The sequence below is a fragment of the Corylus avellana genome, chromosome 5 (assembly GCF_965113065.1).
Source record: "Corylus avellana chromosome 5, dhCorAvel1.hap1.2, whole genome shotgun sequence".
In the NCBI taxonomy this organism is placed as follows: Eukaryota; Viridiplantae; Streptophyta; class Magnoliopsida; order Fagales; family Betulaceae; genus Corylus; species Corylus avellana.
Window position 1 is genome coordinate 19,349,463 of NC_142494.1, and position 72,089 is coordinate 19,421,551.

Sequence of the window (72,089 nt, forward strand, 5' to 3'; positions counted from 1 at the left end):
AAGTTCCTCCTAAAATAAGATGTAAAAGGACGTGTGTTACGGGTCCAGAACACGGTGAATATATATTATAATTATTTACATATTAGAATTATTATAAAATAGGGTAAATATCTAATAAATCCATGAGTCAACGCGTGAAAACAAAAAACTCCCTAAACGTTTTACTCTCTGGATTAATCGAAAAGGTGATTTAACCCCTACCGTTACATTTTCCCCCAAATGCGTAACGGCCATCAGTCCCAACCAAACGCACTATTTTTTCACATCTTTGACCTCACTTTAAAATATTATTTTTTTATTAACTTAATTTTAAAATTAAAGAAAAAAAAAAATTGATGCGTTGGTCAGCAATGGGGCTACCATCCCTGGCCACCCCCAAACCCACCAAGGGGTGGCTTGCAGGCCACCCAAACACCCATGGTGTAGCTTTACGGCCATCCCAAAGACCCCAACGAGTTGGCTCACAGCCACGGCATGGTGGGTTTGGGTTTTACGAAGATGATGAAAAGGGTGAAGAAATGGGCGTGGGTGTGGGCATGGTGGGACACTCCAATGTAAGTGAACCTTACATTGAAGTAGTAGAAGAAGTAGAAGAGGAAATTGAAGAGGAAATTGAAGAAGAAATTGAAAAAAAAAAATTGTAGAAGAAGAAATTGAATAAATAGGAATGATTTTCAAGATTATGCGGATTTTTGCTTTAAAACTTTTGGTGATTGAGTCAAGTTATGGTTTACAATAAATGAACCAATTGCAAAAAGTATTAATGGGTACAACACTTATTTCTACCTAAAAGATATTCAAGTTACGCCCCAAATTACACCGCCGCCGGTAACTCTGCAACTGAACCTTACATTGTCGGCCATAACTTGCTTCTTGCTCATGAACCCACTGTGAAATTATACAAGCACAACTGCTAGGTATGTAGAGAAGAAGAAGAAGAATTATGCATTATCCATTATACGACTTCTGGCTTATTGAATTAATGGGTTGAAATTCTAATTTTATCTATGGGTAAAGTATGAAATAAACCCCTTTTTTTTATAGTTTGAATTAAATTTGTGAACACGAGGAATGCTATTTAATTGGGTTAATTACATTTAAAGTGTTAATTAGTACTATTAATTTAGTACTCGATTTTTTTTTTTTTTTTTCATTTTGTATTATTTTTTCGATTTTACTAATTTGCAATTTATAATTTTTTTTTCCGTTCATTTAGTACTCGAGCCCGAGCCATGGTAGTTCATCAACGTCCTTACCTATTTTCCCTCCTAGCCCTCGCCTTGGCCTCCTGTGCAGAACTGAGTAATTATTCGATACCTTTCAATCAGAGCAGTTTTCTTGCCGATTTTATATTTGGAACTACTTGAACTACTTGATGTATGGCTTTGCAATAAATAGTGAAGAAAATTTGGCTCATTTCAATTGAATATTTTAAAATCACTATTAAATGAAGAAGTAATGTCATTTTTACAGTCATATCATATTAGTTGGGGTATGTATATGTGTCCTTTTTAAAACAGCTTTTAATTTCAAATGGCATTGAGTGACTTTCTCACAGTTGCAATATCACAAAACTATTAAACGTCAAATGCTAGAGATAACGTAATTATAATGATATTTTGGCTCTCTTATGGTGTTCATAAGCCACATATTCTGACAAGTTTGGAATTCTTAACATTTACTACTTATTATTCAATTTTTTTTCTTTACACAATTACTTGGTGGATTGGTAGAAAAAAATTCATGATGGTAAAAATGCAAATGTAGCTGGTGACTTTTATCATCTGTATAAGGTAGAATGCCTGTTTCTCTCTCTCTCTCTCTCTATGTGTGTGTGTGTGTGTGTGTGTGTGTATATATATTGATTTTTTTTTTATTTCTTTTGATAATCGAAATATAAACAGGAGGACATACAACTATTGAAAACGATTGGATTAGAGTTATTCAAATTTTCAATCTCGTGGACCAGAATATTACCAATTGTTGAAGTAGAAATAGAAGATGAAATTGAAGAAGAAAAAGAAGCAGAAGCAGAAGAAGTAGAAGTAGATGTTGAACAAGAAATTGATCTAGAAGAAGATGTAGAAATTGTAGAAGAAAAGAAGAAGTAGTAGAAGAATAAGTAGAAGTGGAAATTGAAGAAGAAATTAAAGAAAAAGAAACTGAAGAAGAATCAGAAGAGTTTGGAATTCGTAACATTTCCATCTCAATTTTGATTGTGGATATTACTAGTTAAATTTTGTGCAAGGAGCGCGCAAACTTGAAGGCACACTATTCATGGTCATTTCTTGATATCTTTGAATGGGACAGAGCTTAACTCATTTGGAATGGCCTCACTTTTTTAGATTTTAAGGACAATTTGAAAAGACATCTCAAGGATTCTTGTAATTAGTTCAAGAAGTTCCTCCTAAAATAAGCTGTAAAAGGACGTGTGTTACGGGTCAAGAACACGGTGAATATATATTATAATTATTTATATATTAGAATTATTATAAAATATGGTAAATATCTAATAAATCCCTAAGTCAATGCGTGAAAACAAAAAACTCCCTAAACTTTTTTTTTTTTGACTTTTTACTCCCTCGTTTAATCGAAAAGGTGATTTAACCTCTACAGTTACATTTTTTCCCCAATGTGTAACTGTCATCAGTCCCAACCAAACACATTGTTTTTCCACATCTTCTAACTCACTTTAAAATATTATTTTTTTATTAACTTAATTTTAAAATTAAATAAAAAAAACTAAAAAATTGAAGGGTTGGTCAGCGATGGGGCTGCCGCCCCTGGCCACCCCCAAACCCACCATGGGATGGCTTGCAGGCCACCCAAACACCCATGGTGTCGCTTTACCGCCATCCCAAAGGCTCCAACGGGGTGGCTCGCAGCCACGGCATGGTGGGTTTGGGTTTTACGATGATGATGAAAAGGGTGAAGAACTGGGCGTCGGTGTGGGCGTGGTGGGACACTCCAATGTAAGTGAACCTTACATTGGAGTAGTAGAAGAGGAAATTGAAGAAGAAGAAATTGATTATAGAGGAATGATTTTCAAGATTATGCGGATTTTTGCTTTAATACTTTGGTGATCGAGTCAAGTTATGGTTTACAATGAATGAACCAATTGCAATAAGTATTAATGGGCACAATACTTATTTCTACCTAAGAGATTCAAGTTATGTCTCGAATTGTACCACCGCCGGTAACTCCGCTACTGAACCTTACATTGTCAGCCATAACTTGCTTCTTGCGCATGAACCCACTGTGAAATTATACAAGGACAACTACTAGGTTTGTAGAGAAGAAGAAGAAGAAGAAGAAGAAGAAGCATTATGCATTATGCATTATACAACTTCTGGGTTATTGAATTAATGGGTTGAAACTTTAATTTTACCTATGGGTAAAGTATGAAATAAACCCTAATTTTATAGTTTGAATTAAATTTAGGGCTTTTGGTATATGAACAAGAGGAATGCAATTTAAATGAGTTAATTACATTTATATTGTTAATTAGTACTTAATTTAGTACTCGCTTTTTTTTTTTCATTTTGTATTATTTTTTTATTTTACTAATTTGCAATTTATAATTTTTTTTTTCTTACATTTAGTACTCGAGCCCAAGCCATGGCAGTTCATCAAGGTCCTGACCTATTTTGCCTCCTAGCCCTGGCCTTGGCCTCCTGTGTAGAACCGAGTAATTAATCGATACCTTTCAATCAGAGCAGTTTTCCTGCTGATTTTATATTTGGAACTACTTAAGGTGCTTGATGTATGGCTTTGCAAGAAATAGTTAAGAAAATTTGGCTCATTTCGATTGAATATTTCAAAATTGCTTAAATGAAGAAGTAATGTCATTTTTACACTTATTTCATACTAGTTGGGGTATGTATTAGTGTCCTTTTTTAAACAGCTTTTCATTTCAAATGGCTTGAGTGACTTTCTCATAGTTACAATATCACAAAACTATTAAACATCAAAAGCTAGATATAACGTAATTATAATGATATTTTGGCTCTCTTATGGTGTTCATAAGCCATATATTCCGACAAGTTTGGAATTCTTAACATTTACTAATTATTAATCAATTTTTATTTTTTGTACACATTTACTTGGTGGATTGGTAGATTGCAATTCATGATGGTAACAATGCAGATGTAGCCTGTGACTTTTTTTTATTCCTTTTTTTAATCGAAATATAGACAGGAGTGCATACAACTATTGAAAACGATTGGATTAGACTCATTCAAATTTTCAATCTCATGGACTAGAATATTACCAATTGTTGAAGTAGAAATAGAAGATGAAATTGAAGAAGAAAAATAAGTAGAAGCAGAAGAAGTAGAAGTAGAAGTTGAACAAGAAATTGATCAAGAAGAAGAAGTAGAAATTGAAGAGGAAATTGTAGAAGAAAAGAAGAAGTAGTAGAAGAAGAAGTAGAAGTGGAAATTGAAGAAATTGGAAAAGAAGAAATTGAATAAAAAAAAAAAACTAAAGAAGAATCAGAAGAGTTTGGAATTCATAACATTTCCATCTCAATTTTGATTGTGGGTATTACGAGTTAAATTTTGTGCAGGGAGTGGGCAAACGTGACGACACACTATTCATAGTCATTTCTTAACATCTTTGAATGGGACAATGCTTAACTCATTCGGAATGGCCTCACTTTTGTAGATTTTAAGGACAATTTGAAAAAGACACCTCAAGGATTCTTGCAATTGGTTCAAGAAGTTCCTCCTAAAACAAGCTGTAAAAGGACGTGTGTTACGGGTCCAGAACATGGTGAATATATATTATAATTATTTACATATTAGAATTATTATAAAATAGGGTAAATATCTAATAAATCCCTGAGTCAACGCGTGAAAACAAAAAACTCTCTAAACTATTTTTTTAGACTTTTTACTCCCTGAATTAATCGAAAAGGTGATTTAAGCCCTACCGTTACATTTTCCCCCAAATGCGTAACGGCCATCAGTCCCAACCAAACTCACTTTTTTCCACATCTTCTACCTCACTTTAAAATATTATTATTTTTATTAAATTAATTTTAAAATTAAATAAAATAAAAAATTGAATGGAAAGTCAGCGGGGGGGCTACCACCCCTAGCCACCCTCGAACCCACCATGGGGTGGCTTGCAAGCCACCCAAACACCCATGGTGTAGTTTTACGGCCATCCCAAAGGCCCCAACGAGGTGGCTTGCAGCCACGGCATGGTGGGTTTGGGTTTTACGAAGATGATGAAAAGGGTGAAGAAATGGGCGTGGGTGTGGGTGTGGTGGGACACTCCAATGTAAGTGAACCTTACATTGGAGTAGTAGAAAAAGTAGAAGAGGAAATTGAAGAAAAAATTGTAGAAGAAGAAATTAAATATATAGGAATGATTTTCAAGATTATGCAGATTTTTGCTTTAAAACTTTTGGTGATCGAGTCAAGTTATGGTTTACAATGAATGAACCAATTGCAATAAGTATTAATGGGTACAACACATATAATTTTCTATTTAAAATATATTCAAGTTACATCCCGAATTGCACCGCCGCCGGTAACTCCGGTACTGAACGTTACATTGTCGGCCCTAACTTGCTTCTTGCTCATGAACCCGCTTTGAAATTATACAAGGACAATTACTAGGTTTGTTGAGAAGAAGAAGAAGAAGAAGAAGAAGAATTATGCATTATACAACTATTGGGTTATTGAATTAATGGGTTGAAACTCTAATTTTACCTATGGGTAAAGTACGAACATAATCCCTAATTTTATAGTTTGAATTAAATTTAGGGCTTTTAGTATGTGAACACGAGGAATGCTATTTAAATAGGTTAATTACATTTAAATGGTTAATTAGTACAATTAATTTAGCACTCGATTTTTTTATTTATTTTTTTTTTTCATTTTGTACTATTTTTTTAATTTTTTTAATTTTACTAATTTGCAATTTATAATTTTTTCTTTTTTGGAAACTTCAGAAAGCCCCCTGAACTTCCAGCCGTTTTGACATACCCCCTTGAATTTCCAAAACTCTCACTTAGGCCTCCTGAACTTTGGTTTTCTCTCACTTTGGACCCTTTTAACGTTAAAGTCAAACAATTTGACTTTTTATACCTATTTTACCCTCCCCCAAAACTACGTCGTTTTGTGTCCTAAAACTACAACACCTATCCAGCCCAAAAATTAATGCCCAAAACGACGTCGTTTTAGGCATTAATTTTTATTTTTTATTTTTAAAAGCAAAATAAATTAAAAAATAAATTTTTTTTTTAAAAAAAGTGGATCGGGGTGCTTTGGGGGTGGCCGGACCACCCCCAAGGGGCTGGGGTGGCCAAAACCACCCCCAACCCCTTGGGGGTGGTCCGGCCACCCAGACAATCCTCCCCGTTTTTTTTTTTTTTTTTGGCCTTTTGGTGGTGGCCGGACCACTCCCATGGCCAAGGGGGTGGTCTGGCCAACCCCAATTTCGTTTTTTTTTTTTAAAAAATATTAATATTATGCTCAAAACGACATCGTTTTGGGTTGGGTGGTGATGTAGTTTTGAAGCCCAAAACGGTGTAGTTTTTTAGTCCAAAACGACGTAATTTTGGTTGAGTTCAAAACGACGTAGTTTTAGTTGAAGGTAAAATGGGTATAAAAAGTTAAAAGGGTCCAAAGTGAGAGAAAAACAAAGTTCAGGGGGCCTAAGTGAGAGTTTTGAAAATTCAGAGGGAGTGTGTCAAAATGACTGGAAGTTCAGAGGGGCTTTCTAAAGTTTCCCCTTCTTTTTTTTTCTTTCATTTAGTACTCGAGCCCAAGCCATGGCAGTTCATCAAGGTCCTTACCTATTTTGCCTCCTAGCCCTGGCCTTAGCATCCTATGCAGAATCGAGTAATTATTCGATACTTTTCAATGAGAGCAGTTTTCCTAATGATTTTATATTTGGAACTGTTTGAAGTGCTTACATGATATGTATACATACATAGCTTTATATATAATCATTCGAGAAGGGATTTTACTAATTAGTCGTGGTATGTATACACATCTACACATATAAAGCTTTATATATAAGCACATATAATTTGCACGTTATATCTTTTTTGGCCAGATTGAAGGAGCAACAAATACCGATGGCAAAGGACCTTGCACATGGGATACTTTCATCAAGAAACATCTAGGTCTCTCTCTCTCTCTAAAAAATAAATAAATAAATAAAACTTTGATGTATGGCTTTGCAAGAAATAATGAAGAAAATTTGGCTCATTTCGATTGAATATTTCAAAATCGCGCTTAAATGAAAAAGTAGAGTCATTTTTACACTCATTTCATATTAGTTGGGGTATGTATATGTGTCCTTTTTTAGACAGCTTTTCATTTCAAATGGCATTGAGTGACTTTCTTACAGTTGCAGTATCACAAAACTATTAAACGTCAAAAGCTTGAGATAATGTAATTATAATAATATTTTGGCTCTCTTATGGTGTTCATAAGCCACATATTATGACAAGTTTGGAATTCTTAACATTTACTAATTATTATTCAATTTTTTTTTTTACACATTTACTTGGTGGCTTAGTAGAAAAAAATTCATGATGGTAAAAATGCAGATGTAGCCTGTGACTTTTATCATCTGTATAAGGTAGAATGCTTGTTTCTCTCTCTCTCTTTATATATATGTGTGTGTGTGTGTGTGTGTGTGTGTATATAATTGATTTCTTTTATTTCTTTTGATAATCGAAATATTCAATAGGAGGACATACAACTATTGAAAACGATTGGATTAGACTCATTCAAATTTTCAATCTCATGGACCAGAATATTACCAACTGTTGAAGTAGAAATTGAAGATGAAATTGAAGAAGAAAAAGAAGTAGAAGAAGAAGAAGTAAAAGTAGAAGTTGAACAAGAAACAGATGAAGAAGAAGAAGTAGAAATTGAAGAGGAAATTGTAGAAGAAGAGGAAGAAGAAGAAGAAGAAGTAGAAGAAGAGGTAGAAGTGGGAATTGAAGAAATTGAAAAAGAAGAAGTTGGAGAAGAAATTGAGGAAAATAAACTGAAGAAGAATCAGAAGAGTTTGAAATTCGTAACATTTCCATCTCAATTTTGATTGTGGATATTACCAGTTAAATTTTGTGCAGAGAGTGCGCAAACGTGAAGGCATACTACTCATGGTCATTTCTTAACATCTTTGAATGGGACAGTGCTTAACTCATTCGGAATGGCCTCACTTTTGTAGATTTTATGGACAATTTGAAAAGACACCTCAAGGATTCTTGCAATTAGTTCAAAAAGTTCCTCCTAAAATAAGTTGTAAAAGGACGTGTGTTACAGGTCCAAAACATGATGAATATATATTATAATTATTTACATATTAGAATTATTATAAAATAGGGTAAATATCTAATAAATCTCTGAGTCAACGCATGCAAACAAAAAACTTCCTAAACTTTTTTTTTTTGACTTTTTACTCCCTGGGTTAATCGAAAAGGTAATTTAACCCCTACCGTTACATTTTCTCCCAAATGTGTAACAGCCATCAGTCCCTACTAAACGCACTGTTTTTCCACATCTTCCACCTCACTTTAAAATATTATTTTTTTTATTAATTTAATTTTGAAATTAAATAAAAATAAAAATGGAAGGGTTGGTCAACGGTGGGGTTACCACCCCTGGCCACCGCCAAACCCACCATAGTGTAGCTGGCAGGCCACCCAAACACCCATGGTGTAGTTTTACGGCCATCCCAAAGGTCCCAAAGAGGTGGCTCGTAGTCACGGCATGGTGGGTTTGGGTTTTACGAAGATGATGAAAGGGGTGAAGAAATGGGCGTGGGTATGGGCATGGTGGGACACTCCAATGTAAGTGAACCTTACATTGGAGTTGTAGAAGAAGTAGAAGAGGAAATTGAAGAAAAAATTGTAGAAGAAGATATTGAATATATTGGAATGATTTTCAAGATTATGCCGATTTTTACTTTAAAACTTTTGGTTATCAAGTCAAGTTATGGTTTACAATGAATGAACCAATTGCAATAAGTATTAATGGGTACAACACTTATAATTTTCTACCTAAAAGATATTCAAGTTACGTCCCGAATTGCACCACCGCCGGTAACTCCGCTATTGAACCTTACATTGTCGACCATAACTTGCTTCTTGCTTATGAACCCACTGTGAATTATACAAGGACAACTACTAGGTTTGTAGAGAAGAAGACGAAGAAGAATTATGCATTATGCATTATACAACTTCTGGGTTATTGAATTAATGAGTTGAAACTCTAATTTTACCTATGGGTAAAATATGAAAATAAACCTTAATTTTATAGTTTGAATTAAATTTAGGGCTTTTGGTATGTGAACACGAGGAATGCTGTTTAAATGAGTTAATTACATTTAAAGTGTTAATTAGTAGTATTAATTTAGTACTCGATTTTTTTTTATTTTTTATTTTGTATTATTTTTTCGGTTTTACTAATTTGCAATTTATAATTTTTTTTTTTCTTTCATTTAGTACTCGAGCCCAAGCCATGGTAGTTCATCAAGGTCCTTGCCTATTTTGCCTCCTAGCCCTGGCCTTGGCCTCCTGTGCAGAACCAAGTAATTATTCAATACCTTTTAGTCAAAGCAGTTTTCCTACTGATTTTATATTTGGAACTGCTTGAGCTGCTTACATGGTATGTATACATACATAGTTTTATATATAATCATTACAGAAGGGATTTTACTAATATATAGTCATAGTATGTATACATATCTACACATATAAAGCTTTATATATAAGCACATATAATTTGCAACTTATATCTTTTTTGGCCAAATTGAAAGAGCAACAAATACCGATGGCAAGGCACCTTGCACATGGGATACTTTCATCAAGAAACATCTAGGTCTCTCTCTCTCTCTAAAAAATAAATAAATAAATAAAACTTTTATGTATGGCTTTGCAAGAAATAGTGGAGAAAATTTGGCTTATTTCGATTGAATATTTCAAAATCACGCTTAAATGAAGAAGTAATGTCATTTTTACACTTATTTCATATTAGTTGGAGTATGTATATGTGTCATTTTTTAAACAACTTTTCATTTCAAATGGCATCGAGTGATTTTCTCACAGTTGCAATATCACAAAATTATTACACGTCAAAAGCTTGAGATAACGTAATTATAATGATATTTTGGCTCTCTTATGGTGTTCATAAGCCATATATTCTGACGAGTAACAAAAATTACTTGTCTAAGCATGTCATCTTTAATGAAGATTCCTTCCTTGCTAAGGATCAAGCTACTACACAATTTCCTTCCAAGATTAATGCTCAAGGTGATGCTTCTCTTTTTCTTCCTGTTTCATTACCACTTAACTGTCCATTTCTTGTTGAGCCTAACTCTAGTGCAAAAGCCACCTCACTTGAACCAACCCCAGCTGCAACCCCTGCATCTGAAACCTCACCTCTATCTGCAACATTAAATGCAGACACCAACCACCCTTCTCCTAGTGCTCCTGCCTCTCCCTCAATAACCAACCCTGCAACCTCACCTTTATCTCCTGCAAACTCACCTATATCACATTCTATACCCTCTACAGCCTCACCTATACCTCTTGCAGCCTTAACTTTACTCCCACCAGCACACACTATGGTCACTAGATCCCAAATAGGTTCTCTCAAACCTAGAACCTTTCCTGAATTTCACCTTTACCACACCCAACTAGTTGACATTGAACCAGTGTCCTATCGCAAGGCTGCCACTGACTCTAGATGGATGGAGGCAATGCAACAAGAATTTCATTACCTGATGTCCAATAAGACATGGACTCTGTGTCCTAGACCCTATCACCATAATGTTATCCGAAACAAGTGGGTCTTCAAAATCAAAAGGAAAGCAGATGGGACTGTAGAGAGACTCAAAGCCATATTGGTTCCTAAAGGATTTGACCAAAGAAGTGGAGTAGACGACATTGAAACCTTTAGTCCAGTCATCAAACCACCAACAATTCGGATTATCTTAGCCCTAGCAATTCATTTTGATTGGTTTATTAGACAACTTGATGTCTTAAATGCATTTTTGTAGGGTCACTTAAATAAAGAAGTTTGTATGGAATAGCCCCTTGGTTTCATTGACAAGGAGCATCCTGGCATGGTTTGCAAGTTGCACAAAGTCACCTATGGTTTGAAATAGGCTCCCCATGCATGGTTCACTAGGTTATCTAATTTTCTTCTTGAGTTGAGATTTTAGGGATCATTGGTGGATACCTCTCTTTTCATCCGTGTTCATGGATCAATCCAGATTTATATGTTCGTCTATGTTGATGACATTCTCATCACAGGCACAAATCCTAATGTCATTTACAGCATTATTGCTCAACTACAACATGAATTTCCTCTAAAGGACCTAGGTGATTTGAGTTTCTTTCTTGGCATACAGGTTACAAGAGATGCTTCTAGACTTCATGCCTGCCAAACCAAATACATCTCTGAATTGTTGCACAAGACACACATGACAGAAGCCAAACCATCCAAGACTCCCTACACCTCATGCTCCAAACTCTCCAAACTTGAAGGTGAACTCTTTATAGATCCTACTATTTATAGACAAGTTGTGGGGACACTCCAGTATTGCACCCTCACACGGCCATAGATAGCATATTCAGTCAACCAACTGTGTTAGCATATGCATGCTCCATCTTTCACCCACTGGATTGCAGAAAAGAGGGTCCTGAGATACCTCAATGGCACTCATGATCATGGCCTGTATTACAGCGAAAGCAATCTTCAGTTGATTGCATTCTGTGACTCTGACTGAGCAAGGTGTCCAGATAACCATAGATCCACTATTGGATTTGCAGTGTTCTTAGGTGACTGTCTTATAGCCTAGAGTGCAAAGAAGCAGGCTGTAGTGTCAAGGTCCAGCACAGAAGCAGAGAATAGGTCACTCCCCATCACTACTGCAGAATTGTTCTAGATTAGAATGTTACTCAAGTAAATTAGAGTCTATTTAGCAACTCCTCCAGTCTTGTGGTGTGACAATATCAGTGCATTAGCATTAGCTTCTAATCCAGTATTCCATGCTAGAATTAAACACATAGAAGTTGATTACCATTTTGTTAGAGAGAAGGTACTCAATTGTGATATTTTACTTACGTTCATTTCTACTCATGATATCAAGTGGTTGATTTATTTACCAAAGGACTCCCATCAACTCAATTCCTTGCTTTGAAGTCTAAGTTGTTGGTGGTTGATCCCCCATCAACTTACGAGGGGGTGTTAAAGTATATCATTCTGTCAAGGAGAGTGCATGTTCCTTGTGCTCGAGCGCAAGCAAGCAAGCCCGCAAAGGCTCGAGCGTAGACTCGTATGCAAACTGTTAAGAATATTACTTGTTATTTACTTCTTTAGGTATTATTAGTCTATTAGGTTTACCTTTCCTTAGTCTATTAGGTTTACCTTTCTTTAGACTATTAGGTTACTAGCCTCTCTATAAATAGAGGTCTCTGTATTCATTATTATTATCAGAGTCAATACAATGTAGTCCATTGTGTGCTTTCGCTCTCTCTCTCTTCTCTCTCTTTCTTCCGCTTCTAATATATTATCCAATATATTTAACATGGTATCAGAGCCACTTTTCTGTGGCCTTCAATAAACGTCTTTTCTGGCGTTTTTTCTTTTAAAGAATTTCAGTCTCGTCGCCCTACATCACGCGCCGCCAAATTTTCTGCTGCCTATAGTCTCAAAATTGTGCCAGCCAATAAATCCGGAGCCGCTCAGTCTATAGTCGCCACACATAGCCTCATCGCTGCCCAAAGGTGCTTTTGATTTGTTCACATGCCACCACGTTCGGTGGATCAGCCAGGTTGTGGTGCCGTTCCATAGATCTTCCGCCGGTAGTCTCAATTCAGTCCAGAACGCTGCCAAAGGTTATAAGTCGCACCTCCACGCGCCGCCTCAAGTTTCGGTTGCTCCACCACAGCCGTTCCGCCACGGACCTCTACAAAGCTCCGATCACAACAACGGTACCGTCAATCGCCAGATCAAGACCAGACGAGTCCAGATCTATCGAGATATCTGCCAAAGACACTCGGACGCACCGACACGCGCTGCCATAAGGTGCTGCTCTCAGTCCACGCGCCGCTGCAGTGCCTCCATGCACCGCCAGGTGAGGTGGATCAGCTTGGTTTCGTCCACTGCTCCATAGATCCGTCGACGACGGTCACATCGCCACCGAGAACGCCGCCATACCACGTTGGACGCGCCTCCACGCGCCAGTAGAAGCTTCTGCGCGTGGGATTCACGCGCCACAGCTCCGCCGCAGTGAACCGCGTGTATCACACGCGCCAGTGAATTTCTTATATTTTCTGCAGCCACGTGTCATCCTTTCAGAGATCCACGTCAGCCCTATCTTGTCTCTGCCACGTCATCTGCCCCTGCCGTGTCAACTCATATGCCACGTCAGCTAACTGCCACATCAGCACATCGAAAGATCTGCCACGTCATCACCTTGACAGGGCTGACTTTTCCTTGTTGACTGTTGACTGTGTTGACTTTGACCACTGAAAAAGTTGACCAGGTGTTTCCTACTCAATTTTTCGTCCTGATAATTTGTGGTCTATTTTTGCTTTTGGCATCTCTATATGACAGAAAACAAGATTCTTCTCCAAATTTAGGCGTTTGTTTTATGCGGTTCAAGTTAGTTCATGCTTGTTCAATTCGGTTCTATAGCCTGTTCTTTGGCGCAGTTCAATCCGGTTCATTCTTCTTGCGGAAGGCACTCTCAGGTCAGACTAATCTTTCCTCAGGTCCATGGGTTTTCGGGCCAAAGAAGCCCCTTTCAACCGACCTACATAACCTTGTCAAATGCCGCCATCACCAGTCACTGCAGCCTCTCATAGGCCATTGATCCATTACTAGTGAGAATTTTTTTTTTGTCAGACCTTTTAACGGTCCAAGGGTTTCAGGCATGATTAGCCTCTTCAACCGGCCCTGCTTATCTCAGCCGACCAGGCGAGACGATCTACTAGTTAGATAGGTCAGACTTTAGTTCAGCCGACAAGGCGAGACGGTCCAAGGGTTACAGGCCAAACAAGCCCCTTTTAATCGAACCTACTTTTCTCAGCCGACTAGGCAAGCTTCTTCATTACTAGTATATGGTTTTCAAGTCAAATTACCACCAAGTGAACCAAGCTCCAGCTTAAATGCATTGCTCAAATTCAGGCAGAATCCACCAAGTGAACCAAGCTCTAGCTTAAATGCATTGCTCAAATTCAGGCAGAATCCACCAGTCTCTAACAACTTTTATGGCGTTACTTCGGCAATTGTTTCGGCACAAGCAGCTTTTTCGGCGAATTCATTTTTCTTTCCCTTTTCGTTTATCCAAACTCAAGTTTACACATTGAGTTTGAGGGGGGATGTTAAGAATATTACTTGTTATTTACTTCTTTAGGTATTATTAGTCTATTAGGTTTACCTTTCCTTAGTCTAATAGGTTTACCTTTTCTTAAACTATTAGGTTACTAGCCTCTCTATAAATAGAGGTCTCTGTATTCATTATTATTATCAGAGTCAATACAATGTAGTCCATTGTGTGCTTTCGCTCTCTCTCTCTTCTCTCTCTTTCTTCCGCTTCTAATATATTATCAAATATATTTAACACAAACAATCCCCTTAACTACAGGAAATCAAAAAACCAATATGGAAAGTTTTGGAGCATTCCACGACCACCTATGATAGCATACAGAGAAGATTCTCCCAATCATACAGCCTATAAACAAATCTGTTCTAGAGGGAAAGATGCACAAGTATTGGTTGGCTTGGACAGCAAGAAAGCATGCTAGAAGATTTGCTTAGTGTATAGAATATATATTTTGTAATATTTGATTTTGTCTTGTAGTGTTCTGCACTAGGTTAAGTTGTAGTATATATACTACATTATTGTACGAGTAAAATTATCAACTTTGAACATACCTTTACAAAGTTTTTCACCAGTGCTATTGGTAGAAACCAATAAAAAATTCATCTGGACCCAAGGCTTTTTCAGGAGCCATCTGAAACATAGCACCATGCATGCACTTCCTCAACCGTGAATTCTGCTAACAGCTGGGTGCTCATCTCGGGTGGAACCTTTCCTCCAATAGTTTATATGCAGTCTTGAATTCTCTGTGGGCTGCCGAGGTAAACAGGTGTTGATAATACTCAACAAATGCTTTCTCAATGGAACTCTGAGTCATACACGTGCTGCCCTCCTCATCCAAAATCTGTGTAATCGTGTATCGTAATCGTGTTTCGACTTCTACGATGGTTAGCACATGCGTGGAAGTATTTAGTATTCCGATCACCTCTTTGGACCTTTGCCGCCATTTGATGTCTTCCTGTTCGAGCAGCCCATGCAATTCATCTTTAAGGATTTTTTCCTTTTGCATTGTCGAAAGGTCTGCTGCTGTTTGGAGACGTTCTAGCTCTCCAGTTTTCTCCCTAATAAGCACTTCATTGGGTTGGATTTTCTTCCTAACCCATTGCTTGCCATTTGTTTTACACCTCCTTAGATTCCCATGAACAGCTGACCATGGGCTTTCCCAATTATGTTTTTTCCTTCAAGCCTGCTTAACTACGTCCTTGAAGCCCTCCACCTTTTACCAACTAGCTTCCACCCGAAACTGCCTCCAGGTTCTCCATTTACAATCATCACTGGTCGCATCGGAGAGAAAGACCGGATTATGGTCCGAGCTTCAGTGCATGCAAAATCATGATTTAGTTTGAGTTAGCCTCCGAGATCGTACCATATGGACTGAGAGCAAAAGATTAGCTCTCAACACAAGTCATGTGATGTTTTGCAACAGATGGCTTGGGGAGAATATCTTCGATCAGACAGAAAGCGTACGTAGGAGCATGCAGAGAATTAGCCGCAAAGATAAGGCTGGATTTGGGCACGTACACCATATCAATAAAATCAGTCTTGTTGAGCTTCGCTGAGACAATGTGGGTACAACATTAGTTGTTTTCGGGCTTTAATTGATACCATATATATTAGGGTAGCTAGGGTAATTTTATTGATTTCCTTCGCACGCTTACACTTAATTTGCATGTGCATCTAATAGTTATAGATCAGTAGAGACAAGCATTGTAACGTATAGTGGTGGGTTATGAGATTACATGATCAGAGTACACAAGGAAACTATAATTTTACTATAATTAAGTGTGTCGAGCTAGGTAAAATTCTTTCTCATTAAAGTCTTAATATCTTCGAATTCAATTATATTCTTTATATTTATTTTTTTACCTTAATTAGAAAGTATTGACTAATTTGTTTTTATAAAAGGAAATTTATTTAACTGTGTAGATTTGGGGTCTTATTCCATTGATCAATTTACACGATTGTTTAATTCACATAGACATTCAGCCGGCCCTTGGTTGTGGGAAACTAGTTAAAAGAAAGAGAAGAGTATGAGAGAGTACAATCTGCAGAGGCTGAAGAAGTATTTCTCCAACGGCTCGGGGCTTTATTATCGCTGCAACCACATGATGTGGTGGCCATCCATGCAGTCACCTGCAAGATCCTCCGGCATCTTCCTCTGTTGCCTCCTCCTCATTGTCGGGGCATATGTCTCCACGCACTTGCTCGACACAAGTGTAAGTATTTAACTTTGTTTCACGAGTAAATCTAAATTTATTCTTGAGTTTTAGTTCAATAAAAATTTGGACTTTATTTATTTATTTTTATTTTTATTAAATTTTGCAATCCCTATAATGACATTATCATCTGGAGAGTAATTCTATAAACTATAATAAACTATTATTTAACACTTCAATCTCTCTGAAATATTAAGAGAGTTTACGCCATCAATTATCTTCACATTTTGATTTTGAATGCACAATATCATTGTTCATGATATGTTTGTTTTCTATCTTTTACTTATTTCTTGTCAATCTCTATATAATATATCAACAAATCAACAATTGAATGGAACCACGTGTAGGTCTTACAAATTTAATGATAAATTTGCAAAAGAATGAACAAAAAATGAGCCAAATATAAATGTGTACGTAACACTTATATATATATTCAGAACACTATATATGGGATAATTTAAGAAAAATATGGCATTTTTTTTTTTTAGAAGTGTAATATTTTATATTACACCATCATTCTACTACTATTCTATGCTGAAGTTTTTTTTCTTTTTTTTTTTATTAAGAATGTATTGACAACATTAGGTTAAGATAGGATAATGGTGTCATGTGGTATATAATATTATTCTTTTGAGAAGAGTAATTTTACATGCTAGAAACAGAATTGAAGGAGAACAATAGAAAATAGATCAAAAATAATAAGATAAACCATGTTGATCAGAGTCTCACGCTCAACAATAAGGTTTTGGTAGAGCCTCACCACCAAGAAGAGCACAATCATGCCTCCAAGAAAACATTTTTTTCATTAATCATAATCTGTAAAATAAATTCTAACCCTAATTTGACTGACTTTCGGCTAAGCTCATTATCTAATTATAAAATATCACTAACTTTAGGTTAGATGACTTTGGGCCAAGCCCAAATAAACTAATAAGACCCAAATATAATTAAAATACCAACTTATTATTATTATTTTTTTGAAAAATGTGAAACTTCTATTGATGAAATTTCATGAGCATAAAGCTCTTACATTACTGAACATACAACTCTGAAAAAATTATAACCAAAAGCTATGAAGGTTACAAAGTCATAAAAATGACTTCAAGCTTCCGGTAACCCATGTACAACTACATTTAAGGAACATATCTGCTTCGTGCAGACTAGATCTAGGACATGTGTAACCCAGATACAAAAATAGAAATAAAAAATAACTAAAAACTAAAAATTCGGCTGTGCGATTTAAGCCCCCACACCGATTTACTTCATCCTCAACCCCAAGGCCAGGACAATAAATCCATCATCAACCTAAAGGCCAAGTTAACTAAAAAATAAAAAACAAAAAAGAACAAAAACCCCACAAGCAGCAGCGAAGGAGTATAGCATCGTATACATCCCTTCGAAAAACACGTATTGGTCGAAAAAGACGAACAGATCTAAGGTTTAAAATACTAGATCTAGATTTATAGCTAGATTTAGATCTATAAACTAGATATAAATCAACCCGTCAAAAACAGAGATCGAAGAAACCTAAAACGAAGACACCAAGCATTGTGCTAACTGCTAAGTCCTTATAGAAGTTATTGATTGAGTTTTTTTAGAAAGAAATTTCTTTCCAAAGGACCTAGTTGATATTTCTTTCTTTATAAATTTTTCTTCGTTTGATTTCTATGACCATATTTTGATTTCTTTCTTTTCAAAAGGTTATGGTTATCTTGGAAAGTAAGAGTTAAAAAACCATTATTTAATTTAAATTATATATGCTCACTATTTGACAACAAAAATTGCCCATTATTGACTTTTCTTCATTGAGCTCCGTGTCACAGTCACAGGGTTCAGCTGCCAAGTTAGCACCCCAACCGATACTAACTACTAGAACATCCCACATATACCCTCACAGAAATCCGCAATTCTCGAAAACGCCCTCACACCCAATTGAGATTCCACTCGACTGTACAGCCTACAACCTCACACGGACCTGCCCTTCAAACTACCCAACCTCCTTCCATCCAGAAGAAGATCCTGACCGTCCATCACCCCCCACTTGTCCAGAGTACTTCCGTTGGATCTACGAAGATCTTCGTCCCTGGGCCCACACAGGGATCACGAGGGACATGGTGGAGAGCCTCAGAGGGAAGTACAATTTTTGATTAGTTATAGTCAACGGCAGGGCTTACGTGGAGGAATATCATAGATCGTTTCAGACTAGAGATGTTTTTACGCTGTGGGGAATCCTACAGTTACTACGGAGGTACCCGGGTCAAGTGCCTGACTTGGAGCTGATGTTTAATTGCTTGGATATTCCATCCATCAAGACAACTGACTATCAACGACCCAATGCCTCGGACCCACCACCGGTGTTTCGGTACTGTGGGGATGATGACACACTGAATATTATTTTTCCTGATTGGTCCTTCTGGGGATGGTAAGACCTTCTTTCTCCATTTTTTCTATTATTATTATTTTTTTATTTTTTTTATATATTGAGAAATGCTAATTCCATAATTTTATCACCTAATTATCTCATTAAAGAAATGCTACACGCTTTCGAAACTTTCTTGAGCACTTGAGAGTGAATTATTATTGGATCCAAAATTTAACAGTAATTTATTCAAAATTTAATTATGATTTTCAGTGTCATCTTAATATTTGAAAGTGTAGCATTTCTCTATTTTACAATGTTGATGGAGGATCGAGATTACCTAGAATTCTCTTTAAATTTGATATTTTTAAATTCATAAATTTTAGCCGTCCATCTCATCTAAAAGTCTAAAATAAACCATATTTCTGCATTTAATAAGGAAGCTACTAAATCTATCTTTCCTTGAAAGTAGGATCATTTCCGGTCCGTTTTGGACTGGAGATTATCTAGTTAATGACCAAGATCTCTCTAGAGAGATTTTAGGGCCATAAATGAAATATATGTCCCATTAATATAAATAATAATAAAATATTATTTATATTTTAAAATAATAAAAATTTTAAAAATAATTTAAAAAAAGCAAGGGGTGGCCGAAGCCACCCCATGGCCCTTGAGGGTGGCTAAACCACACCCAAGGGCCAAATAAAAAACAAAAAATTATTTGGCTCATGAAGGTGGCCGATTGACTCCCAAGGGCCTTGGGGATGGTCGATCTACCCCCAAGGGCCATGGGGGTGGCTTCAAGGGCCAAATTTTTATTTTTATTTTTTGGCCCTTGGGGTGGCTAGCTTAATTTTTTATTATTTTATTTTTTAATTATTTTTAAAATATAAATAAGATTTTATTATTCTTTATATTAATGGGACAAATGTTTGTAACATGATTTATTTTAAACCTTAGATGAGATAGATGACTGAGATTTATGAATTTGAAAATTTCAAATTTAAAAGAAATTGTAAGGGATCTCGATCTATTGAAGGGACCTTTCGACTAAGGGTTGGTTGAGATTGTAATGTTACAATGGCCATTGTAGGGGACCCGGATTCTCTCCATTTCAAATGAAATAGAGAGGAGCCGGTCCATTATTTTACAAAAGTAGAATGATCATTTCACTTTTTTGGGACAAAAAAATTGAATTATTTAATTTCAAAATAATAGTTTAGACTTGAGGAAATATACTTGGGAGAATACCTAGGAATTTTAAGAGTATATTAATCCAACCTAGCCGATCCTAGATATTTTTATGGAGTAGATTTCTTTAAATTTCAACTACTATTTTCAAATTAAATTATTTAGTGGTGATAGATAATGAAAATAATGAAAATAGTGGTTGAGATTTAGAAAAATCTATTTAGTAGAATACCCTACAATTTTTAATTAAGGATCTTAAATACTAATTGTTTTTTTTTTTTTTTTTTTTTTTTTGACATGTCGACACAAAGGAAGGGAGATAATGATTCAAACTAGTAACCTCCGCTTTATTAAACATGGTCTACAGCTGATTAAACTACTCCTTAAAGACAATCTTAAATACTACTTAGTAGGCTGGTACACGACTGTATCATTTCCCAACTCCCAAGTCTTATATAACATGCATGGCATGTACTCTCGTTTAGGCCTGAGACGAATATAAAGCCATGGGAATCTTTGATGACGGACCTAAAAGAAGGAAACAAGAGGATGAGATGGATGGACAGGGAACCTTATGCTTACTGGAAGGGCAATCCGACGGTTGCTGTAACAAGGGAAGACCTCCTCAAATGTAACGTCTCAGAAAATATGGATTGGAATGCTCGTTTATATGTTCAGGTAATATTATGAATTTCTTTCTTTCTTCCTTTCAATGATCTGCATGTTATGATAAGTACTGTCGTGTCTTTGCTTATCATAATACAATGAGATTAAAGACAAATTGATCCCATGATTCATCCCACTAAACATGCATTAAACATGGAGTTTTGCAAATATGTTGTGTCGTTTATCACAAAAAATGTTATAAATCCATTTGCAGGATTGGAAGCGGGAAAAAGTGGAAGGGTACAAGCAGTCAGACTTGGGTAGCCAATGCGATCATAGGTATAAGATATATATTGAAGGCACTGCCTGGTCTGTGAGTAAAAAATACATTCTTGCTTGTGATTCTGTTTCCTTAATGGTAAAGCCCCAGTACTATGATTTCTTCACGAGAAGTTTGAAGCCACTGCACCACTACTGGCCTGTAAGGGATGATGACAAGTGCAAATCCATTAAGTTTGCTGTAGATTGGGGCAATGCCCACAAGAAAGAGGCACAAGAAATTGGGAAAGCGGCAAGCGAATTCATTCAAGAGGAGTTGAAGATGGAATATATCTATGATTACATGTTTCATCTTCTAAATCAGTATGCTAAGCTCTTAACATTTAAGCCCGTTATACCTGCAAATGCTGTTGAGCTCTGTTCGGAGTCAATGGCTTGCCTATCACAAAGATTGTTGGAGAAGAAATTTCTTGTGGAATCCATGGTAAAAGGTCCCGTGTACACCAGCCCATGCACTATGCCTCCGCCATATGATCCTCCATCTCTTCATACAATTCTGCAGACAAAGGAAGATTCAATAAAACAAGTGGAATTATGGGAGAAGAAGTTTTGGGAAAACCAAAATGAGCAGGCTAATTAGAACTTGTTGAATTCTACAATGTTTCGTATTCGGTTACTGCTCAAATTAGTTTTTTTGGTCATTGTCAACACGGAAGGAATAAATAAATCATTATTTGAGTAGTTAAGAGTTGAGAAACTAGATAATTTGATAGGAGTATTTTTGTCTTTTTATTTTTTAAAAGGACAAAAATACAACTCTAATATAACTAACTAAATATCATCCAGCTTAAATGAATTGGAGAGATGTGTCTATCTGATTATAATTTCATTTATAAACTTGCTCAAAAAGCCTTTATGAGACGAAATAGAATCCTCTCTATTTCTAATAAAATGTAAAATATCCTATTAATGGTCATAGTTTAAAGTCTGTCTTCGGCAAGTCTCCTACAGAAATTAGCCTTTGTTTTCTTTTTCTTTTTTGGGAATCACCACTTTTATTATTTCGCACGTCACCATGGGCTTTTTTTTTTTTTTTTCCTAATCGGTCACCTTAATTAGGCAATTGACCCAAGAAGGATTATGCTTCCTTACCTGTTATATAATGAAAGTGGAAACTACTTTAGTTTTTCTATAGCTTTTTTATTTATATTTTAACATAAAAATTTTATATATTTTTTTTAGATTGTGTTAAAATTTTGTAAAAATAAAAAATAAAAGATAGACAAAGAATTTATATTTTATAAATAAATAATATTTTAATAGTATATGCAAAGATAAGAACAATAAGATAGAAAAATAAAACATAATTTTATTTCTTTAAAAAATAATAATAATAATAAATTATTGACAATGGCCCAATGCTCTTAGAGGTGATAATTGCCCCCTCCTCCCCCCCTTAAGGGTAGGTCTCCGTCTGCCCCCTGCCCCCTGCCCCCTGCTAAAAGTTAAAAAAAATGAAAAAAGAATCTCGAAATCAACAGCCACGTAATCCCTTCTAGATTCCCAATGAAAAATGATACTCAGAATTTGGCAAGAAATATTGCATATGAAAGCGCTGATAATTTTCACATTTTTGACTCTTCCCCGCAGTGACACTCCTCTGTATTGCACTCTTATGCAATCACTAGTATTAAACAATCGGGAGATTCCACACCCGTTCCCCTTTCTTGTCACGAGAATCAACCTCAAATAAGTCCTCTTTTTACGCCTTCATCGCCCTTTTTCTGAGGCTGCTCTCGTTTCCCATCGCTCCCTGTTTTCCTCTCTCACTCTCTCTCATGGTATCTTTACTTTCCCTTCTTCTCAGTGAACCCCGAAATTTTATCTCCTCCGTAGCCTTGTTTTTCACAGTCTCTTACTTCCATTAATTTCCCCTTTCCCTTGATCTTAATTTCTGAGTGAGGTCCATTTTTCAGCTGAACCCAAATCAGAGCACTTTTTTTTTTTTTCCTATCTGCGTCTTCCAAAACCTGCTCCGGCCAAGTTTTGCATTGGAAAAATCCGTTCAGGGGAAAAGTGATCAATGCGGATGAGGCAACTAGATTAGGCCAACAACCTAGCTGAGGAAATCAGCTGAAATTGGTCACCGACACCGACGTGGTTGTTAGAAAGTAGTTAAAACATGAGAAGAGTATGAGAGAGTACAATATGCAGAGGTTTCAGAGGTGTTTCTCCGACGGCTTGGGGATTTATTATCACTTCAAACACATGATGTGGCGGCCATCCATGCAGTCACCTGCAAGATCCTCTGGCATCTTCCTCTGTTGCATCCTCCTCCTTGTCGGCGCGTTTGTCTCCACGCGCCTGCTCGACACAAGTGTAAGTATTTATCTTACTAGTCCCCCACTTTGTTTTTTCAGTATATATAAATTTATTCTTGAGTTTTAAATCTCACCAAAAAAAAAAAAAATCTCGATCGAGTTTTAACTCAATAAAAATTTGTACTTAATTTTATTTTTAAAATTTTGCTATCATCGAACAGAGATTAAATCATCCCTATAACGACAGTATCATCTTCCCACCATATCCGGAACGATGATATCATCGCTCCGGATATGGTGGGAAGATGATACTGTCGTTGTACTTTATCTTAACAGGGAAACTTAAATGTTAAAAAGAAAAATTACTGAATCATCCCATGCATTCTCAAATACCATTTACGTGGAAGATCAAATATTTTTATATTTAAAAATTAAAATGAACATGTTTAATTTGTTCAGCTAATTACTATTGATTTAGATGGAAAATACAAATTAATATCATAAATTTCAAAATAAATAAACTTCAAATTACACCTGAACGAATAAATAATACAATGATGATAATTTAAGAAAACTATGGCATTTTTTTTTTTTTAAATAATAATGATATATATGGCACCCTGGTTAGAGAGAGAAGCACAAAGAAAATTAAATAAGAGTAAGTTAATATAGCTAGACGATTAGCCATGTTAAACGAGAAGCTAACTTTGTGACTCATGGGCTAGCTAAGGAAGTTACTAGGAAAGTTATTGATCATGTTTGAATTGAGGAGATCCTAATTGTATTTATGAAATTTATCATCATTTGAATAAAGAGTAATCTTTTTCTCAACAAAAAAAAAAAAAAAAAAAAAGGAGAGAAAGTTAATATACATATTATAATAATACGTTTAGACCAAAAGTCCAATAAATATATTAATTATTATTTTTCTTAAAACGTTATCAATATGGGACACTAATCTATTCCATTGCTATTGCATTATTGACATGGCATTATCAATTTATCATTGAATTTTCATTTTTCTTTCATTGAGGGTGGATTTGTGTGGTACATGCATATAGCATTACTCTTCTGAGAAGAGTAACATTACATAGTATACTATCATCTCACATTTATTCTAAAAATTGATGTGGGTTTGACTGTATTCATTAACCTTTGACTGTACTCATTGAATTTGCAAACAAACAGAAAGACTAATAAGCAATTTAGGAGTATAAATAAGTGTAAATACTAATGCGGTTATTTATAATAGAGGCGTGATAAAACAAAGCGGGAACAACGTATCATGCGGCGTGAGTGTCGGTGACCCTCGCATCAAGTCATCGAGGCCCACGAGTTTTTCGCTATGACTTACACGAGCACGTGGGGCCTCTTTTGGTCCCGATGGTTCTAGTTCATGCATAGAGTCTTACAATTCTGCCCCTGCACATAGTCGTACATGATATTTCTTTCTTTCTTTCTTTATAAAATTTTCAAAGTAAGCGTTAAAAAATAATTATTTAATTTAACACTGTATTTTAGGAATTAAATTATGTTCACTATTTGACTAATAGAATTTCCCATTATTGACTTTTCCTCATTGTGCTCCCTGCTCCGTGTCAATGTCACAGGGTTTAGCTGGCAATTTACCGCCCCGACCGTCGATACTAACTACAAGAACATCCCACATATACCCTCACAGAAATCCCCAATTCCCGAAAACGCCCTCACACCCAATTGAGATCCCACTCAACTGTGCAGCCTACAACCTCACACGGACCTGCCCTTCCAACTACCCAACAACTTTCCATCCAGAAGAAGATCCTGACCGTCCACCACCCGCCACGTGTCCAGAATACTTCCGTTGGATCTATGAAGATCTTCGTCCCTGGGCCTACACAGGGATCACGAGGGACATGGTGGGGAGGGCCAAACGGACGGCCAACTTTAGATTGGTGATAGTGAAGGGCAGGGCTTACGTGGAGAAATATCAGAGGGCGTTTCAGACAAGAGATGTTTTTACGTTGTGGGGAATCCTACAGTTACTACGGAGGTACCCGGGTCAAGTGCCTGACTTGGAGCTGATGTTTGATTGCGTTGATTGGCCAGTCATAAAGACAAGGGACTATCGACGATCCAACGCCTCGGACCCACCACCGCTGTTTCGGTACTGTAGTGATGATGACTCACTGGATATTGTTTTCCCTGATTGGTCTTTCTGGGGATGGTAAGACCTTTTTTTCTTCTCTAGAAAAACTAATACCATAATTTTTTTTTTATAATTACCCCAACAAAAATAATGCTCACGACTCTCATGGCATTCTATCTCTGATTAGCAATAAAAATCACTATGATGATGACTTTTGGTGCTACTGCTGAAAGGGTGCATTTGGGAGTGTGAGAGTGAGAGTATGTGTAATATTTCTCAATTTTACAATGGTCATGTCGTGACAGTCTCCGCTAACCTCCCTCTTGACCCAAAGTTAGTTGGGACTATAAGTTGCTAACTTTAGAATAATTATGGAATAAAAATGTCGCGACTTAAACATTAGAATATTTTCTTTTTTCCAAATTTTAATTATTATTTTAAAATTAAATGCATTCGATATTAAAAAATGAAAACATGATAAATATTGAATTATTAAATGGAAATACGATAATAAATGCATATAAAAAAAATGAATTATTTAATTTCTAAATAATAGTTGTGTAGTGTTCAGGAGGCTGCTTGTCTCCTGGAGTTTCTGGCTAAATAATAGCTAGGGTGCTTTGTACTTAAATGTTGATATATATACATGAAAGAATTACTCATTCATCAAAAATAAAAAATAAAAAATAAAAAACTTAACAATTAATGCACCTTGTGCAGGAGATTATAACGGTGACCATTTTCATCATATCATTGAAATGATATCATTTAATTTCCTACTGAATAATACTTAATTCTCTTGTTTAAGGAAAATCTTCAGGATTATATTGATTGTTATAGGGAAAAACTTTTCCATTCAATTGATTTTGTATCGTCTGCTTCCTAAGTCCTAACATGACATGTACTCTTGTGTAGGGCTGAGATCAATATAAAGCCATGGGAATCTTTGTTGAGAGACCTAAAAGAAGGAAACAAGAGGATAAGATGGATGGATAGGGAACCTTATGCTTACTGGAAGGGCAATCCGACGGTTGCTGTAACAAGACAAGAGCTCCTCAAATGTAATGTCTCAGAAAATCAGGATTGGAATGCTCGTGTATATGCTCAGGTAATATTATGAATTTCTTTCTTTCTTTCAATTATCTGTTATGGATGATATTCCGGCCTAGCATCAAAAAAGGAACGGCAATTCGGCTCTCGAGCTTAGTTTATAGTTTTCAGTGGGAAGGCACATGCTTATTATAATACAATGAGATTAAAGACAAATCCCATGATTCATCCCAATAAACATGGAAATACATTTAACAAATGCTAAAGATGGAAATACAATAAGAGGCGGCGATGACCTTAGCACGGAGTTTTTTTGATGTAGAAGCTGACAATCAATTTGAATATCCTTAGTGCATTCAGGAAAACTGGATTGCCAGCTATATGAAGAGTGGCTTGTTATCACAATAGAGCTTGATAGGTGCAGGTGACCTATGCTAAGGTCTTGGAAAGTAACTTGAGCCAAAGAAGTTTAAAAGTGGTGGCAGCCATGGCACGATATTAGGCTTAGTTTAGCAAGATATAGGATTGTCACCAAGTTTAGTGAAGCAACCAGTGGTGGAGCGCCGAGTAACAGGACAGCTTGTCCAATTAGAGTTTGAAAAACCAGAAATCTGGAAGTCGCATTTAGAAGGTGAGAAAATATGCAACAATTAGAATGCACTCACCCTAGAAGGCGATGGAAAGATTGGCTTGAAATTGCAGACATCACGCTACAGTGAGGAGATGTCAGTATTTATGTTCAGCTACTCCATTTTGTTGAGGGGTTTCAACACAAGTATGCTCATGGATTATGCTCTGCTCATGAAAGAAAAATTGCATTCTATTTGACAAAAATGCTTGCCTGTTGATCAGTACGTATATGACAAACTGAACATGAAAATTTATTTTTGATTAGAAGGCGGATATGTTTAAGGCAAGTGTAAGTTTCAAATTTGAACCGCATCAAATATATCCCTGTGTTCCGAGGATAATCATCAACAATAGTAAAAAATAATGAGCACCCATATGTGAAGGAGTTGGGTAGCCTCCCCAATATCACAATGAATTCAATTAAAAATGACAGTACTTCTATTGCAATGCAAGGGAAAAGGACGACGAGGCTGCTTAGCCTGTTCACAAACATCACAATAAGAAGTTGAACTAGAAATAAAATTTTTTTTTAATCAAATGAGAGGCTGACAAGTGCCCAGGATGCTGATGCTACAAGGCAGGGTCAGGTGCATTTCGAAAGTGCATGGCACTAGACAATGGTTGTGGCAAGGGCTTGTAATAGTAGAGTCCATCACAAAGTTCACCATTCAAATAAGCTTCCTCGAGGACAGGTCCTAAAAAACATAAAAGGTGGGAAAAAGAATGGCAACACAAATTCATGCTTTAGTTGATTTGCTAATAGAAAGTAGATTAAATTCAAAATCTGGAACATAGAGAACAATATTCAAGGATAGAGTTGGGGATAATCTGACTCGTCCAATGCGTAAAATAGGAACAATATCACCCATGGGAAGCATAATGGGACTAGCATTAGAAATTTCATGAGAGGTAGTGAAGTGTGGCAACATAGATGTCATGTGGTCAGAGGCTCCAGTATCTATGATCCAATCAGACAAATCAGAAGAAGGAACTGAATTACAAGGTTGAGGTGAGAATTATCAGCAAGATTGGCGCCCATGGGTTGATGTTGGGTGATAGAAGTTCCATTAACTGACGATATTGGTCAGCAGAAAGCCCTGTAATAGCACTCTCTTGTTGTTGCAATGAACCATGACTTGGCTGCATGATGAGACGAGGAGCCCTTGTTAATAGCAGTTTTCTGATTCAGACATGAATGATCCCAATTGGGTGGATAACCCACTAGTATGTAGCACTTTACTTTCCAACGACCAAGAGCACAACAATGGTCACACTTTGGTCGGCCTCGGCCTCATCCCTTTGACTCATCAAAATGATAACTGGGAGTCTTTGGGGAGTCTTGAGGTTTGCTGCCATGGCTACTTTATCAGATGTGTTTGGCAATGGTAAATGAAGCAGCCTTTGTTTTTCTTCTTGATGTATGATGGAATACATCTTTCCGACATTAGGAGAGGATCCATGGCAATAATTTGACTATGGATAGATGTATATGAATCATTGAAGGAATTGAATATAAGCTCAGTTTCTTGCATTTGTGTGAGTTCCTTAAGTGAACCGCGTGAACAAATCTGGGATGAAAATGAGTGTGGTCAACTCCAACTCATCCCTATAGGATTTGATTGTATTGTATTAGACAGCAACAGACATTTGATACTGACTCAAGTTACATTTATCTCTTTTCAGTTTAAAAATTGTAGGATTATTGCTTTGAGAAAAATGTTCTTCTAAATCAGTCCATACCTCTTGAGGACTGTTACGTTATACAATGCTTTTGATCAGTGATTTTTCAATCGAGTTGAGGATCCAACATAGCACCATGTTGTTGCACCTTTCCCACAGTAGAATCTCTGCTATGTTTGATTTTGGTTTGGTGAGTGTCCCATCTACAAAAGCAAGATTATTCTTGGCGTTTAACACATCTTCATAGCCTTTTTCAAGGTGGTGTAATTTTCACTTTTGAGCGGGGTGGAAACCAAAACCGCTTCAGGATGATCAGCAGGATGAAGGAAATATGGGGACGAGATATTACTCGTTTCGGTAATGTTGCGGTTTCTCCATTCGGTGAAGTTGTGTCACCTGTTGGACACAGTGACGATATAGATGAATCTGTCACAAAGAGTTGACAGAACGAAAAACTACAATGAAGGCAAATATTGCTAAAATAAATTCAGCAAGTTGTATATCAGGCCATGAAAGGCCATGGAGCAGAACAACGAAGGAGATGAAAGAATGTTCTCTGTATTGATGTGTTTTGTACAGTCGTGATTTTGCTTATAACACAATGAGACTAAAGACAAATCCCCTAAATCGTGCGCTAAACATGGAAATACAGTTATCAAATGCTAAAGATGGAAATACAGTAATTGAATATTCATCACAGCTGAGGGTATACGGCAACGAGGAAATCAGAATGCTGTAATAAGGGAAGCTCCAAGTGGAGCATTCTTTAGGGTGTAGGTGGGAACCTATCATAGGAATATACCCTTTTAAAAAAGATCAAGGGCATTTTGTTCTAATTATCTACAGGTTTTATTAATTATTGCTGCCTGTGTGTTCTTGAGTAACATGTAACATAAGGGTTTTTATGGTAATGGGGATTGATAGAGAAATCTTTTCCTTCTGAGCACATGGAATTTTGCAAATATGTTGTGTCATCTATCACAAAAATGTAGCAACTTTTATGATAATTATAAATCCATTTGCAGGATTGGATGCGGGAATCACAGGAAGGGTACAAGCAGTCAGACTTGGCTAGCCAATGCAATCATAGGTGAAAGATTTAAATTTTCACGTTTTGTGCATGGCACGTGTTTTTTCAGTTCTGATTTTTTATCAGATAATTTGTTTGCTCTACTCCATGTATGTTCACTTTGTACTCTCTCTCTATTTGCATTATCAATTATTAATTTTGGTTTTCACAATGTATGCAGGTATAAGATCTATATTGAAGGCTCTGCCTGGTCTGTCAGTGAAAAATACATTCTTGCTTGTGATTCTGTTTCCTTTCTGGTAAAGCCCCACTACTATGATTTCTTCACGAGAAGTATGAAGCCAGTGCACCACTACTGGCCTATTAGGGATGATGACAAGTGCAGATCTATTAAGTTTGCTGTAGATTGGGGCAATGGCCACAAGAAAAAGGTAATATTATACTTAGGCTTGTTCAACAGATGTTGTACATGACTATGTAAGTATTATCAGTGCCAAAAATTGCTATAAGGGAATGATTTCAGATAATAAGTTTTGAACTTTCTCAGGCTTGATAGAATTTATTGCTTAGAAGCTTAGTTTGTGGCTTTCAAATGTCGAATTATCTCATCATTTTTTGTTCTTTTGCAATTTGTAACTCATATGAGTACAAAAGAAAAAGAGCTGAACAACTAGTTTAACTGCAGATATATTTCACTTTTCTTTTTTACTTATGTTTCTTGGATTATTCAGGCACAAGAAATTGGGAAAGCAGCAAGCGAATTCATTCAAGAGGAGTTGAAGATGGATTATGTGTATGATTACATGTTTCATCTTTTAAATCAGTATGCTAAGCTCTTAACATTTAAGCCCATTAGGCCTAGGCATGCTGTTGAACTCTGTTCAGAGACGATGGCTTGCCCAGCAGAAGGATTGCAGAAGAAATTTTTTATGGAATCCATGGTAAAAGGTCCCAAGTACACGAGCCCATGCACTATGCCTCCACCATTTGATCCTCCATCTCTTCATGCCTTTCTTAAGACAAAGGAAAATACAATAAAACAAGTGGAATTATGGGAGAAAAAGTTTTGGGAAAATCAAAATAAGCAGGCTTAGAAGGTTTCTTTTCAAATTTGAAGTCTACATATAAATGTAAATTTCGTATTCAGTTACTGCTCAATTAGTTTTTTCATATATGTCCCATTTTATATGCTATCAACACAGAATAAATAAATCATTATTTGAGTAGTTAAGAGTTGAGAAATTTCTTTTTCCATTGATGTTGATCACAGTGGTGCATGTGTCTGTCTTGTTAAAATGTATTGTGAGATTTGAAGGTAGCAATTGCAAGCTTTAAACAGAATATCATTTTAGACTTGCTTGAACACAAAATAGAATCCTCTCTATTCCTAATAAAATGTAGAAGATTCATTTAATGGTCATGATTTAAAGTTTGTGCATTTAACGGTGTATATGATGTCAATGTTAACATGTCTTTTAAAAAAATTAAATAATATGAGATCATATACACCGTTAGATACACAAACTTTAAACCGTTACCAAAAATCAATGATTGCTTTTGATTTCACTTGACTGCAACTTGTGTTGCTCGGGGACGATTTTCTAAAGAAACTGGAGTTGCATTTGAAGCAAATTTGTTCTTCTTCTACGTTTTTTATTTTTTTTTCCTTTTTCTTTTGTGCAAATTACACTTTTCTCCTATAAATTATCACCCCTATATCACTGAAAATCAACATATAAGTCGTATTTAAGAATGCGGTTGATCAATTTTTTATTTTTTGTTTAACATTTGATACTCTTTTTTTCTATATAAAAGGATAATTTAGAAATTTTATATATTCTTAGTACCTCCAAACTTAACGACAGATTTGGACTGAGGGAGCAAATTGACACTAAAATTTCAAAATATGATCCAAGTTGCACTGAGTTCAAATTTATGGAGTAAGTGGTACATGGGTTCACCCAACTTGTCAATAACCAATTTTCAGCCAAAATCAAGATCATTTGCAGTGACAATGGTTCTAAAAAGGGGATCATCCATCAAACTAGTTGCGTTTCCGCTCAACAACAAAATGGAGTAGTTGAACGCAAGAATAGACAGCTTCTCAATATGTCTTAAGCTTGCCTTTTTTCAAGCCAACTTACTCACACATTTTTTGGGGAGATGCCATCCTAACTGCTGCTTACCTAATCAATAGAACACCCACTCCCCCAGTTGTCTAGTCAATCGCCATATAAGAAACATGATGATTCAAGACAAACAACCTAAAAAGCATTAATCATAACAGATGAATTCATAGGATGATATAGACTACAGGTTTAGTATAAAACCCATACAACGGAAAAGAACAAAAAATTGATGATACTTGATAGTGCTCATGAAATGTAATTTGTAAGAAGGGTTGAAAGATCAAAAGGGAAAAGTGAGAAATATTTAAAGTGCTCGCCCTTTTACAATGTCAAGGCTCATTTCACTAGGATCTGTTGCTTGTAACTCCACTTGAATGCCGTCCAATTCCCTCTTGAATCTATCCTTGGAGCTGGCATACACCATCTTACTTCTCACTCTTGATGTATCTGGCGACCTGAAAAAACAAGGGATTTAACTTTCACAGATGCCATTGCATCTCATATATATTTAATCTCCTGCATCCTTCAGCTTGGAAGCCAAACGTATATAATATTTGGCATGCATTCTCTAAACCCATTTTTGTCACTTTCCATTACTTTGGGAAGCAAAATTTGCCATGATTTTTGCTCATAAGAATAGGAGAAGGGCTTTCATGAAAGTCATATATATATGTGGGTGCTTTTATTCTCTCTCTCTCTCTATATATATATATTGAGGAAAAAGTAAATTACCATGCAATGAAAAAAATCTTGCTTTTCTGGCAGTTCTCTTCAGTGATGAAATCAAAATCAAAGACACAATAGCGACACTCATCAGCAGGAATAGATGCAGTGAAGTCGTCATAGGTTTCATCTGGGCTTCCGACTTTCTCCACCACCACTTCCTGATTCTCAATCTTGAAGATAATGAACCGGTAGTTCCTCTTTGTTTTTAGTTCCAAGAACTTCAGTTTGCATTCATCACTCACAGCCATTCCAGACGCCGCATTCGCCTAATTAACCCAAACGTACATTTTTATTTTGCACATAAAATCATTATGCATAGCAATCAAACGTTTGTTTCAGAGTAAAACTATATGTATATACATATATAGTATATGGCAATTAGCTTCATTTGCCATATGAGCAATTAAATTAAAGGCACTTTAAAATAGCCTTGTCATTTTGATTGTGGCATTAAGAATAAGATATGAATATTTTGTAAAAAATTTAAGCATCATTGCACTTGAATGATTTTATTCCAAAATAATTAACGGAAAGTAGCTATCAGTGTTCGTTTTGGAGAATTAGAGTTCATCATGAAAAAATAATATATACAAGAAACAAAAATAATATAGAAAGGGACAAATCACTATTCAAATAGTTGAAACCATTAAATTGTATGTGATATAATCATAATAAAAAGACAAATTGTAAAGAAATGATGTACTGGAAAAATCTATGAACCTGATCCAAAATTTCAAGATGTCAATGCAGAGATACGGGATGATTCATATACAACTAACTATCAACCAAATTGTTATGGCATGCCTGCCTTTTTTTCTTCAATACTTGAAATTTATTTCTAAAGTCATTCTCACCCATTATAAGAAAATCATACAAAATGAAGATCAGAGAGAGAGAGAGACGTACCATGTTGACCACCCCAATAAGAGACAGAAAATTTGATCAAAAATGAAGAAGAAAAAGAAGAAGAAAGGGGAGAAGGAAACAGAGAAATGGGAGAGAACAGCAGTGGGAGGGGAGAGAGAGATCCTTATTTTAGGGGATCGAGACAGTAAGAGATGAGAAAAAAGCGGGGAGGAAGAGAAATTTGAGGGAGAAAACAACGGCTGAGAATTTTCAATGCTTCAATGGCCGATCATGTCCACAACTACCACTTCGTATCGGCACGTTATGATTGCATGGCCAGCCATATAATATTCCACGACTTCCTTTGTTCTAACATCGTCAAAATACACCATTTTGTTTTATTCACTTTCCATGGTTTTTCTTTTTTTGGAGTCATTACCAAACCATGATGTACATGTTCTAGGCTGGCACAAATCTATTGCCCAATATGGCAATACACACAGCAAACAAAATTCTAAGCCAAAATCCAACAGACTGGGCAAGCTGGCTTGGCCTATGTTGGTACAGTAATGAATACATGGGTGCGTTTAGGATTGCGATTTTGTAAGAATAATTTGTCTTCTTAAAAAATATCGTAAAACATAAGGAGTTTGACATTACGATTTAAAAACCACTTAAGCTAAAATAAAAAATAAAGAAAATAAAATAAAATCTGTGATTTTTATAAGTAGGCCAAATATGAACATGTAATGATTAATTTGTAAGATAAGATGAGTCAAATATGGAAAACTTATTAACCCCTAACATTTATCAGTCGAAAATTCTCACAAATTATAAGACACGGAACTCTTTCAAGGCAAGTGACCCAGTCATGTTAGATAAATCTCGAATATACAATCCCAACTCCAAGAACTGTGTACCAGTTGAGTGAAAACTCAAACAGCCTATCTCATAGCATTAACTAAACGAGTCAAACAGTCAAGCTTACCGTCCGGGCTATTATAATACTACTTTTGACTTTGTAAGATGGAAAAGATTTGCATATAAATCGTTTTTACCAAAAACTGGCCCACTACAACCATCATCATCGAGAGAGAAAAAAATAGAACGCAAATAACAATAATCAATTCATTTCTTGCAATGCGAAACATGATCATGTACATTAATTGCAGACTAATCTCCACTTCAGGCGATGCAGACAATCGATTCTATTGCTAATTATATTTAAAAAAACACAAATGATTTATTCCTTGCCCACCACGAATTCTGCTTCGACCCTGAAATTCACTGTGCAATACATTGAGCTGCTTCCTTTTACATTCAGCCAACGCCCAAGAACAAAAAAAAAATAAAATAGCTCCTCTTTCTTCTGTGTCATAGAATAGTAGAATACCCTCTTGAGTGAACAGGAATATGGACGAAAATAAAACAGAACGTCAAATTTGTGAATAATTTCTGATTCAGATGTTTCCAATATAAACTATTTCCCTCCACTGGGGAGCCAAAATTTGCAGCTGACTTAGCAAATAATATAAAATTTGGGCCATCCATTAAGGGATAGCATAAAAATTAAGACAGCCAAAATCCCATTAAGAAGAATTTAGGGGGGAAATCTCAAGACAATATCCTCTGGATTGTTGCAATCTTCCTGTGAAAAGTTCATACAAAAAAATTTATCAAGCCACAAAATTCACAATTTTGGGCCCCTGTTTCTTCTTTGGTTTTACATGAATTTCTTTTGAATCAGATGCAGAACCAACTTTTGACTCAGAGGGCTTATCTTTGTTAGCACTATATGTGTCATCAGTCAAGAAATCATCCTCAAGATCGTCGCCACTAACAAATTTGGTCACCTTTCCTCTTGGCCTTTCATCATCAACAATCGCTGGAAACACATACAATGCCAGCAAAATAACTATATCAACACACTTGGACAACACTTCCAACCACAAGGAAATGCAGAAGTCGACTAGCTATATTTAGAAGGAGATGCATAATAAAACAGATGGAGAGGAAAAGAGGCCTTATATAATGCATGTCTGCTGAGAATGTATAAATCTATTCCCCAAATCTGAGCCCGCTTGAGTTGACTCTAGTAGCTAGTAGATTTGGATCCAAACTACTTTTAGCCATCCAACTTTATTATTTACATCCAAGTAATTCTTCAACAAATTTAAATCTATTTTAAACCAGTTTCCCTACCGAAGCACTTGCCCATACTAAGTTCAGCATTTTTTATTTTTTTTTATCAACCTTTTAAAGGTGGTCTAGAGTTAATAAAGTACAGCATGTTTATATAAATGCCTATCAGGTTCATTCCAAATCGGGCACCGTCGAACAGAAATTTCTAATAGCCAAACATTCAACCTATTACAACATCCAGTGTCATGTACCTAACTCCTTCACTTCCAATTAGAACCATCTGTTTCCATATATTTTAAAAAAGGGTAAAAATATGGCACATGAAATACCTCTGCAATCACACATTTTTCTGTTCCATTCCTAACAAGTAGTGGTCAATCCTACATCATAATATATATTTTGACAAGAACCTAGTAAGATCTAAAGAGACAAGGCCCTAAAATAAGGCTTTCCAGTTTATATGGTATTGCATGAAGCGTGTGTCTGTAGCGGCTCACTTGCAGATTTTTGGTGGTGGCTTCAATCAGTAAAATGTAAGTTTTACTAGAGGGCTCATGATTGGGAGTGGATGTCTTTGCCTCGTTCTACAGACTACCATGTTCAGTTAGAACGAGACAAGAAGATGAAGATAAGCTTTGGTGGACCCCTCCAAAAGAGGGTTGTTCGATGTTACATCCTTCTACAATATCCTGGGTTGTCGTGAAGGCTTTCCTTTCCGTTGAAAGAGTATTTGGCGAAATAAGACTACTTTGAGGGTGGCTTTTTTTGTCTGGTTAGTAGTCTTAGGAAAGATACTTACTATGAACAACCTTAGGAAGCAGCATGTCATTGTGGTCGACAGGTGTTGTATATGCAAGAAGAATGAGGAGTCGGTGTTCTATCTTCTTCTCCATTGTGAGGTTGTTTGTTCCTTATGGAATGCTTCTTTCAGCCGCTTCAGTCTATCTTGGGTTATGCCTAGACAAGTTGTTGACTTGCTTGATTGTTGGTGGACTACTTGTAGCACTTGGAGTACCGCTGGGTAGGAAGATTGTGCCTTCTTGCTTCTTGTGGTGTCTTTGGAGAGAAATAAATGATAGAAGTTTTGAGGACCGCGAGAGGACATTGGAGCTTATATTTCTATACTCTATATCTTTGTATAGCGGCATTTGTACCCCTTTTAGTGCTTTATTTTCATGATTTCCTCTTCTTCTTCTTTCCTCCTAACTAGGTGCTTTCTCTTGTATATTTTTTATGTACATGGAGGCGCCTTACACTTTTAATATACATCTTAATTACTTACAAAAAAATAAAAATAAAAAGCGCCTCACACCATACCATAACTTATGCTAAAAACAACTCTCTATCATTCCTATTTAGTCATGAATTCACAAATAAATCCCAAAAACTTCTTACTCTTTCCAAAGACTCAAATCATTTTAAGTCTTATATATTATTAACAAACTTTTTTTTGAAAAATAAACAATTCATTGAAAAGCGCAAAGGAGCACAACCCTAGTACATAGGATGTATACAAAAGAAGGTCCCACTAAAGGCGAAAAGAAGAACAAAAAGCCACAAATTGAGGCATAGTAGAAAACTAAGGCAATTATTAACAAACTTACATAAGGTTAGGCTCTATGAGAAGTAAATCTTTCTAGTATTGTAACTTCCCATAACCAAACTTTAGTTTCATATATTTTCTTGCAAAGCCATTCTGGATGTCATTCTTTTAACATTCAAAATTCTTAATTTTGAAATGTCTGGTGTCTATAACAATCCCCGACATAGTTACTGTATACTTGAGTCATGGTGGTGATGTGGATGATAATGAATGGTTGAACACCATACTTATTTTTTGATATGTGAAATGTCACAATTATCTAAAAATATACCTTCTCACTACTGAGAACTCCAAGAAAAGAAATAATTTAGGAATTGGCAATCTTAAAACTTACATGTGTTACCCGCTCCACTAGCAGCTTGGTTGCCTTTGTTAGGACAATCTTTCGCCAAGTGTGTTATACCACCGCATATTTTACAACCACCACCCTGAGGACATAGCAAAAAATATCATATAGAGTAACATCAGGTTCAACTTACGAGGAAGTGCAGGGATGGCTCAAAACATAAATCATCTATCTCTTTGAAAGCTACTTGCTTGCCCTCAGAAGAATATGGTATTCTATGTTCTGAAAAACTCAAGCATCAAGATGATAAATCAGTAAACCTTCGGATAGATTCCATGAGTATTCTGAGGACAATTCTTGCTCAAATGTCCGCGTTCATTACATATGAAGCAATCGGCAAATTTAGTTCCTCCTGAAACGCCAAACAGAACAAAACAAAACAAAATGACAGAAAGTAAGAGTCAGATTACTGAACTGCACATTTGGTTGCCATCAAAGGAGGACAAAACCAGCCATTTTATTGCAAGCAGGTTGGTAAGCTTTTGTACACTTGCAACATACAACTAAAATATGTAATCTATCACTTGATTAATACACCCTATTGATGACTATCCAAATCATGCACGGTATTCAATAGTATTTAAGAAAGTATTATATCACTGACAAACGAAAGATAGAGAGATGAACTGTTACAAACTCGCAATAATTCTTTCATTGAGTTAGATATCTGTTACTCAAGCTGCACCGGACTAAGGCTACTTTATCATTGAATAAAGTAATTTCCAAATCAATTGTGCAGAAAAGTCTCTTGTAATACTTTTTGACCCCAAAGAATCTATATGATACTGCAAAAATTAGCATGAAGAATTCTAATAACTTTTTTTTTTTTTTTTTTTTGCACTCAGCAACTGTAAGTCTTCAAGACGATGGAATATTTTCTGCGAAGAGGGGAGACAAAGAGTCGGATTTGTCATATCAAATAAGTAATTTAATCTTAAAATGCGCAAAGGGGCGCAACCCAAGTATATAAAAAGTATACAAGAGAGATCCCCAATTAAGGAGAAGAAGAAGAACATAAATCAAAAAATTCTAAAAATTAGAAAAGCAAGAACTGTTGTTAGCCGCCATCCAAACATAAAGCCATAAAGTACATAATAGCTTTTAACTCTAACACCGTTCTCTCACAATCTTTGAAGCTTCAAATATTATGTCCTCTCCAAATACATCACATTAAGCACATAGCTGCCGTCCTCTAGGCTTCTAAATTGTAGTGGCTTCCAACCTGACCACTCCAACTAACCAACAACTCTACCACCTTTTGAGACATGATCGACTCTAACCCAAAAAAGGCAAATATTCGATACTCACAATTCTTTGGCCACTTCTTAGTGGACCAAAAGATGATCTTTGGTCTCCCTACTTTTCTTACACATGCAACACCAATTCAACACTGACATGCCTCTTTCTCGAATTATCCAAAGTTAAAATTCTTCCCTAATGCCGTCATCCAAACAAAGAAATCCACCCTCAAATGAGCCTTATTTCTCCAAATGTGCTTCCAAGAAAACAGAGAGCCAAAATGGGGCTAAACACATGATAAAAATATCCTCGAACATCCACCTTCTGGAATGGATCCAACAGGTTCTAACCTCGCCGCCTTTTGGAAGAATTCTAATACAATTGTCAGCAGCTTGTTCCTTTTCATTCCAAAATCTCATTTGAAAAGCCACTCTTAATTTCATCTCTCCAAAAGCCCATTCAAAAACATATTTATCCACAACAGTCAAAACTCCAAAATGAACTTGTTCTTAGCATGAGGATTACTAAATTGGTTAAAAGCATTCTCAATGGAAGAGCCAAATGTTACTTTTATCTAAAATGGCTCTTCAAACGTTTGAAAAACCCCTACATTGGATTAGTCAAAAGAAAATGTAAAATAGATATTTGATTGGAAGAGCTAAAAAAAAAAAAAGCTAAATGTAGCAGCATTTTTTAAGGGAGCCATTTTATTTTTTATTGTTTTTCTCACCTGTTTTCTCTTTTTCCCAAATCTTTTCCTACTTTTTCTCTGTATGTTCTCTTTTTCCCAAAACTTTTCCCATTTTTCCTCTCACATGTTCTCTTTTTCCCAAAACTTTCCTCACTTTTAATAATATTTAAATGATATAGATAAAAATATAGCTAATCGAATGTGGATGCATTTAAAAATTCATTAGCTAAACTAGATAAAAGTAAGTTTTGAGGAGCCATTTTGCATAAAAATTTGGCTCATCCATTGGGAATGCTCTAACAAATCAATTTTTACACTGTAAGATAATGGCCTAATAATAAATACCAAATTGACAAACTTTACCGTATGTCATGAAGTTATAAACCCACCTCTATTATAACAACACCCTCATGTTGTTTTTTTTTTTTTTTTAGACACCCTCATGTTAACTTGATGTAAATTTTGTGCCATGTGAATGTAACTAGACAAACTAACTAAAAGAAGATATCTAAAGTGGCGGTGTTAAATACATAATTCAAAGTAAAAACAACTTCTTGTGGTACAGAGTAACCAAAAGGTAGTTTACCATCTTGAATAGGTTGGCGGCACATAGCAAGGGAATGCCCAGTTTCCCCACAATTATAGCAAAACTTCTTATCCACTGTCTCATCATCATTGTTAGGGCAATTCTTGAGACTATGCCCTCGTTGCCGACAAAGAAAACATATCTGCAAGCATCACATAACACAGAAACCCACCACCATAAGTTGATTTTATGCCATAAAAGACAATTTCCCTTTTTCCAATAAAACTTCAATACCACAAATCCTATTGAAAAACAGAGAAAACCCCACTAATTCGATCACAAACTGATTTATCAACGACACAATGCTATCAAAATGAAAGCTGCATGAAATGCAAACACCGTAATGCCTCGTATTAACTGCCTGGAGAAAGAAAACAGAATCCACAGTACATGCGACCACATAACGCACATATTTTTAAATTCCATAGCACTTGCAATGCAAAATCCAGAAGATAATAAAACAGAGTTGGTGCAGAAAACCAGACCTTGTTCCTTTCCCATTGAGCTTTCTGAGGGCAAAGCTTGGCAATATGGTCTTGAGCTTTGCAAATAAAACAGCTCTCACCAGGCTTCATCCCAGGGACTCGAAGTGGGTGTTTCTTAAACCCCTTTCTAATTGGTTTGCTTGGGTCATTGGGTGCGTTGGATTCTGCCCTTTTGCGCTTGAACTTGCTCTTCGTTTTCTTCTTCTTCCTGTCTGGGTCTTTTGGGGGCGTTGGCTCTGGCTTAGGAAAAAGTTCAGGGTTTGCTTCCCTGTACCTCTTGCGAGCTAGTCTCTGTCTTTGGCTCACCATTTTTGGACGAGACTGTGGTACTTCTGGAGGGTTGGGTTTGGGGAAGAAGGCTCTTTCGTTTCGTGATGGAACGAAAGGGTTTAAGGAGGAGCTGTGATCAGCTATGGTCGAGATCATTATAAGTTTGGAATCATACGTTTATAATTTATTGGTTGAGAAGAAGATAGTCAAATGGTGTCTTGACATTATTGGTTTAAAACGCTTCTGTGCTGCCCCACGTTTTATGCAAGCGCAACAATTACTACATTGATAATAAAAATCCCCTTCATTGTCCAATTATCTAATAATAAAAAATAAAAATAAAAACACATGAAACCTTAAATTCTACCAAATATTTATGGATCCTATAAAATGGTGATTAGGGCTGTACAAGTGTGCGTTATTCTTTCTAAGGGTTATTCTTTCTAAGGGGTAGTTCCATCAGTTAGAAACCACGCTTCACTTATCGAAGGTCATTAGTTCAAATCTACTCCACCCCCTCTTATGTAACATATCACAAAAAAAAAACACCAAAAAATATGCAATTATTAACTATCTAATAACTACTAACCACATAATCACATAATAGTTGTTATAGGTGGTTAGAAAAAATTGCTTTCATATATAATAATAATGAGAAAAAATTACAGTTTACCCCCTCAAAGTTGACAGCGTTTTTCAATTCGAACACCAAAGTTTCAATTTTTGCAATCTTCCCCCCCAAAGTTTCAAATTTTTGCAATTTGACTAATTTTATCCAAAACTTCCCATATTGCCCATAATTTTTATTTTTTTATTTTTTATAAAAAAAATTAAAAAAAAAAAAATTCGGGTCATCTGGTCATTTTTGCACCCCCAAATTTGTTTTCGTTTTCATAAAAAATAAAAAAATAAAAAATCAGGAGCAATATAGGAATTTTGGGATGATATTGGTCGAATTGAAAAAAAAAATAAAACTTTGTGGGGGTGGATTGCAAAAATTGAAACTTTATTGTTCGAATTGAAAAACGCTGTCAACTTTAGAGGGATAAACTGTAATTTTTCCTAATAATAATAATAATACCAAAATGACGTCCTTTTAGTGTTTAATATCATTTAAAATATGCCCTAAATAATCCAAAAACTATTTAAAAGGTCATAAAAAGAGGCCCATACTTAAAAAGCGGTTATGTAGCGCTTTTAGGTTTCAATAGTTGCTAACCGACAGTTTTTTCAAAACAGTTAATTGCTACGGTTGCAATTACTAAAATTTGACGTTGTGGTTAGAGGTAATAACTCTTAACCGTAATTGCTTGTACAATCCTAAGGGAGGCAATGCACTCAAGTTTTTGATCATGCTATAGGAAATATAATTTTTTTTTATTCAAATAAGGAAAAGTGGGTTACAAGGGATCAAATAACTACAAAAGGGTGGGCACTCCAACAACAAAGCCCAAACGAAAAATGTAATATAAAAATAGTAACAAACAATAAACAATAGTTTTATTCATGATCTTAGAGGAACCTTAAACAAGTAAGGCCTTGATAAGAGCAGCACAAGGCGATCACAAATGACAAAAGAACTCAATAAAGAGCTCCAAGTGTTAAAGACAACAAGACAACCACTACTGCTAAGTAGTTGTTGCAGGAAAAATACTACAACAAACTGAATAAGAGCCGTTGAAGGACAAATACCGGCACCGAAAGTCTTATTCACAAGATCAAACCGCATCAGACATGTTATAGGATTGTATCCATGTAAAAGTGGACCTCATCAACAACAACAAAACTGCTTCTTATTTCTTAATTCCGAAAACGTACATGGTTGGAAATAAATAATATTTTATACTGTGCTTTAGAAAAGGTAAAAAGAAAGCAGGTTTTGAGGAAGTCCAAAGCTTAAAGGCTCTAGATGATCATGACTCATGAGTACTACTTATTTTATTCTTCTTAATTGGGTGCTGGAGTTGAACCGCTCCTCGATCGATTATTACTTAATTTACATGAAAAAACATTCTGAAACCACCAAAGTGATTGTTTTTTAAATTAAACCTGGTGGTTGTACAAACACAGCCGGCCGGCCGGCAGGCGACAGTACGTGGAGATCCAAGAAATGGTTATCTGTATATATATGTTTGAGAAAATTGAGATGGAAATTCAAAGAAGAGAAAATGAGAAATTAAGGAAAATGACAGGACTGACCTTTGTTTACAAAATATAAAATCTATAGAGATTTACATCTTTCTCGTTCACTATGTTTTTTTTTTTTTTTTTTTTTTTCATCTTTGTCGTTCACTTGATGGGACTACAATGTATCCACAAAAGGTTTTCATAGGATTAAGATTACGATTATAATTTTTTTTTTAAACTACCGTGAAAGTGCATATATAATTGGTATAATGATCATTGATTAAAAAAAAAAAAAGATTATCAATTTAATTAATGAGTGTTTGACTTGTTAGCCATACGCTCTTAATCATTTTACAAGTTATGAACTAACACATCAATTTGTATGATAATTGTAGTAAAATTTTTAGTGCGTCAAACATTTTCCAAGACCTAAATGTTAAAAGGGTTTTCTAAAGCATTACTTTAAAAAATAAATAAATAAATAAATAATAATTCTCTGAAGCACGATTGGTCTTAAAGCCAGAAAATAAGAAAAATGATATACCTTCAGGGCTGGCAATTTTTAATACGGCCCATGAACCCAATACAAAATTAAAGGGTTAGGGTTGAGGAGTCTAACATGTTTAATTAAATTGGTCGAATTAGAGTTTATTTATATAGTCTTATACCTATGACGTGACACGACCCAAATCCAACATAATAGCTGGCAATTTTTGACGAGTAATGCTATAAGTCTTCCTAGAGTCCTCTTAAAGTCATCATAAATGTGATTTGGCTTTTAAAATCACCAATAGATCAAAAGTCAATAGTCCCCAAAAGATAGCTCAATCGGCTATGACCATACTTAATGAAGTGGAGGTCACTAGTTCGAATCCCCCTCCCCCCTCTTGTGCGGACATGTCAAAAAAAAAAAAAGATCAAAAGTCAATAAATCACATCTCAAATTCAACGGTGATTTTAAAAGTCACATTACATTTGAAATGATTCTAGGAAGACTTATAGCATTACTCATTTTTGACATAACCCGCGAACCTAACACAAAATTAGAGGGATAAAGTTAAGAGATTTGACCCGTTTAATTAAATTGGTCAGGTTAGAGTTGACCTATATATCTTATACCCATGTTTTGACATGACTCGAACTAAACAAGTGAACACGAATTGCCACCCATATTATTTTTGGAAAGAAATATTATCAAAGGAAATTCATAACATCAGAATCAGTTTAAATGCAACAATGAAAATGGAGAAGAAAGATGCAAATCAATCTTCCTCGACCGTTTGATACTTCCAAGCACACCCAAAGACATTATGGAAGGCTCCCACATTGAGAGTTTTCATAACGGTTTAGTCGATCATGAATGTTTTGTAGAAATAAATGAATTATGTATACAGAAAAAATGATCCTAAAAAGGGAATTAATTCAAGTCACACTTGAATTAATTCTCTCCCTCTCTCAAGATGGATACGAAGAGAGAAAGCTTTTTGGTATACATGAAGAACTCTTCATGTATAAGTTTGGTGATGGAACGAAAGGGTTTAAGGAGGAGCTGTGATCAGCTATGGTCGATATCATTATAAGTTTGGAATCATACGTTTATAATTTATTGGTTGAGATCGAAGAAGATAGTCAAATGGTGTCTTGACATTATTGGTTTAAAACGCTTCTGTGCTGCCCCACGTTTTATGCAAGCGCAACAATTACTACATTGATAATAAAAATCCCCTTCATTGTCCAATTATTTAATAAAAAAAAAACACATGAAACCTTAAATTCTACCAAATATTTATGGATCCTATAAAATGGTGATTAGGGCCGTACAAGTATGCATTATTCTTTTTAAGGAGTAGCTCAATCGATTGGAGACCACGCTTCATTTAACGAAAGTCACTAGTTCGAATTTACTCCACCCCTCTTATGTATCATATCAAAAAAAAAAAAAAAAAAAAAACCAAAAAGTATGCAATTATTAACTATCTAGTAACTACTAACCACATAATCACATAATAGTTGTTATAAATGGTTAGAAAAAATTGCTCTCATATATTATAATAATAATACCAAAATGACGTCCTTTTAGTGTTTAATATTATTTAAAATATGCCCTAAATAGTCCAAAAACCATTTAAAAGGTCATAAAAAGAGGCCCATACTTAAAAAGCGGTTATGTAGCGCTTTTAGGTTTCAATAGTTGCTAACAGACAGTTTTTTCAAAATAGTTAACTGCCTTAGACAGTACGGTTGCAGTAACTAAAATTTGACGTTGTGGTTAGATGTAATAACTCTTAACCGTAACTGCTTGTACAACCCTAAGGGAGGCAATATTGCACTCAAGTTTTTGATCATGCCATAGGAAATATATATATATTTTTTTATTCAAATAAGGAAAAGTGGGTTACAATGGATCAAATAATTACAAAAGGGTGGACACCCCAACAACATAGCCCAAACAAAAAATGCAATATAAAAATAGTAACAAACAATAAGCAATAGTTTTATTCATGATCTTAGAAGAACCTTAAACAAGTAAGGCCTTGATAAGAGCAGCACAAGGCGATGACAAATGACAAAAGAACTCGGTAAAGAGTTCCAAGTATTAAAGACAACAAGACAACCATTACTGCTGAGTAGTTGTTGCAGGAAAAACACTACAACAAACTGACTAAGAGCCCTTGAAGGACAAATACCGGCACCGAAAGTCTTATTCACTTCACAAGATCAAACCGCATCAGACATGTTATAGGATTGTATCCATGTAAAAGTGGACCTCATCAACAACAATAAAACTGCTTTTTATTTCTTAATTACGAAAACGTACATGGTTGGAAATAAATAATATTTTATACTGTGCTTTAGAAAAGGTAAAAAGAAAGCAGGTTTTGAGGAAGTCCAACGCTTAAAGGCTCTAGATGATCATGACTCATGAGTACTACTTATTTTATTCTTCTTAATTGGGTGCTGGAGTTGAACCGCTCCTCGATCGATTATTTCTTAATTTACATGAAAAAACATTCTGAAACCACCAAAGTGATTGTTTTTTAAATTAAACCTGGTGGTTGTACAAACACAGCCGGCCGGCCGGCAGGCGACAGTACGTGGAGATCCAAGAAATGGTTATCTATATATATATATGTTTGAGAAAATTGAGATGGAAATTCAAAGAAGAGAAAATGAGAAATTAAGGAAAATGACAGGACTGACCTTTGTTTACAAAATACAAAATCTATAGAGATTCACATCTTTCTCGTTCACTATGTTTTTTTTTTTTTCATCTTTGTCGTTCACTTGATGTGACTACAATGTATATCCACAAAAGGTTTTCATAGGATTAAGATTAAGATTATAAGTTTTTTTTTTTAACTACCGCGAAAGTGCATATATATATATATATATATAATTGGTATAATGATCATTGATTAAAAAAAAAAATTATCAATTTAATTAATGAATACTGTTTGACTTGCTAGCCATACACTCTTAATCATTTTACAAATTATGAACCGACACATTGTATGATAATTGTAGTAAAATTTTTAGTGCCTCAAACATTTTCCAAGACCTAAATGTTAAAAGGATTTTCTAAAGCATTACTTAAAAAAAATAAAAATAAATAAAAAATAAAAAATAAAAAATCTCTAAAGCACGGTTGGTCTTAAAGCCAGAAAATAAGAAAAATGACATACCTTTAGGGCTGGCAATTTTTAACACGACCCATGAACCCAACACAAAATTAAAGAGTTAGGGTTGAGGAGTCTAACCTGTTTAATTAAATGGGTCGAATTAGAGTTTATCTGTATAGTCTTTTACCTATGCCGTGACACAATCTAAATCCAACATAATAGCTGGCAATTTTTGACAAGTAATGCTATAAGTCTTCCTAGAGTCCTCTTAAAGCCATCTTAAATGTGATATGGCTTTTAAAATCACCAATAGATTAAAAGTCAATAAATCACATCTTAAATTCAACGGTAATTTTAAAATCCACATCACATTAATTGGGATGACTCTAGGAGGACTCTAAGAAAATTTATAGCATTACTCATTTTTTACATAACTTGCAAACCCAATACAAAATTAGAGGGATATATAAGGTTGAGATATTTGACCCGTTTAATTAAATTAGTCGGGTTATGATTGACATATATATCTTATACGTATGTCTTGACGCAACTCAAACTGGACAAGTGAACACGAATTGCCACCCATATTATTTTTGGAAAGAAATATTATCAAAGGAAATTCCTAACATTGGAATCACTTTAAATGCAACAATGAAAATGGAGAAGAAAGATGCAAATCAATCTTCCTCGACCGTTTGATACTTCCAAGCACACCCAAAGACATTATGGAAGGCTCCCACATTGAGAGTTTTCATAACGTTTTAGTCGATCATGAATGTTTTGTAGAAATAAATGAATCATGTATACAGAAAAAATGATCCTAAAAAGGGAATTAATTCAAGTCACACTTAATTAATTCTCTCCCTCTCTCAAGATGGATACGAAGAGAGAAAGCTTTTTGGTATACATGAAGAACTCTTCCATGCGCTAGCGTGCAATATAAGTATCTCTTTTGCTTTTTCTTTGGCCTTGCTCCCACATTCCACCTGAAGCATCATACACAGCTTTGCCACCACACCCAACTGCAACATTTCCTGAACAACCGACGGAGTTGCCGAGAACTTCGAAATGGCGAACAGAATACTCACCGCCTTCTCGCTCGCCACCTGGGAAACCCTCAGAATTTTCTTTGACACAATCGCCAGCCCCGCCGCATGCCCGAGCAGCTCCACCCGCCCCTCGGCACATCCGCATAGCATGTACAATGCCACCAACGTCATTTCGCAAGCCCTCCGGTCGAAACAATCAAGAAGAAGCTCTATCAATACAGTAACTGCGCCTGCTTTCACTGCTTTCACTCTGTTTCTTCCCCACGGACAAAGCTGGATTAGCAATTTTAACACCACATTTGAGCCCTGATCATGCAAGACGTGCACTAATTCGACGAAGAATTCAGTTTCCAAACTGATCATCTCCATCGGTTCAGCAACTTCCATCATGGATTTCAACAACAAAACCGCATGAGCGCGAGTCTCGTAGCTCCCACGTTGCATGGCTCGCGTCAAGGATTTGATGAACTCGCCATTTCTCCCAGTAAGTTTCTTTAGAGCGGCATCAGAAAGTTGGAGACTGGAGAGGATGCTCAAGGCTTTGTCAATCCCGTCGTCGTTTGAAGCTTCTTCTTCTTCTTCTACTGCTGACACAATGGAAGCTAAGAAGTCAACCGCGCCGGTAGCTTCCATGCAACGTTTATTGGCTGCACTCTCGAAAGCGAGAGAGTGGAGATTTTGCAGGCATTTTATCTTCGACTCTGGGGATTTGGCATTGTTGAAGAGTTTGGCAATCTGGATTTTGCTGATTGGAGGCTTCGGCGTCGGAATCCTTTCGATGCCATGAGAAGCATTGGCGGTGCACCATGATTGGATCAATCGCCTGAGAGTGTGGTTTGGTGTTAGATCACACTCGGCTGAAAGTGGTTGTTTTGTGATCGGACAGGTATTGTTTTTCCCGGAAAACAACCATTTTTCGATGTTTTCGCGGTCGTAGGTTATTCCAGTAGAGACCGTAACGGGGTCTTTCATGAGCTCTAGAGAAATGGGGCAGAGAAAGAACGGAGGAACATCGATCTCATCCATTGATTTAATCAAAGATAAAGAAAAAGCTTGCGTTTTAAGTAAAACCCAGATGGGAAATTTTCAGATTGGATCAAGTAGTTGAAATGATACAAGGAATTCAATTTTTTGTAGAGCTTGGGAGGTGGGTTTATTTATAGGGGTGGGGAGGAGATCGAGTGAGCAAAATGAGAAAGTCAAAATACGAGCGTTGAGGAAGAGAGATGACTTTTCCAAGCTCTTGAAAGGCTCAAGAAAGACCAACTTTACCAGGTCATGAATGGTTTTTCTGGAGGGTTTTCAAATAGGGAAGTTTAGTTGCGTAAATTGAATTTGTCAGCTTGATTTAAAATATGATTAGGGTAAGTGGCAATAATGATTCAATGTTTGTATTTGTCAACGCCATTTGCAAGCTGTAACAGTGTAAGTATTGAAACAATTTAAACATTTTTCCACGTAAAATTAGGACGTGTAGGCTACATAGATTTTGAAATATATATATATATATATGTTTTTTAGACTCATGTTTTAGAATGGCAAATTACTAATTAATTAAAATTTATATTCAATTACTGTTCATTAAATAATATGGGTAATTCATTTTATTTTTCTTGTGATTGTCGATGTTAGATAGAAATTTGCTTTCTGCATAAGCAATTGTATTTTTTTTATGCACTATTTCAACTTCATTTTGTGATAGGATTATTTTACACTCCCAACTTGCTAACACTTAGAAAAAAAAAAAAAAAAAAAAAAAAAGCACATGCTTAGTTGGGATCTTTTAAATATGCCATATCACCTTTTTTGTTTTGTTTGGTTTGGTTTTCTAAGCTTTCGTTAGGCCTTTCATATTCTTGTTTTTTTCAATTGACAATTTTAGTATAAACATCGAGTTTTATTTTTTTAAAAAAAAGTGTTAAGAAATATAACTTAGAACAAGATTGAACAAAGACATGAAAAGAGAATGAATTCTCATATATAATTCTGCATCTTTGAGCTATGTTTTATAGTACATTAAGGGGGACAAAATCCCATAAACTATGGACTAAGAAAAGGAAAATACAATTCAAATATAAAATCTAATAATGACATACAGGTGTGTTTCTATATACATGGGAACTAATTAAGAGAAATAAATGGTAGATAATCAAGGGAGGAATTTCAAGGAATCAAATCATATCTCAATACTCCCCCTCAAGTTGGTGCATGAAGATCCGTAATGCCCAACTTGCTAAGGAAACTAAGGAAGTTGTCACGGCCCAAAGCTTTAGTGAAAATATCGGCAAGCTGATGGCTAGCAGGGACGTGAGCTGTAGAGATGATCTTAGCACAGAGTTTTTCACGGACAAGGTGGCAATCAATGTCGATATGCTTCGTTCGTTCATGAAAAACGGGGTTGGCAGCAATGTGAAGGGCTGCTTTATTGTCACAAAAGAGCTTCATGGGTTGAGAATGAGGAACCCCGAGAGATTGAAGAAGCATCTTGAGCCAAAGGAGTTCACAAGTGGTTGCTGCCATAGCGCGGTATTCAGCTTCTGCGGAAGAGCGGGAGACAGTGGTTTGCTTCTTGGTTCTCCATGAGAGAGGGCTATTGCCAAGTGTAGTAAAATAGCCGGTGGTGGATCGACGAGTGATGGGGCAACTCGCCCAATCTGAGTCTGAGTAACCATAAACTTGGAAGTCACAATCAGTAGGGAAAAAAATACCTTTGCCAGGGGATGATTTGATATAGCGGAGAATTCTGATGGCAGCATCGTAGTGTGGCTGGCGTGGTTGATGCATAAATTGACTCAAAATGTTGACGGAATACACAATGTCGGGCCTAGTGATAGTGAGATAAAGCAAACGGCCCACAAGACGCCGATAAGGGCTAGGATCAAGTAGGGGAGTACCTTCTTCATGTGTAAGCTTGAGATTTTGCTCCATTGGAAAGGTAGCTGGCCGAGCACCAAGATGACCACTGTCACTGAGAATATCCAAAGCATATTTTCGTTGATTAAGAAAGATACCGGTTGGTGATCGAGCAACTTCGAGGCCCAAGAAATATTTTAAAGTGCCAAGATCTTTGATGCGAAACTTTTGGGCTAAGAAGTCTTTGAGTTTGCCAATAGAATCCAGATTATTACCAGCCACCAAGATGTCATCGACATAGACAAGAACTATTGTTAAAGAAGGGCCTTGTGACTTAGTGAATAGAGAGTGGTCAGCTGGAGATTGTTGAAAACCAGCCGCAACAAGGACAGAAGAAAATTTGGAAAACCAATTGCGAGAGGCTTGTTTAAGCCCGTAAAGTGATTTGTTGAGACGACAAACTCGATTCTCCCCCTTCTTGCAAAAACCGGGTGGAAGGGTCATGTAGACCTCTTCATCAAGGTCTCCATGCAGGAAAGCATTATGAACATCCAGTTGATGGAGAGACCAATGACGGGCTGCAGCAACGGCAAGGACACAACGAACAGTGACAAGCTTGGCAACAGGTGCAAAGGTATCATGATAATCGAGCCCTTCAATTTGAGTATAGCCTTTAGCCACAAGGCGGGCTTTGTACCTTTCAATGGTGCCATCTGCTTGAAGCTTGGTCTTGAAGACCCATTTACAGCCGATGGGTCGTTTGCCAGATGGTAAGGCTTGAAGTGTCCAAGTCTGATTTGCCTCCAAGGCTTGAATTTCAGAAGCCATGGCATCCCGCCAATGTGAGTGTTGGACCGCTTGTGTATAATTGATGGGATCTTTATGGTGAGACAAAGCAGATAAAAAAGCCAAGTGTTTGGGGTGAAAACGATCATATGAAAGAAAATGAGACAGAGAATGGACCATACCTGCCGAGTGCTGATGAGGGGAAGTCGTGATGGACTTGTTAGGTAGAGGCGCACAAATAAAATCCTTCAAATAGGTAGGTCGGGAGATTATGCGTTGAGGCCGAGTGGGGATGGGTGGTAGTGGGGGTGAAGGGGCAGGAGGTGGTGGTGTGGGTGAAGGCACAGAAGGGGTAAGAGGACAAGATGAGTCAATTGGGTCGGTGGGACTAGGAGCAGAAATGAATGTTGAAGTGGTTGGAGTAGATGGGTTAGGGAGAGAAAGATCCATAGAGGGTAAAGGGATAACAGGTGCACTTGGAGAAGGAGAATGATGTTGGAATGGGAAAACATTCTCAACGAAAGTTACATCTCGAGATATAAAGATTTTCTTAGTAGTTAGATCATATACTCGGTATGCTTTATGGCCAAACGGATAACCAAGGAAGATACATTTGGAGGCACGGGGTGAGAATTTGTCGCGAGATGAACGAAGGGATTGTGCATAGCAAAGGCAGCCAAACACCCGAAGATGATGATATTCGGGAGAGGTATTGAAAAGGAGTTCATGGGGGGATTTGTTTCCAAGGCTAGGGGAGGTGATTCTATTGATGAGATATGTGGCAGTCAAAATACACTCACCCCAAAAAGAGATGGGAAGATGGGCTTGGAAGCGTAAGCACCGTGCAACATTGAGTAGGTGTCGATGCTTACGCTCTGCAACTCCATTTTGTTGGGGCGTTTCCACACAAGTGCGCTCATGAATTATACCTTCATCGTGGAAGAATTGTTGGATGCGATGTGATAGAAATTCTTGCCCATTGTCAGTTCGGATGTGTCTAACTGGGCAGGAAAATTGATTTTTGATGAGAAGGCAAAAATGCTTTAAGCAGGAATAAGTTTCAGATTTGAAACGCATAAGATATACCCAAGTGTTGCGTGAATAATCATCAACAACAGTCAAAAAATAATGGGCACCTGTGTGTGAAGGAGTAGGATAACCTCCCCAAATGTCACAATATATTCGAGAAAAAATGGCAGTGCTTTTATTGTGGTTCAATGAAAAAGGGAGACGAGTATGTTTAGCTCGTTGGCATACATCACAGTGAGAACAAGAATTAGGAATAGAAATGAATTTATTCATGCCAGATGGAGATGGATGTCCTAGACGTTGGTGCCACAAAGAGAAGTCAAGATTCTGTTGGGATTGCATGGCAGATGGAATTGCAGAGGAAAGTGGTGTTGCGGATGCCTTGTAGTAGTATAGTCCATCACGAAGTTCACCCATTCCAATCAGCTTCCTCGTGGCTAGGTCCTGGAAGACACAAAAAGTGGAGAAAAAAATAGCAACACAATTTAGAGCACAAGTGATTTTGCTAATAGAAAGGAGATTAAACTTAAAATCAGGGACGCATAAAACATTGGCTATAGTGACAGTGGGGGATAATTTGACAGAGCCAATGTGAGTGATAGGAACGACTTCACCTGTAGGAAGTTTAATGGGGCTAGCATTGCTAACTTCATGAGAAGTCTTGAGGATGGATGGAATAGAGGTCATGTGATCGGATGCTCCACTATCAATGACCCAATCAGATGAATGTGAAGGTGGAATTAAATTACAAGAGGGAGATGGGATATTACCAGCAAAGTTGGCTGAAGGAGTGGGCGAGAGAAGATCCATCAATTGGCGGTACTGTTCAGCAGAGAGACCTGGTATTGAACTTTCACTGGTATGAGATGTTCATGGTTTTGTAGAGACATGATGAGCAACATAAGGAGAGGATCCTTTTGGGGGGCCGGACTTTTGATTGTTGCGAGAATGATCCCAATTGGATGGATACCCTACGAGCTTATAGCAGACATCTTTCCAATGTCCAAGAGCTCCACAGTGATCGCATTTTGGCCTACCACGTCCTCTGCCTCGTGATTCATTTGGACGAGATTGCGAAAAATTTCGATTTGCTGCCATGGCTATAGAATCAGAATTGGATGTAGGGAGGTGGAGCAATCTCTGTTTTTCTTCTTGATGGATGATGGAATAAACTTTGCCAACGTTGGGAAGAGGATCTACAGCAAGAATCTGACTGCGGATGGAAGCATATGATTCGTTCAATCCCATAAGGAATTGAAAGACACGTTCAACTTCCTGCATTTGGTTGAGTTCTCGCAAGGCACCACAAGAGCATTCTGGGATGGTTGTGAGTGTATTTAACTCATCCCAATATGATTTGATAATGTTATAGTAGGCAGCAATTGACATATGATCTTGGCTCAAGGTAGATATATCTCTTTTTAACTTAAAGATTCGGGGATTATTACCTTGAGAGAAACGTTCTTCTAAGTCGATCCATACCTCTCGAGGATTGTTGCAATAGATGACACTGTTGACGAGCGATGTATCAATGGAGTTAAGGATCCATGACAGCACCATATCATTACATCTTTCCCACATAGGAAGGTCTGTGGAGTTGGCTGGTGGTCGAGTAAGAGAACCATCTACAAAGCCAAATTTGTTTTTGGCATTTAAGGCCATTTTCATGGCTCGCTTCCAGGTGATGTAGTTGTCACCGGTGAGATGGGTAGAACACAAAACTGCTCCTGGATGATCAGCAGAATGGAGATAATATGGAGAAGATTGAAGAGAAACATCACTGGTTGTTGTGTGAGGTGTTTCGTTGTTCAAGGGTGTATGACCCTCCACATTTGTGTGTGACTCGGACATGTTGATGGAGGAAAAAAAATGGAAATCAGAACTGCTCTGATACCATGTTAAGAAATATAACTTGGAACAAGATTGAACAAAGACATGAAAAGAGAATGAATTCTCATATATAATTCTGCATCTTTGAGCTATGTTTTATAGTACATTAAGGGGGACAAAATCCCATAAACTATGGACTAAGAAAAGGAAAATACAATTCAAATATAAAATCTAATAATGACATACAGGTGTGTTTCTATATACATGGGAACTAATTAAGAGAAATAAATGGTAGATAATCAAGGGAGGAATTTCAAGGAATCAAATCATATCTCAATAAAAAGTATTTATAAAGTAGGAGGCCTTAGGGTTTAGCCTAGGGCCGCACTACCCGGCAGGAGCAAGAGGAAAAAAGTTGGAAGGAATACTCGGTTTTATTCTCAATCTTTTCAATTATGTACTCCAATCAACAACTCTTAGAGTCCCTTTGGGGAGTACGATTTAAAAATTTGCGTTTTTAAAAATTATGTTTTTGAAATCGCTACTTTTTAAAATCATAAAAATGTTTAGTAAAACATATTAAAAAGTTTTTTTTTTTTAAATCAAATATATGTGAAATCAAGATTTTAGTTTAAATTCGCACCTCTTCAAATAAGTATCCATAGCCTGCTTATAGAAATCGCTTATTATTATTATTATTATTATTATTATTATTATTATTAATTTATTTTATATTAAGTGCTTTTAAAACACAATGCTCAAATGCCTTACTTTTTGCAATATCATTTAAAAACGCAAATTATTCTTGCGAAATTGCAATTTCAAATGCACTCTTACGTGATAACGTATATATTGGTGAAAAATAGATACATTACAAAGGATATTAATAACAAAAGGAAAGAGATAGACGAAATAAAACATGAGGAATGGCAAGACTTTCAATCTACCTAATGATTGCTTATAGGAGTGACAATACATGTTTGCGTGTCGAGTTTGGGTCATGTTGAAACATATTTATAAGATTAATATATAAGTCAATTCTAACCCGACCAATTTAATTAAACGGGTCAAACCCTTTAACCCTAATCCTCTAATTTTGTATTGGGTTTATGTCGGGTTTACGAGTCATGTTAAAAATTACCTGCCATTATGTCGCGTGTTGGGTTCGAGACGTGTCAACATGAATATAAGATTATATATATCAACTCTAACATAACTCATTTAATTAAACGAGTCAAATTTTTCAACCATAACCCTTTAAGTTCGTAATCAGGAGTTGGTATCGAGTTATTGTAACCATAATTTAATTTTTAACTCGATCGGTGGAACTCTAATCTTGTAAATCGTTGTAGCTATGAAAATTTCAGATATATGTTAACCCTAATCACCTAAAAATATCACTTCTGGCAATATCAAAGAAATGTGCGAGTTTTTTATTTTCAGAATTACGTCGGCGCCGGTCGTTCTTTCTTGTTTTTGAATATAAAAATAGTTAAGAATAAAATAAAGATTCAACTTGTCATCTCCCTCTTGGCAGAAAGAAATGAAAAAACTTTGTCATCTAATCAACATAAACAAGTAATCTTAATTGTCATCTACATCTTCGCATTCGGGTAATTTATATTAAACTGCATTACATGTACTCATGATTTAGTTATTTATTCTCAAGAAGAAATAATATTATCAACTCCCATCACTATCAAAAAAGCGAGTATATAAATTTGTGTGCATGCTACCTTTGTATATATGTTTTGTTAACAGAACGTACTATCCATCTATAAAATAGAAGATCTTGAATGATCTCATACTATATAAATTAACTAGCACAAATTGTCATCATGAACTAATCTAATAAATTGGCATCATCTACCAAAAAAAAAAAAAAAAGGGCCAAAATAGTGACACGTAGAAGGTGATGTTTTTAGCCCAAAAAACGTCATTATTGATGTAGTGACGTTTGCAAAGCGACATTTTCAAAATGCCCTTAAACATAGTGACTGGATTCAAAATTGGAGACGTTTGAACAATAAAAATGTCGCTACAAGGTGACATTTAAGCCCAAATGTCACCTTTTGGAAGACGTGTGAATAGTGCACATCACCTTTTAGAAGGTGACGTTGGCACTATTCAAATGTCGCTACTTTAAAAAAATAATAATAAAAAAAAAATCCCAAATATATATAACAAAAAAAAATTGAATTAATTTTCTTTTTTTAAAAAAAAAATAAAATAAAACAAATTCAAATTAATTTAAAATAAAAAATTAGAAGGGTAGTTGCTGGCGATGTGGGAGGGTGGGGTATGGCCTGAAGGCCACCCCGAGGATCTACCCTGGGGGTGGCTGGAATTGAAAGGCCACCTCCAGGGACATCTCGGGTGGCCCACGAGCCACCCCTCGTAACGGTAACCTCTATAATGGTGGGGGCAGCACGAGTAGTATTAATAGCCACTATAGCTTGCCAAGACTTCAATTAATTTCGAGACTATATATGGGCTTACAATCAGAGATATTTCCTTTCTTAGATATCTAGCTCTTGGATTTAAAAGTTGACTGTTTAACCATGAATCAGATAGTGTTTCGTTTTTTCTGGGGTTGTATTATTTCCTTTCTTATCTTGGTCTTGTTTTATCTATTATTAACTATTGATATTAAGATATTTCAATCAATTAAAGAATTTGCCTGCCTGCCTAATTGCCCAAATTTTTTCATACCTCTGCATCGTGTATTGCGAGCAGCTACTGACTTCAGATATGTCTACAAACTAGTGGTAAATATGCCTATAGCAAATACTTTATAATGCATGGTATCCCTACTATTTCTGATCGACATACATATTTATGCACATATGTACTTTATACACATATACATGCATATATGCTCTTCAAGAGTTTGTCAAAAAACAATCCTGCCATTCTGTCTTACACTGTAGGGACAAATGCGAGAGATGTTATTGAGTTGTGGATTGGTTTTCTTCTTTTTCAAGTTATTTTGTTGCAGCTAACTTGATGTTAGAACTTGGGCATCAGATACTCAGATTGTCAGAAATCTTAAGATTTAATGCAATTTTAACATGTTTTTAAAAGCATGTATATATGAGACCTCCCATGATGGTTTTTAAACAAATGAACACTCTCCTAGTCTAGGAAAGCACAAGGAACTTATAAATAGACATTATTGCAAGTCTAGGAAGTGAGAACTAAAGTATGGTCAGCCCTTGAACTCATAGTGCTTATTGGCTGTTGGCCCAAGAACAATGGGAGTCTTTTTTTCTGGTTGCAACTTGCAAGCCCAAAAATCTCACTGAGATCCATATCATCTGCACCAACCCCCTGAGGCAATGACCAATCAAAATCACTGCCTTCATGTAATGAAGATGTTGAAGATCACTCTCTTGAACTGTGCCTCTGCCGGATGGTATATTTCTAACTTCTTCCTGTGCTTTCTTCATCGCTGCCGGGTGTCTAGCAAGCTCAGTCATTGTCCATTCTAGTGTTGCCGCTGATGTGTCAGTTCCGGCAACAAACATGTCCTAAAAAAAAAACAACTTTGCATTAGGCAACGGTACTAAACTCCTGTTGCCACATTAAAAAGACAAAAACAAACAAACAAAAAAAACTTCTCTTAAACTTCTTTTCCTGTCCCACGATGTGCGTACACAACATAGTCAACAAAATTAGGTGTTTACTTATTCTCTTATAAGAGAATAAGTCTCAAATAGATTATTAAAACAATTAAAAAAAACAAAAAGAAGGATAATACTGTCCTGCATTTTCAATCTTGTCAACAATTACAGCGAAAAAAAGCGTCAGCATGCTCTTTTATTGGACTTCCTGAATATTAGTTTTTGGTAATTGTGAGAGACTGTTGATTGGACTATTAGAAGCTAAATATTGAGAGTACAAGTAGAGCAGAGCAGCCAAAGAGTACAAGCAGAGCAGCCAAAGCAAGTGACTTACCTTGCTGCCAAATAAGCATGCAATAGACTCCATAATTGTAGGAGCAATTTAGTTACTAAGTTACAAGTTTATTAGTTAAGCTTTCAGTTGTAAGTTGGTTATTTTACACGTGTTCAAACTGATTCTGTTTTTCATATTAAGCTGAAACAGACTTGGTATATATAGTGTACATGCAATTCTAAATGAGAAGTTAAGTTGATTTTTTCTCCAAGTTTGAGCATTCTTTTCCATTTCCATTATGGTATCAGAGCTTTTTCTCTGAATTCTCCGCATCTTCTTCATTTTTTTTTTCTTCTCTGTTTTTTCTGTTTTTCATATCTCCTTACTGCATTCCTTTAATGGTGATTCCTACTGCTTCTTCAAATACAACTTTTTCTTCCACAGAAATGGACTCTTCTAGTCCTTTCTTTCTTCATCATGGTGACAGTCCAGGCGCCATGATTGTTTCTCAACAGCTCAATGGAGAAAACTACAATTCATGGAAAAGGGCGATGATGATGGCACTCTCGGCCAAAAACAAGCTGGATTTTGTTAATGGCACTCTGTCGAAGCCCTCCAATCTTGCTGATTCCACTAGTTTGGCATGGACTAGATGTAATAATATGGTTCTATCGTGGTTATTGAACTCAGTTTCAAAGGAGATCGCCACAAGTATCATCTATATCGATGATGCTTCTGAAATGTGGAACGACCTTCATGATCGTTTTTCTCAACACAATGGGCCGCGTATTTTCCAACTCCAGAAGGCTATTTCTTCTCTGTCACAAGAAAATAGTTCTGTAAGTTCCTATTTTACTGCACTGAAAGGTTTATGGGATGAGCTGGATAACTATCAACCAATTCCTACATGCACCTGTGGAGCTTTAAAGACTATCGTGTCTTATCACCAGCAACAGCATGTTTACCAATTCCTGATGGGGTTGAATGAGAGTTATTCCCAGGTTCGAGGACAAATTTTGTTGATTGATCCACTTCCTTCTATTAATAAGGTCTTCTCCCTTGTTATTCAAGAGGAAAGGCAACGGTTGATTTCTTCTTCCAGTTTTTCCTTCAATCAGAACACTACTGCCTTGCTTTCAAAGGCTGTTCCTCCAAATCGTTTTGCTGCTAATAGATCTTATCAGAATCGTAAGGAAAAGCCCATATGCTCTCATTGTGGTGTTCCTGGACACACTATGGAAAGGTGTTATAAGCTTCATGGCTTTCCCCCTGGTTACAAATTCACCAAAGGAAGGAATGCTCCACATTTTGCTAGTCAAGTCTCTAACTACACTGTTCCTCAGTTGCCTATCACCTATGAACAATGTCAGCAGCTTATGGACATGTTCAAGCCTCCAATTCCAGAACTTGAATCTTCTGTCCATCAAGTTCCACTCTTCAGTCAGATTTCAGCAGATCCTATTCAAGGTGACACTTCTACCAATCTGAAAGGTGCAGGTAATTTCTCAATTACCTCTCCATTATCTCTCTTAGATACAAAACATTCAGTTTTTGCATCTTCTACTTCTCTAACTCAACAAAATTCATTAACAAATTCTGTCAAAGCTCCTTGGATCATTGATACTGGAGCTACAGATCACATGATCTGTTCTATTTCATTTTTCACCACTTTCATTTCTGTTACTTCAAAAACAGTAAGGTTACCTAATGGACAGCATGCATCAGTTACTCATGTTGGCACAATTAAGATTTCAGAATCTTTTACATTAACTGATGTGCTTTGTATTCCTTCTTTTTCATTCAATTTGATATCTGTTAGTAAGTTGGTTAAAAGCTTACAGTGTTGTTTCATTTTCTTATCAAAATTCTGTTTCATTCAGCACCTTACAAGTTGGAGAATGATTGGTGTGGGTGAAGAGGCTGGAGGTCTATATCATTTGCTGCAAAATCCAGTTTCTGTTTTACCTTTGAATTCTGTAAATTTCAGTTCTTTCAAGTTTAATAATGCAGTCACTAGTTTGGCATCTACTAGTTTTTTGATTGAATCTGTCAATGCTAGTTTGTGGCATTTCAGATTAGGACATCCCTCTGACTTGCCTTTAAAGATGCTTTCCCCTGTAATTCCTCAGCTTCTTCATGAATCCAATAAAACTTGCAGTATTTGCCCTTTGGCTAAGCAACACAGATTGTTTTTTTCCCATAGTTCTTCTGTTTCTAAGCAACCTTTTGATTTAATTCATTGTGACATTTGGGGCCCTTTTTCTGTTAAATCTATTAGTGGTTCTTCTTACTTTTTAACTATTGTTGATGATCATACAAGATTCACTTGGATCCATCTATTGCAACATAAGTCTCAAACTAGAAACCATATTCAAACTTTCTTTAATATGGTTGAAACTCAATTCAATTCTAAAATCAAATCTTTAAGATCTGATAATGGTACTGAGTTCAATATGAGTGATTTTTATGCATCAAAAGGTGTTCTCCATCAACTTAGTTGTGTAGAAACACCACAACAAAACTCAATTGTTGAACGAAAGCACCAACACATTCTGAATGTAGCAAGATCTCTTAGATTTCAATCACATTTATCTTTAAAATTTTGGGGAGATTGTGTTCTTACTGCAGTACATTTAATCAATAGGATTCCTACTTCTGTTCTGCATCATAAATCTCCTTATGAAGTCTTATTCAAAGCAATTCCTTCTTATTCTCATTTGAGAGTGTTTGGTTGCCTTTGTTATGCAAACACTCTTCTTAGATATAGACACAAGTTTGATCCTAGAGCTAGACCCTGCATATTCCTTGGATATCCATATGGTATTAAAGGGTACAAGCTTTATGATTTAACTCTTCAAACTGTGTTTGTATCAAGAGATGTTATTTTTCATGAAACCATTTTTCCTTATGCAATCAAATATCCTGATTCACAATTTTCCTTTACTGATTCAGTCATTCCTTTACCCATTCCTACTCATTGTTTACCTGAATCAGTGATCAGTTTACCACATCATATGATTCCCACTTCATCTTCCACTTCTTTGGAGCCTAGTACTCATAACTCAGCTCCAATTCCTGATGATATAACATCTGATTTTGGTTCTGCCAGTTCACATGTAGACGTTTCACAACAGCCACTTAGACAGTCTTCTAGGGTAAAACACAGACCAGGATATTTGCATGACTATCATTGTCATATTGCTGCCTCCACTTCAGAACCCACAGCAGCTTTTCCATCTTCAGGTATTCCTTATGATTTGTCTTCAGTTCTTTCATATAACAAGCTTTCATCTAATCAGAAATCTTTTAGTCTTTCTGTTTCTGTTATTGTTGAACCCAAGTCATATACTCAAGCTGTCAAATTTGAGGAGTGGCGTGAGGCTATGGATAATGAGATCAAGGCACTTGAACTTAATAATACTTGGACAGTAGTTGATCTTCTTGCTTCAAAACAAGCCATTGGATGTAAGTGGGTCTATAAAGTGAAGTTAAAGTCTGATGGGACTTTGGAAAGGTGTAAAGCAAGATTGGTAGCAAAGGGTTATAACCAATGTGAGGGATTGGATTATTATGAAATTTTTTCTCCTGTGGCTAAACTCACAACAGTGAGAACTCTTTTGGCAGTTGCAGCTGCTAAGAAATGGCATCTTCACCAGTTGGATGTGAATAATGCCTTTCTTCATGGCAATCTTGATGAAGAGGTTTACATGTTGTTGCCTCCTGGTTTTTCTAAAAAGGGGGAGTCCAAGGTATGTAAGCTCAACAAACCACTTTATGGTTTAAAGCAAGCTTCAAGGCAGTGGTTTGCAAAGTTTTCTTCTGCTTTGATTGAGTTTGGGTTTGTCCAATCTAGAGCTGATTACACATTGTTCACTAGAACTTCAGATGGTTCATTTATTGCTTTACTGGTATATGTAGATGATATCATCCTTGCAAGTGATAATTCAGTTGAGGTTTCCAAGTTTACTCAAGTGCTTAATGATAGGTTTAAGCTTAAAGATCTTCGACAGTTGAAATACTTCCTTGGTTTGGAAATAGCTCGAAGTGAGCTTGGTCTCTCTGTCTGTCAGAGAAAATATGCCTTGGAGATTCTTGAAGATACTGGTATGTTGGCTTCAAAACCTGCAAAATTCCCAATGGAACCTAATGTGAAGTTCTCTAAAGATTCTGGTTCAATCTTAGAAGATCCTACTTCATATAGAAGGCTTGTTGGTAGACTACTCTATCTCAACATAACAAGACCTGATATTTCCTTTGTTGTTCAGGTTCTCAGCCAGTTTATGGACAAGCCTAGAGTTCCACACTTAGCAGCAGCCAATAGAGTACTAAGATATATTAAAGCATCCCCTGCTCAAGGGTTGTTCTTTCCTGTTACTTCTAGTCTACAAATGAAGGCATTTTGTGATTCCGATTGGGCTGGTTGCTCAGATACAAGAAAATCTGTGACAGGGTATTGTATTTTCCTTGATAATGCACTAATTTCATGGAAATCTAAGAAACAGACAACCGTTTCCAAGTCATCTGCAGAGGCTGAGTACAGGGCCATGGCTTCTACTTGTTGTGAGATTGTGTGGCTTAGAACTCTTCTCCAAGACTTGCAAGTTCCCCTTCAAACTGCCTTGCTCTATTGTGACAGTCAAGCTGCTCTACACATTGCAGCAAATCCTGTTTTTCATGAACGTACAAAACATATTGACATTGATTGTCATGTTGTACGAGAAAAGCTGCAAATGGGTGTTATTCGAACCTTTCATGTTTCATCACAACATCAGTTGGCAGATGTTTTTACAAAAGCTATTGGTTCCTCTTTATTTTCTCCTTTGGTGTCCAAGATGAGTCTTCATAATATCTATTCTTCCTGACATATTATGAAATCTCATCTTGAGGGGGAGTATTGAGAGTACAAGTAGAGCAGAGCAGCCAAAGAGTACAAGCAGAGCAGCCAAAGCAAGTGACTTACCTTGCTGCCAAATAAGCATGCAATAGACTCCATAATTGTAGGAGCAATTTAGTTACTAAGTTACAAGTTTATTAGTTAAGCTTTCAGTTGTAAGTTGGTTATTTTACACATGTTCAAACTAATTCTATTTTTCATACTAAGCTGAAACAGACTTGGTATATATAGTGTACATGCAATTCTAAATGAGAAGTTAAGTTGATTTTTTCTCCAAGTTTGAGCATTCTTTTCCATTTCCATTACTAAATATCATGAAAACACGCCACATCAGCTTTGAAGATTTCAGATGAGGATAATGAGATGATATTAGCATTTTCTCTTAATTTAATAGTATCCACCAACAACACGATAATCAACATATTCATCTTCTAAGAGCATATATATATATAAAAAGAATAGGATCTCTTTTCATTTTATTATGAGTTATTTTATGATCTAGATTTTGAGCGTAAATATGTTATGTTATATAAAAAATGTTAAAGTTACGTGAAAACGTATTCATATGACAATTTTTTTTTTTTTCTTCAGTAATTATTTTATTGAGACAAGCCAAACTCTGGCTTCTTACATGTACGTACACAAATTAACATGCAATATTATTCTATGCGACAAGTAAGCTCACCCTTGACTCGACCGCCCTAACTCGTCAAGAGCTGTACAAAACCAGGGGTGGAGGGAGGGGGTTGAGAGGGGTCCAATGCCCCCCCTCAACCTCCTAAAATTCTCTTTACCATAGTAGAAAATTCTTCGGATGTCTAGTTGCCCACCAACCTTTTAAGCATCGAGGCTATAAGTTAGGCTAGGGCTGCATCAAGCCGGCCAGAATATGAAGCCACATGAAAAGGAGATAAAATTAATCAACAATCAATTAAAAAAAAAAAAAAGACATTGAACTCAAACTCGTATACACAGACACTCTTGAGCATCATTTCCACTCAGTACACGAGGACATACATATCCTCAAGTGTACTGGCTTCATGTGAAAGCTATGCTTTCACGTGAGGTCCTTTGCTAAACCGGCTAAACCTCTCCCCATCAGAAATCATTTTTCCTAAAAAGCCTTGTGCCTACTTTTGAGTATTACAAAATTGCCCTTCTTAGTCCATTAAACCACAAAAGACTACTTATTGTCTTTTTCCTTTTTGTCGTTTAATAATTATCAAAATAAATCTCCAAATCACAAATTAAATTCTCTCATACTATAGAAAATCAAAGCCTATAATTATATCCTCATTACCAAATTCAAGTCTTATAAAATAAAATCACCAATTAAAACTCATAACAACAAATGCTGAAGTTTTCTTAAATTATTTCCTTCAAAATAGGGAAATAATTTTGGAGTATTACACTCTTCACCCATTATAAGAATTTCGTCCTCAAAATTTGTGTGTGACTTATACTTAATATTCAAGTCCAAATCCTAGATCTCTAACCCAAAAGAATATTCGTTATATCAATCATAGAACATTATCATGTAGGGTAATTGTTGTATCGCACCCACCATTTTTGCCATAGGGGGTGGCCGGCCACCCCACCTGAGATATGGGGGTGGCCAAAATCCACCCCCAAGGGCCGGGTGGTTTGGCCACCACCTAAGGCCAAACCCAAAAATTCCAACTTTTGGGTTTGGCCCTAAGGGGTGGTCGAATCATAAGAGTTAAAATAGTCATATTTTAACTCCTTAATTTACATATATTAATCTCTTAGTTTTGTTATTTTGTGTTGTTTTACTTCACTTTTGTGTTTTTTTACTTTTTCTAGGTTTTTGAAGAAAATGAAGCATTTTTGAAAAAGCTACAAGCTTCAAGGGCATTTTGGGAAGAAGCTGCAAAAAGCAAGGATTGAGCGCATCACTTAGGCTCGAGCACAGAAGCAGAAAGCTTGAGCGCATTTGCGCTCGAGCGTGGCACACGCAAGATGCGATCGAGCGCACTCAAAGCGCCTAGATGCGGCAAAAGCCCTTTTTCACTTCAAATTAGGTTTTCAGTTCCTTAGTTGAATTAGGAGACTAACCTCCGAGTTTATTAGGTTTTCTAGAGCCTCTAGGGTTTTCCTAAGCCTATAAATAGGCTTCTATGCCTCTTAGAAAATACACAATTTCAGATAACAGAATTTAGAGCTACTTTTAGGAGTCGTTTTCGGTTTCTTCTTTTCTTTTCTTTTTAGTTTATTTTTATTATGTCTAGCTAAATACTTTTGTTAGGGGCTAGATTGAAGCCCTAATTATGTCTTTTTAGGATTTCAATTATGCCTTTGTTACAATCATGGTTTGGTTTATTTAATTTGATTGGTTCTTGTTTATTTGAATTCCCCATTTGAATGTGGTTAATTATCATGTACATGTGTGGACCTATTAATTTAATCAATTTGGATGACCAATTTTTGGGTTTAATAAAGTAACAAAAGAATCTCATCACGAATTCTTGGGATAATTAACATGGGGAACTAGGAGAAGATATCATGCCCTAGGCTTCATGTATCTGTAGGTTTCCATAGATTTATGCTTCTTTAAAGAACAATTTAGTAGATACCATGCTAAATCCTTTAGGGAAGAAAGGCATTAGAGTAGATACTATACCTAATTCATTACTTAGGAAAATCATTAGCTTAAAGAGTAGATACCGTGCCCTTAAGTTGACAAGCATTAAATTTATCAACATGAGTGGAACATTGGCATATTTGTATTTTAATTAATCTGATTGGTGGTGGATGTCAAATCCCTAACCTTTTCATTATCTTTATCTCTTTTCAAAATTGTAATCCTCGTGACAATTTAGCAATTTAATTTGGAAAATCAGTTTTAAACAAATTCAACAATCCTCGTGGAATGATCTTGTATTTGCTTAACTATACTATCGTTTGATCTTGTGCACTTGTGAGTAAAATATACCAGTTATTCGCCTATTAATTTATGTGGGTAATCGGCACAACAAGTTTTTAGCGCCATTGCAGGAGATTGTTTGACTTTGTTTAGAATTTGTTTTTTTTTCTTAGTTTATTTTTCTTGTTCTTTTTTTTTTTTTCCTGATTTCAGGTACTTGAGTTCCATTCTATAACGGTGCGATCGAGCGCACTGTTAAAGGGCGATTGAGCACAAGCTGAACAGCAGTATTGAAGCTGCTGTGTTTCTTGGTTCTCTGTTATGCCCGAGTACGATCGAGCACACCTCGTTGTGCGCTCGACCGCATCAGCACCCGTGCGCCCTTGCGCGCACGGGCGCATCCCCGCACTCACACATACACACACTTATGCATGAGTGCAATCGAGCTCACATGTGCAGTTTCCTACTCCTCAAGACAGTTGTGTTTTTCTTTTTCTTTTTTTATTTTGTTTTTATTTTCCTTTTATTATTTTAACTTCTTTTTATTTCAATTTTGATTTCACTCATGTGGGAGACATTCCAACACCCCATATGAGCACACCATTCTCTACACCAAGGAATGATTTCTACTCTGTATGGAGCCACCAATCTCATCTCTCATGGCAAGCTCAAGCTCCTGCAAATCAAGCTCCACAACAGTAGTATCAGGCCAAGCCACCTCTTCTGAAAAGATCTGACTTTAAAGAAATAAGTCAACTATTCTCAGCCAAATGCAAGCCAGTAATCAATTGTTGCGATCCATCAACGCCAAGATTGAAGCTCAAAATAAGGCATCTCCCATCTATTGGCCTCAACAATACAAAGAGGAGCCACATCCTCCAAAGAGTTGTGACTTTTCATCTCTTCTCAGTGAATGTGAAACCTACAGTCAATTGCTACAATCTATCAATGCCAAAATAAAAGCTCAAGAAGAGGAGTTATATCCCATCTGTTGGCCGCCACAACAACAATATCAAGAAGAACCATCTCTTTTGACAGTTTCTGATCTTAAAGGTAAGATGTTGAATTTTATGAACGAGTCTAATCAGATGGTAAACACTTTACAGGAGATGGAGAACTTTCACTCTGAATCAATTACCGGGATAGAGGCTCACCTCAAGCAAATATCAGATACCCTCAAAGAAGAAGAGCTCCAAAATTAGTTGGTGGCCAATTCCAATGGACACTACATGGAGGATGAGAGTATTTGCTATCATGAGCAAGCTATCCACACACTGAGAGTGAAAAAGTGGTTGAAAATCAAGTGGAAGAGAGGAAGGATGAGCAAATTGAGGTTCCACAGGATCCACATCGGTAAAAAGAAGAGATTACTGAGGCTTCTTCAACATCAGCTCCTATTCCCGAAGTACCAAGAGGCTAGGAGAGAAGTCTATTGGGGCTATGTGATGAGCAAAAAGAGACCATCGAGGTAGAAAAACCTCTTGAGTATTATTCTCATGTTATTCTAGTTCATGATTCCATTCCGGATGAGAAGCTGTTGGAGAATACTCAGAGTGATCTGCCCCAATTTGGAGACATTTGGAATCACCCTGTTGTAGGAAAAATCCATTCTCTTTGGTCCTAGAGAAGAAAAGACTGGTACTTCAAGTTTAAAAAGAGCGTCACAGTTTAGCTGAAGACATTAAACTTAGCGCTCATGGGAGGAACCCTATGGCAAATCCTTTTTTTTTTTCTTTTTTTTTTTTTTGTGTTATCTTTAGTTCCTTTTTGTTTTCCTTTTTATTTGTTTTAGGAGTTTGTTTTCTAGGGACAAATGTGCTTGCATTCAAATTTGGGGGTGTGCTACGAGCCATACCTTTCCAACCTGTTTTTCCATCTTCCTGGTAAGATCTTTCCATGTTATATACACATTGAGAAAAATGTGTAATTTAAGTTTGGGGATATGGGAGACACTTTACACACACTGTCCCTAAAAATTTTGTAAAAATGCATGTTCATGTTTGTCTTGAAATTTTTGTTGATCTAAAAAATTGTGATTTGATTTTCATTGGTAAGCTTAAAATTTTGAACACATGATCTGATGATAGAATTTATAAATCTGATTACTTACTTTAAGCATTTGAGAATTCACCTATTTGAGCTGATTTGACACAAGCACATTAGCACATCGTTTGTGAGATATGACATATAAGCCTGATATGTATGTTTCAATGTTTTGGGGTGAAGCTGGGGGACTTGTTGGATGATACTTTGACATGAGTTTAAAATAAATAAAAAAAAAAAAAAATGATCATTTTGAGCTTTTCACTAAATAACTGGACCTCTTGCCTCATTAAGCAATGAGTGTCCACGTCAAAATGTGAGAATTTTGAATTGGTTAAAGTCTGGTTAGCTTGGTTTCGTAGCCTTTTTTACTCGAGTTAGTAAGTCCTTAGGGGTGTCCTTACACCTAATGCCCTAAAACCATCCGGTTTGGGAGCCATTGACTTAAAGCTTGTTACATGGGTTAATTAGAGAACTTGAGGGAACTAAGCATTGCACAACATGACCAAAAAGAATAATGAGAAAAAAATAATCTGACTTTATGCCATAGTTTTCCATTCTGATAGGGATCTCAGTGGACTTCGAGATATTGAGACACTGCACATTGAAAATAATTAGAAGCTTCATATTTATGTGCTAGTTCACCTTACACTGTTTTGAGCTTGTGGTGCATTGGCCTGTTTTTTGTAAGTGGTTTGACTTTAAAATTCCAATTCATTGTGAATATAGAGTTTATCTTTTTAAGTTTGCTAATGAATGAAAATCATGGTTTTAAGTGATGCTTGAGTTTTGGGAACAACATGAATTTTGCATAATGTTTGTGGGTAACATTTATGTTAAACCCTCACAAGACTTCACTCGTCCTATTAGGGATACCTAGGGGTTTAAAATGCTTGTTGCATATGTTAAATGCAATCGTGCTTCCTATGACAGTGGAGATAGAGTGTTTTTTTTTTTTTTTTTTTAAGGGACTAGCAATATATAAGTTTAGTGAATCAATCTATTTTCTCTCTTTCCTTCTTATTTCTCTACTCTTCCAAACTAAAAACCTAAGTCAAATCATTATTATCACTGCTGTACTAGAAACTGCAATTTTTGTCCAAATTCTTACGTAAGTATCTTCAAAGTATTCTTCAAGTTGTTTCTTTATCAAACCTTAGAAAAAAAATTTCTCCTTCATGTTTTATTAACCTCTTATGTCTTCTTCATGTTTTATTAACTTCCCTATGTCTTAAATATTCCAAAATCAATGCAAGAAATTGATTTCCAGCATCAAATAGTTTGCTGTCCAAGAGAGCAGAATTTATCTCTTCATCTTTTCTCCTAAGACTACTGGATTTGGTTAGTTACGGGTTCTAATAATCCCTATAATCGATGTATAGTGTTAATTTTGTGAATAGCATGAAGAAAATCTAGTAATATATTAATAAATGTATTAAATGGGTGATGTTTAATCTTCCTATACTTGCTGCCAACACTAAAGGGTGCGAGTTAGTTCTGATTTTCTTATCATAAAAGACATGAATATGATTTGTAAAGCACGATTGCATGATTTTCCTAAGTATGAGACATTAACATGTGTATGAGTTCTTGAGTCTGTTGCATTGCTTTATAAGGACTAAACCTTAGGACTAGGTTTCTGCCAAATTTGCTACAGCACCGCAGTCACCAAGAAAGGTGATCGTTGGGCCTCTTTGGAGAGATATTTTGCTATAGTTGGACCCTAGAGTAAAATCCTCTTTGAGTTACCTTCTTAATAATTCAAATCATGTAATTTTTGATCACTTGTATGATTTACAGCGAAGTAATCTTCACTAACATGTTGCTGGAATCACAGCGCACACACACAAACACACTAGTTGAATCTTTAAGCCTTAAGAACCTATATTTTATTAACTTAAGTCAATAATACCAAGCTCTTTCTTTGGACTATGAGTGAAGGGCGTTAAAGTTTTTTTGTTTTTTTGCTTTTTTTTTCACCCTTATTATGAATAGGATAAAGTCATAACACAATAAGCTCGAATGGGGGCTAATTATTAAATGGCTAGGTTGTTAAATGAACAAAACTATTCGTGAATATACTCAAGTTCGGCTTAAATAAGTTCGACTTGGTTATTAAATGGGTGAACATAAACAGCTCAAAATTGAGCCGAGGCTCGACTCAATTTTGAACAAGCCATAAATATATATAAGCATAATAGTTTTTTATAATGGTATATACTTATACGTTATAAATTATAATTAAATTCAATAATTGTATTTGATTTGTATTTGTTTAAATTTGATTTATAAGTTTAGTTTATTTTATTTGTAGAAATATGTTTTGTAATTGTTTTTGGAGAAATTAGTTAAATTTGTTTGTAAATTTTTATTTTTTATTTTTAAAATTAACTACAAAAATTAAATAATCTTATCCCAAGCTAAGCTCAAGCTAGGACTTGAGCTCGGCTTATATTCAAGCTCAAGCTCCAGCTTGCACATGGTTGAATTCGTGGCTCGAGCTCGGCTCAAGCCAGGAATTTGAGCACATCACGAGCTCGAGCTCTTTTAAAAGTTAAACAAATCAAGCTTATGCAAGCAGTACTCACTCAAGTTGGACTCATTAATAGCCGTACGAAGAGTTATAATTTATAGGAGAAAATGCAATTTACTCTCCTGAAATTTTAGGGGTTTTTTAATTTTAACACCAAAGTTCAAAAATTGGCAATTTACCCTCCTGAAGTTTCAAAAATTGACAATTTAAACCTTCCATTTAATTTTTCCGTTAAATTAGACGGAATTTTTTTTTAAAAAGCCTGAGGGTAATGATGTAATTTCATAAATTTTCATCCATTTTGACGGAAAAATTAAACGGAAGGTTTAAATTGCCAATTTTTGAAATTTCAGGGGGGTAGATTGCCAATTTTTGAACTTTGGGATTAAAATTAAAAAATCTCTGAAATTTCAAGGGGGTAAATTGCATTTTTCCCTAACTTACAAGTTTTACACCAAAATAGGAATAAGAGAATACCTGTATGGGGATAAACCTATCCGTGAGTTGGAATAGGAACTACCACCAATGTGCAACTAACAGCACCCTTCTTCCTAAATTAAACACAATCCAAGCCTCCCGCTCCCAGTATCGAAGCACAGCACCAGTATCGCATCCTCCACACGCACGGCTGCCTCCCACCGCACCGCTACCAGAACGCAGCTACCGGAGAGAACGCCGTCAGCCAACCACTGACTGCCGTCCCCGCACTCACCCCAGCGACACTTAGGCTCCGACATTGCAGCACCGCGCAACCCACCGTGACAGCAATCACAAACACCCACGCAGGGCGGAGATCAACCCAGCTCTCGCTCAATTTCTGCACAGGTAAACCACTCGCGGACAATGGCTTACTGCACCGTACAGAAAAACGCTGAATTTATAGAAGAAAACAATCCTAATCCTAGGAAGAGCAATCCTAAGGAAAGGACTAATTAATTTAAGAAAATACTAGTTATACGGGTTCCTAACAATATGCTGGATCCCCCAATCCCAACTTTTCTATTTCCACAATGTTTCACGATCTGCACATGTAGGGCTTTCATTTCCAGATCCCTTCGTACAAGTTCATAACTATTCGACTGGCTCGATTCAAAATGATACCGTTTACTCTTATTATCCCGATTCAGATAATCTTTAAAATCTTTCAGAGAGAGAAATGGATCCGAACACAGTGAAATCGACTCTGTCGAACTTAGCATTTGGGAATGTGATGGCAGCGGCTGCTCGTGATTATCAGAAGGTCTTACTCTTAATTACTTCTTAGTTATTTCTTGATTGTGTTTTTTTTTTCCTGAACAATACAAGGGAAAAGGGAGGGTAACTGATTGTGTGTTTATTTGTCCTGTGATCTGTTAATTGAATTTTGGTACCTTGTGTGTCAGTGATGGGTTTTTGGAATTTTCGCAAGGGTTTATACATCAGCTAATTGCAAGTGCTTTGAGTTGCTTTTGTTCTTAATATTATGAGCACAATTAAAAAATAAATAAAAATAAAAAACTAAAAGAATCCAAATGTTACTTCTTCTTTCACATGATTACCGCCTGCAGAAGTATGGTTGTTTTTCCTCTTCATTGGCTTTTGCTTTTAACTGTTTTATCTCTTTTGGCTGAAGCATGCTGAGGAGTAG

General features: G+C 36.2%; 4 protein-coding genes and 3 pseudogenes across 6 annotated transcripts in view; 3 read left to right on the plus strand and 4 right to left on the minus strand.

The window, feature by feature from the left end:
* The first annotated feature begins 16,394 nt into the window (after window positions 1-16,394).
* On the plus strand, window positions 16,395-21,704 carry LOC132183085 (uncharacterized; annotated as a pseudogene). Its single transcript, XR_015912117.1, has 4 exons — window positions 16,395-16,580; window positions 18,410-19,002; window positions 20,616-20,808; window positions 21,011-21,704. The product of XR_015912117.1 is annotated as an uncharacterized LOC132183085 (transcript).
* A 964-nt stretch (window positions 21,705-22,668) lies between these two features.
* Window positions 22,669-31,085, plus strand: LOC132183086 (uncharacterized). The gene is made up of 6 exons (XM_059596483.2): window positions 22,669-23,394; window positions 24,947-25,542; window positions 26,380-26,572; window positions 29,850-29,914; window positions 30,075-30,285; window positions 30,586-31,085. Exons 1-6 carry the CDS (start codon window positions 23,209-23,211, stop codon window positions 30,946-30,948), a joined length of 1,614 nt encoding a protein of 537 aa, XP_059452466.2. The 5' UTR covers window positions 22,669-23,208; the 3' UTR covers window positions 30,949-31,085.
* A 1,202-nt stretch (window positions 31,086-32,287) lies between these two features.
* Window positions 32,288-32,984, minus strand: LOC148585891 (actin-depolymerizing factor 7). The gene is made up of 2 exons (XM_088517030.1): window positions 32,716-32,984; window positions 32,288-32,438 (listed from the first exon to the last, which is right to left on the minus strand). Exons 1-2 carry the CDS (start codon window positions 32,955-32,957, stop codon window positions 32,288-32,290), a joined length of 393 nt encoding a protein of 130 aa, XP_088373156.1. The 5' UTR covers window positions 32,958-32,984.
* Window positions 32,985-34,996: 2,012 nt separating this feature from the next.
* LOC132183143 (VASCULAR-RELATED NAC-DOMAIN 6) lies at window positions 34,997-41,051 on the minus strand. Its single transcript, XM_088517029.1, has 5 exons — window positions 40,648-41,051; window positions 40,163-40,304; window positions 37,907-37,998; window positions 37,635-37,728; window positions 34,997-35,440 (listed from the first exon to the last, which is right to left on the minus strand). Exons 1-5 carry the CDS (start codon window positions 40,954-40,956, stop codon window positions 35,232-35,234), a joined length of 846 nt encoding a protein of 281 aa, XP_088373155.1. The 5' UTR covers window positions 40,957-41,051; the 3' UTR covers window positions 34,997-35,231.
* Window positions 41,052-47,533: 6,482 nt separating this feature from the next.
* Window positions 47,534-48,739, minus strand: LOC132183376 (E3 ubiquitin-protein ligase PUB23 pseudogene; annotated as a pseudogene).
* Window positions 48,740-52,790: 4,051 nt separating this feature from the next.
* Window positions 52,791-53,731, minus strand: LOC148585892 (uncharacterized; annotated as a pseudogene).
* Window positions 53,732-70,987: 17,256 nt separating this feature from the next.
* Window positions 70,988-72,089, plus strand: part of LOC132182331 (thioredoxin domain-containing protein PLP3B) — a 2,948-nt gene continuing 1,846 nt past the window's right edge. Inside the window, exons 1-2 of one of the 2 annotated variants that reach the window (XM_059595543.2) lie at window positions 70,988-71,287; window positions 71,590-71,702. In XM_059595543.2, the coding sequence (XP_059451526.2) occupies window positions 71,619-71,702 (84 nt within the window). In that variant the 5' untranslated portion in view covers window positions 70,988-71,287; window positions 71,590-71,618. The remainder of the gene's footprint in view (window positions 71,288-71,589; window positions 71,703-72,089) is intronic. The other variant, XM_059595544.2, reaches the window with a different exon arrangement.

Excerpts from the sequence above, each read along its gene's own strand:
- LOC132183143 (XM_088517029.1), bottom strand. The coding sequence starts at position 40,956 with ATGGTGAGCCAAAGACAGAGACTAGCTCGCAAGAGGTACAGGGAAGCA. Across the intron at positions 37,999-40,162 it reads CCGCCAACCTATTCAAGATG|GAGGAACTAAATTTGCCGAT; the intron begins GTAAACTACCTT and ends TTGGCGTTTCAG. Across the intron at positions 35,441-37,634 it reads TAGTGGAGCGGGTAACACAT|CGATTGTTGATGATGAAAGG; the intron begins GTAAGTTTTAAG and ends ATGTGTTTCCAG.
- LOC148585891 (XM_088517030.1), bottom strand. The coding sequence starts at position 32,957 with ATGGCTGTGAGTGATGAATGCAAACTGAAGTTCTTGGAACTAAAAACA. Across the intron at positions 32,439-32,715 it reads AAGATTTTTTTCATTGCATG|GTCGCCAGATACATCAAGAG; the intron begins GTAATTTACTTT and ends TTGTTTTTTCAG.
- LOC132183086 (XM_059596483.2), top strand. The coding sequence starts at position 23,209 with ATGAGAGAGTACAATATGCAGAGGTTTCAGAGGTGTTTCTCCGACGGC. Across the intron at positions 23,395-24,946 it reads CGCGCCTGCTCGACACAAGT|GGTTTAGCTGGCAATTTACC; the intron begins GTAAGTATTTAT and ends TCAATGTCACAG. Across the intron at positions 25,543-26,379 it reads GATTGGTCTTTCTGGGGATG|GGCTGAGATCAATATAAAGC; the intron begins GTAAGACCTTTT and ends ACTCTTGTGTAG.